Below are 72,089 nucleotides of genomic sequence, written 5' to 3'. Positions count from 1 at the left end.
AAGAACCCTCCTCAGACCATAGCCACACTGATGAGCCACACCTAGAAGTACATCAATTCGGAGGAAGCACAGGCACAACTAAAAGACGAGGAAGAGCGGCCTAACAAAAAGAGAAGGGATACTGAGGATCACAAGACAGAGAGGCGGACCAGGACCACAAGAGGCAGGATTGCCGGTCCGATCGCAGACCAAGGACACCTCCACCGACCTACAACAACTTCATGCCACTGAATATGCCGTGGTCTAAAGTTTTGATGCAGATCCGCGATCGTAACTATGTTCCATGGCCCGAGAAGATGAAGACCCAAGGCAACAAGAGGAACCGCAACAAGTATTGCAAGTTCCATAAAGACTACGTCCACAACACGAACAACAGCTACGATTTACGTAACCACATCGAGGAGCTGATCAAGTGTAGGTACCTCGGTGGATTCATCGACAAAGATAAGAAGCCAGTACAGGAATAACCGCACCTAGGAAATAGACCACCACCTCGGGCTCCCATAACCGGTGTCATCGCCGTGATATCAGGAGGGATCACCGCCAGAGGAGAAAGAAGCTCAAACCGCAAAAAGTATGCGAGGCTACTCAAGATCGATGACAGAGGACAGAAGAAAAGATGCAAGACTCGATCACCTTCATAGAGGACGACCTATAGGGGGTCCAGACCCCACATGACGATGCCCTGGTGATCACATCCGAGGTGGCCAACTTCGAAGTACAGCGCATCCTAGTCGACACAGGCAACTCAGCAGATGTCTTCTTCGAAGACGCACTCGATAAGCTCGGCATCAATAGAAACTGCCTCATCCCTGTCAACACTCCCCTGATGGGCTTCTCCGAGGAACCGCTTATGCCAACCTGGAGGATCAATCTCCCCCTTCTGATCGAAGATGGTGACATCACCACAATGACTATTGTTGACTTCATTGCCATCCGTTGCCCATCGTCGTACAACGCCATCCTCAGTCGGCCGACTTTGAATGCTCTGCAGGTCTCGGTCTCCATGTTCCACCTCGCGATGAAATTTCCAACCCAGTACATTGTGGGAGTAGAGCGTGGAGACCAGAAGGCTGCATGGCAATGCTACTTGACCTCCTGTTGAGGACCACGCCCTACCATAGAAACAATAATAATCAAAAGCATAGATTTGCGGGATGACGTAAGAACACAATGCGACCAACCTATCGAGGACCTCGTCAAGGTGTCACTCTCCGAAGAAGGCCCCAAAAAGATAGTCTAGGTCGGCTCTCTTGGGAGATCATCTTCGGGATGAGTTAGTAAAGCTAAGACCACGCCGACATGTTCGCTTGGTCGGCAGCAGATCTATCGGGGATCGACCCCAAGGTCATCACCCACCGCTTGAATGCCGACCCATGCTACTGACCCATCAAGCAGAAGATCGTCGACGAAGTCCAAAAGTAGCTCGACGCCAGCTTCATCCGAGAAGTAAAGTATCCAGGCTGGCTAGCCAACATGGTAATGGTGAAGAAGGCAAGTGGAAAGTGGAGGATTTGCATTGACTTCACCGACCTAAATAAAGCATGTCCCAAGGACAGCTTTTCCCTGCCGAGGATTATTAACTCTGCATTTTGATGCCTTAAGTGCATCAATTTAGGGGCATTTTCAACCTTAGAATAGTCAACATGTACCCTTCCCCAGTTAAATGCAATGTTGTGGCCTCTAAGGGTCTCTGTGCAAATTCTAGGGAAAACTGGGAAGTTTTCATGGCTGAAATGTAGATTTTGGGAAACTGGTGTGATGTCCAACTGAGAGAGGGGGTGTTATTGTGAAAAACTGAAAGTAGGAGGGCGCCTCCTAGCTGCTAAGCCCAGTTTGGCGCCCCTCCTATTGTATTAGCATGCTCCCCATGCCTTAGCAAATCCTAGGTCGCCTTTTAACCCATTCTTTTCACTCTTAACAAACCCTAGCCGCCCCTAACTGCTAAATCCTCACCTTCCTTCCCTTCTAATCTCCACCATCCATTCTAGGGCACTCTCTTTTTAGCATCCAGACTTACATAATATTGGGTGCTTTCTTCTTTTCTTTTCAGCCTTAGGATCACCCTAGAACCATCCTAACCCTTCATTCTAAACCCTAGGGCACTCATATTTTTGCTAAAACCCAGCTGTCACCCCCTCTTTCTCTCTATTCCTAGTTGTGCCTACCCTTTTTTTATAAAAAGGACCCCAGGGGCCCTGTAGAAGGGGTTGGTCAATTCACCCAGGTAAGAAGGAAGGTTGATCTTGAGAAGTTCAAAGGTAGAGGAAGAGGAGGATGCCCAAGCAAGAGGAGGGGTTCCTACTTGTAGTTCACCAACACCACTACTACCACTTCAGGATTTTTATACCAACCATTTTTTTCTTCAGTTTTAGAATTATTTTCTGTTCTTTAATTTCCAGTTCATTTTTCCTTCCTGCAAATTTTACTTTCATTAGATTTAATTTATACTTTATTTCTTTTCTACAGATCTGAAATTCAACCAGGTAAGGCGGAAGGTCTAGCTCAAGAAGTTCGAGGGTCGAAAGAGAGATCCAGAGACTTCTACCTCTGATCGGATTCTCAAACATTTTTATTTCATTCCTTTTATTTATTTGTTTCCGTTATTTATTTATTTTTATGCCCTTATTTTTCTCAGTACTGTTCGAATTTGGTTTTAATGAATTCCATTTTTTAATTAATTAATTTTATATCTCTACAACTCCCCTTTATGTTCTCTCTCCCGGATCTAAGTACGTAGTTATTTTTCCTCTACTTCCCTCTAGATACAACCCGTTCTCATCACTTTATTGCATTAGTAGTTGTTTGAAAATCGGAATAAAATTATAAATGTTTAAACCGGTGTTCAGAAGTGTTTAACGACACACTTCCGGACACACCAAGTTTTTGGCGCCGTTGCAGGGGAAGCACGAAGAAAAATTTTTATTTACTTTTTTTTTATCATTATTTTTTCTTTTTCATTTTATTACTTGATCCATTATCTCAGTTTAATTCTTATTTTTGTTTGATTCTGCAGGACGGAATAGCGAAAGGTGGGGTACCGGAGCATTGCGGGACTATGGGATGGAAGAGAAGAGAAGAGAATTTGGATTGCGTATCAGGTGTAGTCATTCCATTTTTTATTTATTTTTTTTTTTTTTTTGAACTCGTTTTTTTTGTAGAACAATTTTTTTCTAATTTTTAATTAATTTTTACTAGATCCGATTTATATTTTTTTTAGTATTATTTTTCTTCCGTTTTGTTTCTGGATCTATTTGTCTTTCTTTATTTTAATTTCTTGTTCAAATTTCTATCTTATTAGGTTTGCGTTTTTCTTTTATTTCAGATGAAAAAACAGAAAAAAATTTTGTTTATTTTATTATATTTTATTTTATTTATTGCCGCATAATTTTCTTTTGCTCATTTTATTTTCCGTTTAATTTTTAGAATAGCAATTTTCTTGTTAGATTTTATTTTGGTAGTTGTTAATCTTTTTAGCATAATTAATTATTATATTTTTGTTTGTTATAATTATTTGTTGCCTTATTTAATTCCCTTTTTTAGTAATTTAATTGAATAATTAATTGTTAACTAGGAATTGTCCAAATTTTCGAATTTGAATTTAAATTTTAATTTTAATTCAAATCTGAATTTTAATTTTAATTTGAATTTGGTTTTGAATTTGAATTTTCAAATTTCGAAATTTAAATTTAAAATTTCGAATTTCAAAAAAAAATATAATAAGAAATAAAAAATTAAAAAAAATTAAAATATTTTTTTAATATTTTAAAATTCTTGCATTTGAATTCCAACATTTAGGGTTTCATATTCTAAAAAATGCATCATATAAGTTTATTTAATTGTTGAAATTATTTTGTTAGTTGTGAATGTGCTAGGTTTTCTTTGTATTTTAATTGTTTCTTGTGCTTAGTTTATTTTATTCTTCTATGTTATCTTGATGAATTGCATTTTAGAAATAATTGTTCATGCATTGTAGTTAGTTGCATTCATTTTGTTTGATTGTTTTGTTTTGTTAATCCATTTAAGGGCACCCAACTTAAATAAGATAAGGTGGGGATTTCATCACCCTTCCTTGGCCCAAAAATCACCACCCTTCACGTGCGGTTCACCTTAACCCTAATTTAAAATTTGAATAGCAAGATCCTTTAGGGAAGGCTCACATTTGGTTGAAAGGTGTGTTGAATTTTAGGAAAACTTGTGAATACATTCCATAACCGGTGATTGGTGTCTAAGGAAAGAGATTAAACAACTATGCCTAAGCGGGTTTTGTGGTTACTTAATTAGGTCCTTGCGAGAGCAAGGGGAGCCTCCCACATCCCCACCTCTTACCTGGCTAACCAAAGGAAGTGGTGTACTTCCAAGTGAGCCTAAAAGGATTCACATTGGTTGAACCACTAGTTTAGTAAACCCTAGGTCAGCCCATAGGTCGTGTGTGTGAATTGCTTGCATTTTTTTTATTTAAAAAATTCAAATTTGAAATTAAATTTTAGGAATTTAAATTTCAAAATTTGGATTTGAATTTAAATTTCAAAAATTTAAGTTTCGAATTTCAAAAACCAGGAAAAAATAAAAAAAAAATAAGAAAAAATTTAAAATTGAGTTTAAATTTCAAAATCTAAATTTGAAATTAAAATTTCAAAAAAAAAGAAGAAGAAGAAAAGGGGTTAAAATAAGATAAAATGAATTCAGTGGCTGGAGTTTGTGGAATGAGAAACTACTTCCAACCTGAGCCACATATAGATTGGAACCATGTGTTTCGACAACTAGACAAGATTAATGGGATGGCCCATAGAATTGACCAAGTCCTTGCATATCGTCAACAAAGTGGCCCATACCCAACCTTGTCCTCCTATCCATCATGTTCCATCTATGCAAGCCCGACTCATCATGTTAGCATGTGCCTTGCGGCAGGCCCATATCAACCAGTCATTCCAAACCAAGTGCATGCGGCCAATAGATCTTTCCAATCCATTGCTAACCCATTCTTTAGCCCATACAACCTTTAGTGGGAAAATCAACCCAACTTCACTTATAGGGCCCAAAACCAAGAAACCCCCTACCAGAGAGGCACTCCCAATGGTCTGAAGCCCAGGCCCACTAGGAGTACAATGATTACCCTGGGACTTAACCGGCTTAACCATGTCAAACCTACACACAGTCCCAGAAATACCACCCATCTAACTCCATGGCCCAACAATTTCAGAGGCCACAAGTACAGAGTTCATTCCAGCAGGTGTACCCTAGGAACCAACCGGTCCAACCGTATTAGGCTTACCCTCAACCTCCTCAAACCCATACAATAGATAATCAATTCATGCAACTTTAGTAGCTAATCCTAAATAAGCAATGGTCCATCAATAGATTAGAGAGCCAAATAGGACAGCTAGCCGAAGCCAAGAAGAGGAGAGAAGTAGGGAAACTACCGAGTCACCTAGTTGTGAGTCCTAGAAATCAGCCACCGGGTTTTCCTCCATAGCAGATTCAACCACCTCCTAAGGACCCTCAGCTTGAAGATACCAAGGTTATTACAACCTTAAGGAGTGGGAGGATTTTAGAGGACCCGTGTGAGAAAAAGAGAGTTAGTGAAAAGGAGCAGGAAGATCCTAAGTTGGGGGGAGAAGAAGAAGGAAAGGAAACTTTAGAAGAAAAACCTTTAGTGAACCAACCCGTAGTTCCCTTTCCAACTACACTCATAGTCGGGCTGGTGCAAAAGTACAAAGAGACTCGCAACGAGGAGAATCGGGAAATCCATATTAGTTTCCCTCTCCTCGACGCGATCCAACATATCCCGACCTATGACAAGTGGAGCCATGATTAGCCCCAAAAAGAATAATGCTCTCGACAGATGTTAGTGCAACTCTCCTAAACCACTTTCCCCGAAAAATGAAAGACCTCAGTGCTCCTCTCATAAGCTGTGTCATCTCTGGAATCACCTTCAATTGGGCCTTATTGGATTTAAGGGTCAATACAAATATGCTTCCGTCCATTAACGATAGGTTCAGGATCGGCGAGTTAGAACCTACCCCGATAATTCTGCAACTCGCTAATTGGTCAGTCAAGACCTCTCGAAGTGTTTTTGAGGATGTCATTGTCAGGCTAGAGGGTTGTCACTTCCCATTGGATTTCATCATCCCAGACATGACCCTAACCGAGGAACTGAACCACATCCCGATAATCTTAAGATGTCTGTTTCTAGCAACGGCCGATACAAATATCAATTGTAAATCGAGAGCAATGGACAATTCATTAGGGGAGCAGAAAGTCTGATTAAACATTTTTAGTGCCTCTAAGTATCCAAACCTAGGGGAAGATGAGTGCAAGGTGGATATAGTGGATGATCTTTTAGATGCCCTACATACCCCATGGTTAGCCCAATCTGAACCCTATTTGTCGGAAGATGAAAGTGAGTCGGGGAGTATAGATGGGAATAGTGTGTGAATGTGTCCGAATGAAGACATTAAACTTAGCACTAGTTGGGAGACAACCCAACGTGGTTTTCAGTTGATTTTTGTCTGTAGTTTTAGAATTGTTGTTTCTTTTCTTATTCGATACCAGGTGGCAGACCTTGAACCCCTCAGGAAAGCCTATTGATTGTTCCCTTTGGTCCAAATCCTTTTTGCATCATTCTAGTCATGCCATTAGGGACAATGACATTTAAGTTGGGGGTGAGGAAAGAGAGAAAAAAAAATTAAAAAAAAAGAGAGGTTAAGCCTTTAAATATGCAGAATTAAAATTTTATTGAAAATTTTAAAATTTTTTCCATTAAAAGAGATTCCCAAATAGAAAATGTTGAGGAAACTGATAAAAGAATATTGAATTTTGTAGAAATTGGTAGCCAGTGATAGAAGCCAAAATTGATCTTACTTGAATATTGTCGAAACCGTTTAGAAATTGGAAAATACCCCCAAGTTTGCCCCTGCCAAGGTAAGAAGAGAAAGATGAAGAAATTAGACAAAAATTCTTCAAATTGTTAAAAATAGTGGACTGCCATGAATAGTGTTGCAAAAAAATATAGAATAAAAGGTCCATGGACACCCTAGACTTAGTAACCAGGTCTTTTCACCTAAGTCAAGTGTCGAGATTCACATCAAACGGGAAAGAAAATGCCAAAGACACTCACCTACCTAACACTTAGTAATCGGGTCTCTTCACCTAAGGCAAGTGTCAAGATTCGCATCAAACGGTGGAAGGTAACAATAGAAATAAGTGTGCAAATCAAGTTCAGGGGTAGAAATCCATTGTTAAGAAATGATAAGAAGAATACATGTTTGATTTTAAAAATCAATCTCAACTTATCAAGATAGTCTGCAAATGAAAGGGTAAATAAGGTTTTTAAGCCAAGTTTCTGTAATATTCAAAGTAAGATAGTTTTACCCCTTAAGCCCAATGCCGATCTATACAAACTTTGAGAATGCTGGAATTAGGATGCTTGACTAATTCCGTTAGGGAGGATCTTGAGATGGGAAAGATCTCTATGATCAATGTAATTTTAAGGCTGCATTGCTAAGGGACTAGCAATGCTTAAGTTGGGGTGTGATAACTCTTCATTTTGATGCCTTAACGGCATTAATTAAGGGGTAATTTCGGCCATAGAATAGTCAACATGTGCCCTTTTCCCAGTTAAATGCAATGTTGTGTCCTCTAAGGGTCTCTGTGCAAATTCTAGGAAAAACTGAGAAGTTTTCATGGCTGAAATGTAGATTTTGGGAAACTGGTGTGGAGTCCAGCTGAGAGAGGGGGTATTTTTGCGAAAAATTGAAAGCAGGAGGGCGCCTACTAGCTGCTAAACCCAATTTGGCGCCCCTCCTACTTTATTAGCATGCTCCCCACGCCTTAGCAAACCCCAGGGCGCCTTTTAATCCATTCTTTTCACTCTTAACAAACCCTAGCCGCCCCTAACTGCTAAATCCTCAACTTCCATCCCTTGTAATCTCCACCATCCATTCTAGGGCACTCTCTTTTTAGCATTCTAACCCTAGGAGCCACCTAACTTCTAATCTTCACCATTCATCCTTTACCATTAAATCTCAGTCTTACATAATATTGGGCGCTTTCCCCTTTTCTTCTCAGCCTTAGGATCACCCTAGAACCATCCTAACCCTTCATTCTAAGCCCTAGGGCACCCATATTTTTGCTAAAACCTAGTTGTCGCCCCCTCTTTCTCTTTATTCCCAGTTGTGTCCTCCCTTTTTTATAAAAAAAGATCCCAGGGGCCCTGTAGAAGGGGTTGATCAATTCACCTAGGTAAGAAGGAAAGCTGATCTTGACAAGTTCAATGGTAGAGGAAGATGAGGGCACCCAAGCAAGAGGAGGGGTTCCTACTTGCAGTTCACCAACACCACTACTGCCACTTCTGGATTTGAATCCCAACCATTTTTTTCTTCAGTTTTAAAATTACTTTCTATTCTTTAATTTCTAGTTCATTTTTCCTTCCTGCAAATTTTACTTTTATTAGATATAATTTGTACTTTATTTCTTTTCTATAGATATGAAATTCGACCAAGTAAGACGAAAGGCCTAGCTCGAGAAGTTCGAGGGTCGAAGGAGAGATCCGGAGAGTGCTACCTCTGATCGAATTCTCAGACATGTTTATTTCATTCCTTTTATTTATTTGTTTCTATTATTTATTTATTTTCATGCCCTTGTTATTCTTAGTACTGTTCAAATTTGGTTTTAATGAATTCCATTTTTTTTAATTAATTAATTTTATATTTCTACAACTCCTCTTTGTGTTTTCTCTCCTAGATTCAAGTACGTAATTATTTTTCCCCTGCTTCCCTATGGATACAACCCGTTCTCATCACTTTATTGCATTAGTAGTTGCTTGAAAATTGGAATAAAATTATAAATGTTTAAACCGGTGTTCCAAAGTATTTAATGACACACTTCTAGACACACCAAGGATCAACTAGCTCATCGATGCAATGGCAAGGCATGAACTCTTGAGCTTTATGGATGCATTTTCAGGTGACAATTAGATTCAGGTGCACCTAGACAACCAAGAGAAAACTTCCTTCATCACTGACTACAGACTATACTTTTACAAGGTGATGCCTTTCTACCTCAAGAATGCCAATGCCATGTATCAGCGATTGGTGAACGAGGTCTTCAAGGATCAGCTCGTTTGGAATGTTGAAGCATACGTCGATGACATGCTCGTAAAAAGCAATAAGGTCGAGCACCACCTGGCCAACCTTAAGGAAGTCTTCAGCACCCTCAGGAAATATAGAATGAAGTTGAACCTAACAAAATGCGCATTGGGGGTCGGCTCCAGTAAATTCCTGGGACTTATGGTTATGTAGAAGGAATTGAGGCCAATCCAGAAAAAATCCAAGCCATCTTCGACATACAGTAGTCACCTCAAACCCACGAGGAAGTGCAGTGCCTCACTGGACAAGTAACCGCCCTTAGCAGATTCATGTCCAAGTCTACAGACTAGTGTCTGCCCTTCTTTAAGGCCCTGAAACACGTAAAGGATTTCCAATGGACCGAGGAATGTGAATGGTCCTTTCAAGAACTGAAGATGTACCTGAGCTCGTCGCTTCTCCTTACAAAACCAAGCCTAGGGGACGAGTTGTTGCTCTACCTCTAGGCTGGGGATGAGGTCATTAGCTCAGTACTAGTCGAGGAGGACCGGGTACAAAGGCTAATCTACTACACCAGTAAGGTCCTCAACAGCGTAGAAACCTGGTACACCAACTTAGAGAAGGTGGCCTTGGCGCCTCGGCGAGAAAGCTCATACCATACTTCTAAGCTCATAGCGTCCTAGTGCTTACTGACCAGCCCATCAAACAAGTGCTCTAGAGGTCGGAAGCATCTGACCGCTTAGTCAAGTGGAGTGTGGAATTGAGAGAATTCGACATCGACTATGCTCCTCGGCCGGCAATCAAAGCCCAATCCTTGGCCGACTTTCTTGCAAAATGCACCTTCACCACACAAGACCTTGCCCTGGCACCACATATATGGACACTCTACGTGGATGATTCATCCAATAGACAAGGTAGTGGGGCCAGCCTCATCCTCCTCAGCCCAAACAACACAGTACTAGAGCACACCCTTAGATTCGAATTCAAAGCCTCCAACAACGAAGTTAAGTATGAAGATCTGATCATTGGACTTCGACTTGCCCTAGACCTTGAAGCTCGGCGAGTCAAAGCTTTCAGCGACTCCCAGCTGGTAGTTAACCAGACCCATGACTAGTTCAAGATGCGGACCCCCACCATGGTGAGCTACTTGTAGAAGGTGCAAGAGCTCTTCCAATGGCTCAAGTAGTTCAATATTCAATAGATTTCCCGAGCTGAAAACATCCGACCTAACGCACTATCAAAGATAGCCAGTTCGCCATAGACCGACCTTAACTCGACAATGCGGATGAACACCTTGGCCCAGCCGAGTATCATTCCAACAACCCTCCTCATCTTCCCTATTCATCATAGCCCATCCTGGATGGAACCCACCATACAGTACCTCCGGGATGGCACACTTCCAGAAGACTGAACAGAAGCCAAGAGACTCCTGCACAGATCAGCTCGGTACTGCTTCATCCAGGGACAACTTTACCGCCACTCACATACTTTCCCATACCTGAAGTGCCTTCCCCCCTCCGAGGTCGACTATGTCCTTAGGGATCAATGGAGACCACACCGGTGCCCGAACCTTGGCTCACAAGGCACTCCAGCAGGGGTACTTTTGGCTGACCATGAAACAGGATGCGACCCAGCTTATCACAAAGTGCTACAGTTGTCAGAGACATCTGAATCTCCATCATCAGCCAGTAGTCCCCTTGAAGCCAATCACTAGCCCGTGGCCCTTCATGCAGTGGGGAATGGATATCCTCGACCCCTTCCCCACCATAGTCGCACAGAAAAAGTTCCTCCTAGTGGTAGTGGACTACTTCACCAAATGGGTGAAGCCAAAGCCCTAGCATGCATTACCGCACATAATGCCTGGAACTTCTTTCGGAAAGGTATTGTCTATTGTTCGGCATCCCTCGAATTCTTATCACGGATAATGGAGCGTAGTTCACTGATCACAAGTTCGAAGCCCTTTGCACCAACCTAAGGATCGATCATCGGACTACAGCCATGCATGACCTCAGAGTAATGGGTAGACCAAAGTGACCAACTGAACCCTACTACACGGCCTGAAAACCAGACTTGACCAAGCCAAGGGAAGGTGGGTCAAGGAGTTGCCCAGTATACTTTGGGCTTACAGGACCACTCCGTGGATAGCTACCGAGGAAACACCCTTCAGCCTAACCTATGGGGCGAAAGCCATGATACCTGTAGAGATAGGCTCGCCGACTCTCTAGACCGAGTTCTACAACGAGGAGCAGAATGACAAAGACCTCCGCCTAGAGTTAGACCTGGTGGAGGAAGCACAGGATTGAACATTTGTTAGGATGGTAGCACAATAACAAAGGATGGCCAAATACTACGACTTTAAGGTCCGAATAAGGGAATTCAAAACTGGCGATCTCGTTCTCCGCAAAGTAATAGCACCCACACCAGGAGAAGGAAAGCTTGGACCCAACTAGGAAGGGCTATACAGAGTCACCAAAGTCCTTGGACCCGGCACCTATAGTATACAAAGCCTCAATGGTAGACCTATACAGAGGAGTTGGAATACCGGGAATCTCTGAATGTATTATCAGTAATTCAATATAAATAAACAAATTTTTTTCTTCTACAAGATGGTTGTTTGACACTGATTGCACGACACACACCACACACACACCACGTAAGCTACATGGCATGTACCGCGCAATGCACGGCACTCAACTAAAAGCACAATGGCTGGAGTACCCGCACATCGACTCGACTGACCATTGAACGACTAGAGCCCACAATGCATAGTTGGGAAAGCATATAGCCGACCAAAAGAATTGACTTGGCTGTCGATAGCCAGAGCCTGAAGCAGAGAAGAACGCTCTCACCTCCAAAGGCCAAAGAGCGATCATCGAACTCCGCACACCCTGTTGATGAATTGTTGAACCAGAGCTAATCGAGGAACGAAAGCCCACAAAGAGCCAAAAGCTATCGAGATCAGTAATTGAGCATCCTCGAGAGATGAGAGCTCAGAAAACACTTCAGCCATGCAAGCCGAAGACCAAATATCTCGACCATGGTAAGACCAAGGCCTATGACTTAGAAAAAAAGGGAGAAGAAGAGCAGCACACAAGCTTGGAACCAAAAAGTATATTTCCATTGACTAGTGAAGTTTGTACATAGTTTCAAACTTGGCATACCGAGCATTTTAGAAACACAACATCAATAGAGCAGAGCAAAAATCTAGACAAATGGCAGTGATAGTATTCAATCCTCGGCAGGGCGGTCATCAACCTCTTCATTCTCCTCGGGCACGCCCATGGCGAAGGTGTTATCCTTAGGAGGAAGAGTGACAACATCATAAGAACCCCAGCCTTGCGCGACCTCAACGATGTCGGGGAAATAACACAACACCCTGTTCTGAAAAAGATTGAACCCTGTCTCAAAGGAACGCACAACAAATTCATCCATTTCATGCTAGTAATACTCCGAGCTCCTAAACTGACTAACTGCCTCCTCACTTGCCTGAGCCTTCCTATCCACAATTTCCTTCTTTAACTACTCTCGCACCTTCTTCAGCATGGAGATGCACCCATTCAGATTGTAGATGGTGTTTGTCCGCTCGTCAATCCTGCGTTTCAGCTTGACCACCTCCCTCTCTATTACTACCATTCGCTCACCAGCCGCCTTGAGCTCGGCCAACCAAGCTCTCAGTACCACGAGCTCGAAGTGTTCTGCCTCATAGAGGCGCTACACTGATTGGAGGCGGCCAACCATTGCAACCGTCGAACAAGCATTCCGCAAGAGAAACTGAGTGTCAGCACAACCAACTTCAACCAAACAAGCAAGAAACCAAGAATAAGCATGGATTTATCGAAGCAACTTAACGGAGCGCACACTCCAGGACGCCACTCGTGGACTCTGCAGCCTCCCGCCGAATGGCCTATGTCAAACTGTTGTGGAGAAGCTGTTCACGCACACCCTCCATATCAAGTCTGTCCTTGGAGCGGACATTCCATTGCGGCAAGTGAAGAAATAAGCTTATGCCCTCAGGCATGTTCACTCGCGGAGAAGGGGGGACGGTGAACTAGGAATCCTCCTCCGGGTCAACCACCACAACCTCTTCTTCCTCACCCCGCTACCTAGCTCTCTTTTGCTGTCTGGGAACCCTCTCAACGGACCTCAGTGACACCACTTCGGTACAGGGCTGGGCCCTCTGAGAACCTCGGTTGTGCCTCTCTTGCCCGACCATCAACCTGTGAAGGATCTCTTCCTTGCTCGCCATATCAACACCTGCACCAAAGTGAACACTTAATCAGAACAAGTTGTAAGCTTAGAAAAGAGAAGATCGATGACCAAACTAAAATGACGAAATGGACTGGCCTCCTCGCTCATCAGCTCAATGTAGATCAACTTCGAAAAGGACATGTAGCATATCACGTTGACCTCCCCAATCATGCCTATAGCTGTCCTCTCCTCCACAGTAAGTCGAACCAGCATGGGCTATGACACTTTAGTCCTCGGCTCCTGGAGCACGGCTGGAAGGGGCGAACCTCCAGGGCAATGCACAAAGAAGAACCCCTCCTTCCAGTGCTTCATCGAGGATGGGGCCCTGACAAGCACTTAAATGTGTCACCTCGCCGAGTAGTAGAATCCCTACTGGTGGTGCTTCAATTGGAGAAAATAGGAAACCATCCCTGGGGTAAGCTCGACATCGTGGACAAAACAATAGAACATCAGACCGATCAAGAACCTAAAGGAGTTCGGCATCAGCTGCACTGGCAACACTCGGTACCAAGTAAACCCTTCGACTACTCCCTCATGCAATGGAAACCTCAACCTAGACTCTGTACTCTTCTCATACACACAAAGCTTGCCCGGTTTAGCATCTGTAGGCTTCTCACCAGCCCTTGGACACCTAAGCTCATACTCCTCGGAGATGATAAAGCTCGGATCCGAGCCATATCCCCAGGGTTCAGATAGCAAGGGGTGGTCCCAAATCGGCGGCCAGCCTGCATAGGAAGCCAACCTCCATAGACGATGGTCCCGCCTCAGCCTCCTCGACCTCAGCAACCCTCTCAAAATCTACCTCCTTGGAGTCTTTGGCCTCAGACCCTCGGCCCTCGACCTCAGGAACATTAAGCGCGATGGTCTCGGTAAAAGATCTCGGCTCGGACTTAGAACAAGATACAGAATAATCAGAGGAAAATGAACAGAAGGACGAGGAAGACATCTTACCTAGCACGAAGAACGGAAAGCCATGGAACTGAAGCAAACACTAAGCACCATAAACTACTCCTTGCCGAGCTCCCCAAGTGACTTCTTTCGCAAATGACAAAGGGGAAATGCTCTTCACCCACTTTTATAGAGCTCCCAATACTCTAGATTAAAGCAAGATCAACCACGTAGATCAAGCGCTACTCTGACAAGCTCGGAAGGCCAATTGGTGCAATAGCTCTCTTCACGTGTAAAGTTTCAGGAAGCAAAGCGACGCCTATTGACAACCCGTCTCAGGGACAGGACCAACATTGAACCGGTCGGTCCAACCCAAAAAACCAATCCAAACCAAGCCATTTGACCCTGGTGATGCACTCAACCAGAACTGACTTCAAGTTCCTCAGCCTAGGACCGAAGTACTCTTTCGTGCTACATCTTGGTCGAGCACTTCACTACACGACTTCGAAATTGGGGTGTGGTGTTCGAGTTATGATTGACTTGGCTCCGGATGCCACATGGCCACATCAACGCCACATCATCTTTGTGGCCCAGCTTGATTCTGTGGCTACATCAACACCACATTACCTCCGTGGTCCCACCTTATCCCTTTAGCCATGTCGTTACCACGTCATGAGAATAAGCACGACCAAGATAGGAGAGCAGATGGGGACAACTCCGATGGGGATTAGGTCTTATCTTGAAGACCTCGGCGGCTAACCTCATCCTGACAACCCAGAAGCCTCATCCAGCTAGGACACAAACCTTCGGCTATAAAAGGTATCTCTCGCTCAAGGTAAAGGAGGGAACTCTTAACTCCCAGAACGTTACTCTGCTTGGACCAACACTACTCTCTAGCTACTCGGCTTGACCACCTACCTTCTTCAACTGACTTAAGCATCGGAGTATCTACTCGAGGACAGCTCCTTAGACCTCTGACTTCTTTCTTGGTTTCTGATCTCATTACATGGCTTCGTCCTTCCACCTTAGCTCTGCCCAACTAGCAAGGATTATCTAACTGTGACCTCAGTTCTTGCACCACCTAGGATCGAGCAGCATCAGTAAGTGTAGGTTTTTCAAAAAGAACAAGGAAGTTTTTTGTTAAAATGAAATCTTAAGGTAGGTTTTTATGATTGTTAGAAACCTCAAGGGAGGTTTTTACATTTTACCAAAAAGGAAAATTAAAAAGAAGATACCTCAAGGCTAGGGATGCTCATAAATAATTGAAAAACCAAATCAAACCGATCAAATCAAACAAAAAAATCCAGTTAATCAAACTAGTTGGTTTGGTTTCAGTTAATCAATATGAATAATTGGTGGTTAACCAAATTGATATATATAATATTATATATTATTTATAATATAATATATTACATATATTTCTAGATTTTATATTGTATAATTATATATTTATTGATAGCATTTATTATTATAAATTAAAAACAAAAAAATAAAGAACCGACTAGTCAACTTATTGACCAGAGGAGAAATAATGGATAATTTACTTCCAGTAGTCAAATCCCTTTTCAAGACCCTTAAACTTATGATACTTTCTTCCCAAAAAATATGGATATTGTGGGTGTTTAGGTGGTGCCCTAACACTCGTTGAAGCCACCACATAGGCGCCTTCATGGCTAATGCCCTCGGATCATGTCAACGTATTGCTCACCTACAAGTGTGGATAACTATGTCACAAAAGACCTCAGACAAAAGTGGAGTGCCGCATGGACAAGGATAAGCATTGTCTCCTAAGGGTAAGCACCCTCGCCAAAGAAGGCAGAGCTTCCTGAAAACCTCAATGGGCTACCTCATCCCAATAACTCCGTAAGTAGTGTGCTTGGGTACAACTTGGACATTGAACTATTTAAAGACATCTCCCCTCAAAGTAAAGGACCTTCAACTCTTCAACTCTCTAGACTCTCTAGCCCTCTTGTTGTCTTATTATTCTCCTTGGCTCGGACTAGCTCATCCTCTAAACTTTGACTTGACTAACTTAATCTCCCTATTATTGGCTTGAGCATCGAAGTGCCTTCTAAGGGACCTCATCCTCATGCCTCTGACTCTTTCCTATTTACAGATCTCCATGGTGCATGACCTTATCCTTTTACCTTGGCTTCATCTAGTTGGCATGATTATCTATTGTGTATTCAATTCGACATACCTCGGATCATATAACATCATATTAGCCTTGTTTGTTGGAACCAACACAAAAAGCCTCTGGTTTCTTCTCCTCCCTCTCTCTCTTCATGCACTGAAAGTGATCATGCATCCCAAAAACACCTCCGACTGCTCTACCACAAAATCCCTACCTTGGGTATCCCATTCCCGATGTAGCTCTCCCCCAATGAGGACCAACCACAGAACCAAGTGAACCCTAAAAAATTCAATGTCCTACAAAAGAAGGTTGACCGCCTCATTACAATGATGGAAGCATTGGGGCAGAAAGGGTGCACTCCAATGACAGTACAATCAGCCCCACAGGTGCCTACAACCAGTAGATGCTTTGAATCTTAAGGCCGAACATGGGTGACCTCAACCATCTCGGAAATCTGATTCCCAAGCTCGGATTTGAGCCCATGATGTTCACTCTTATTCCCACCATTCCAGTGCTTGTGCCCCCACCAAAGAATACCTTGGCCCACAAGTACAACACTAGTAGCTGCAACTCTCCCAAGCCAAGTCCAACTCTATCAAAGACTAACATGTTCCACCAGAAATGACCAAACATGTGGACCTAGCATTGAGATCAAGGATATGTGGGAACAACTAAATGAGTTGGAGTAAAGCCATGCTGACTGAAGTGCACCTACCACAGGAGCCTGTCCCCTAAAAGAGATCCACGCAAAATGGTGGCCCCCTTAGTTTGAAAAATACGATAGAACCTTAGAGCCACTTATCACCTGGAAGGGTTCAAGGGCATTAGGCTCCTCCACAACACTTCCAAAGACTTGATGTGCAAGGACTTTGCTTTTACATTCCAAGGTGCAGCTTGATAGTGGTATGTCACACTCCCCTCATGATCGATAACCACCTGGGACCAGTTTGATAGCATAGTTCACAAGCAACCGTCGGCATTGGAAGACCTTAGCCAATCTCATCCAGATCTGACAAAAGGAGGGCAAGTCCCTATGGGAATACTTGGTGAGGTTCAATGCCGAGTTCATTCAAGTCCAAAGCTTTAACTAGTCCATGGTCGTGGCTGCCCTAATGAATGGTCTACAAAAATCCATATTCAACTTCTCGCTACATAAGAAGCCCCCCTTCCAAACTAATTGAGCTCATGACACACGTGCAAAAATCTCGAGTAAAATCCAAGATGATCCATAGCCCTTGTTTGTTAAGTTGAAAGGTTGACTTAAAAACAAAAGGCTATTGAAATATTGATATGATATGTCTTGGTGCGTATTGGTTCGATACAATGCGACACAAACCAATACGTCTCACCATTTTATTAAAAATTGAGGTTGGAATGATTCAAACCTAAACCACCTAGTGTGACCAAGGACTTACAATTTAAACAAAAAAGGCGTGTTTATATTTAACAATTCTAACTATTCCAACCAATAATATTCAAAAATAGTATTTTATAAATTAATAGAACAAATAATCTATCGAGTCCATATTTATATAAAAAGATCATTTTTAATATCAATAAAATTATGCAAATAAAATAATTATTTTAATATTTAAATTGAACATGATATCCATTTTAAATTTCTATATGTTTGTAAAAATTATTAATTAATATTTTAAATTTCATTAATAATTAATAAAAACATTTTATTATTTATAAAGTATAAAAATATTGTTTACAAAAATATTGAAGAATATAATATTAAATTGAATCTATCAAATGCACTAATCTGCATTTATTTCAAAAAATGATTTTTTTTTATTTCAAATTATTTATAGAAATAAAAATATTAACAATGGAATAATTATTTTAGTAACTAAAAATTATGAATTTGTATAGTATATGTATCTTATAAATTTTAACAAATTTGATATATAATTTAAATTAATATTATATTTTTTTGAATTATTAATTGGTATTTTAATTTTCATTTGAGAATTTAATATTTTGTTCGTTTTTTGTTAATGTTAAAAAATTAAAATAGTAAAATAAAAAAATAAGTGATATAATAATTAAAATATAATTTGCACATGTGTTTAGTGTGTTGGACTCTTGATTGATGCATTATAAATAAAATTATATGATATCTAGCCATCCCGATATATTAATTGTAATATATTTTTTTCATACACACCACTAAAATATACATTTTCTATGTATTTATATACTATTTGTGACTATTTTGGTCTTAAATTTAGTGTTATTAATGTATTTGTGGAATTTGTATGTATTTCCTTAACATTTTCATCCATTTTCTTTTTTTTCATCCGTATCCATGCATTTCCAAAATGTATCTGTATCCAAATTCTCCGATACGATACCCGATACCGATACTTTAATCCTTGAGTGTAACACATGGTTATGCATTAAATCAACTCCTAAACCATTAATCCAACTTAATTCTTGTCTTAATAATTGAAATAAATATTTTGTTAAATATAGTATCTATGTGTAATCCAAATAGATAATACATATTTATGTTTAACAATTCCAACTAAAAATTGAAAAGAATAATATTCAAAATTGATATTTTATAAATTAATGGAATAAATAATCTATCAAATCCACATTAAAATCAAAAGATGATTTTACTCTCAAATAATTTATGCAAATAAAGTATTAATAATAGAATAATTATTTTAGTACTTAAAGAATAATTATATAAAACTAATATATATTATATTATTAAAGAATATTTAATATACATTACATTAACTAACAACATATTAACTATTTACAAAAATAAAAAATGTTTACAAAATATTTGGGAATATAGTATTAAATAGAATCTATAAAATCTACTAATCAACATTTATACCAAAAATGGTTTTTAATTTTAGAATACTATTGAAACAAAAATATTAATAAAATAATAATTATTTTATTAATTAAAAAATTTGTATATGATATGAATCTTAGAATTTTAATAGATTTAAATCATTTGATATATTTAAATTGAAATTATATATTTTTATAAATTTTTACTTGATATTTTAATTTACATTTGAGAATTTAATATTTGGTTGACTTTTTTGTTAATGTAAAAAAGTAAAAAATAGTAAAATAGAAAATAATTAATATAATAATTAAAGTATAATATGTGCATATGCTATGTGTGTTGGACTCTTGATTGATGCATTATTAATCAAATTGTATGATATTTATACATCCTGCTATATTAATTGTAATATTTTTTTCATATACACCATTGAAGTATACATTTTCTATGTTTTTATACATTATTTGTGGCTATTTGATTGTACAATTAGTATTGTTAATATATTATAGAATTTGTATGTATTTCCCTAGTGTATCCAACCATTTCCATGTTTTCTGCCCGTATTCATGCATTTTCAAAACAGTATCTGCATCCGAATTATTTTAATACAATACTCAATAGCGATACTTTGATTCTTGAATCTAATAAGTAGAGGTGTCTACTTAGGCTTTGCTTGGTTTGAAAGGAAAGATAGGGAAAATGTCCTCTAATAATCTAATAAATTCAAAGAAAGTTTTTTTTTTTTTTGAAAAACATAATGAGATACCATCTCTTTTATTTCTTCTTTTTTTAAATGAAAAATACCTTCTAATTCTCTTGTCACAAACGAAACTTGGAATTGTAATATGATAGGTTTTTTTTTTTTTCCTAATAGGATCAAAAGATGTTACACAAAGACGGGGATAGGGGTGCAACTTGGGCAAGCCCAGCCCGAGCACAAATCGACCCAACCCAAAATTTTACACAGGCTGACCTTTAGCCCATGAAGTCGCATTTTTTATTTTTCAGGCGGGACCCAGGCCTAGCCCTTAGGTAGCCCGAGCCCGGCCCAACCATACACATTCATACATACATATGTATATATGTAAATTTTGCATATATATATATATATTTACATATATATACATGCATATTTGTGTGTGTGTGTGTATGTAGGTACAATTTTAAAGTGGGTTCATTGACCAACCCGATCCCGAGTCCAACCTGAATGCATCGAATTACAGTACAAGCTGGACTCGGGTTGGGAAGATTGGGCTTGACCTCAGGCTCAAGCCTTAAACCCAAATTTTAGGGTCAGGCCCAAGCTGACCAAACTCAGCCCAACCCACCCGACTTGCACCCCTAACAGGGGGTAGCATGCCCACAAAAGTCACTCATACAAATAAAATCATGGTCCCTAGGGAGATTACAAAGATTGGTGGAGGCAACATCATTAGGAAGAGAATGAGACTGGTTTGCAAGCTAATCCACCGCCTGGTTCGCCTCTTTGTACATGTGCCTGTATCTAACACCACCTTCTAGCTTCTCTTTCATTTGTAAACAGTCTGAAATAATATTCCTTAAATTCTATGGAGAGATCAATCCTTTGAGACAACATACTACAATATCTAAGTCCCCTTCTATTATGATCGAGTGGTCGATGAAGTTGGTCATAGAGGAGGTGCCTAACGTATATCCTTTGTAATCCAAAACCTTACCCAGATGAGTTCTTGCTATGAGTGCCACAGAACAATTTTCATTCTTTGAGCAAGATGCATCAAAATTAATTTTATTTTCACCAGGACTCAAATGAGCCATGATGAGATGTATTTGTCCAAGAAAATGAAAATATGCTTGGTGTCCTCTCCCCAGTGCCACACCAATTACTTAAGACAAACAACAATTGATTTTGAGTGAGCAAGATTCTCCATTAATCATGACCAACTATTGATTAGAAGATGAACAGGAACAGCTGCATGAAGTCAAAACCGTTGGAAGAACGAAAAAACAATGTAATTGAGGATTGACTAATGATCTGTATCGGTCTTTACTTGGAGTGATCTTCAATGAAAAGTAGACCATATTTGATCATGGAAGATTACTTAATTACAAGAATTCAGGAGCTAGAATGCTGGACATGATGTAGCCTCCTTCTACTTTTTTTCGTGTCTAAAGAGAAACATAAATAGAAGCCGAAAGAGAGCTATTTTTTCTTTACCCACACTTACACACAAAACACTACCCTATGCATTGGGAACATCTCCCATGCATAACACCATGTAAGGGCGTGAAATGTTTTTCGTATGGTTGCATTCTCAGGTAGATCAGAGTTATAGTGGGTAGGAGATCGGAACTGCATTATAAATGGTGATTGACATGGATGGGAGCACTAAATTGATAGTTCCGGGATCAATTTTTTATCTTCATTTAAATGCTATTTAGGTAAGTGGATCTGAATGCCTGATTCAATTTCCAACACTTACCATCAAATGCCACTTGGCAAGGTCTAGGCCCACATACCATTCAGTGTTTCAGACCATTGCTTTCTTTGTGTCAATCAATTAAGCCTACCTGCATACCAGCACCTTTTAAACTGGACTCACCATATCAATTTGAGAAGATTCCAAATTTACATCTGTAGAAGATTCCAAATTTACATCTGTAGAAGATTTCCAAATTATGAATTTATCCGTTTGTCAACCGCTGATACAGCTGCTGGCACCCTTTATTTCAAATAAGCTTTGTATCGGACCCCACCTAATACCTCATTGGGCCAATGCACTAATGGGCCAATACTCTTCACTTACCAATAGCCTTACAAATTGGGTTTCTTTGGGTCAAAATTTCCTCTTAGCGGGTCCATTACGTCCACTTAATTTTACTGTACTGTATCTAAATTTTGAACCTCATCTCCAACAACATACCAATAAAGCCAGACTTAAAAATAAAAATAAAAAATAAAAAAATCAATTGTCATATTTTATGTAGAGGTTTAAAATTTAAAGATTTCACTCAAAACAAACAAAAATTATAGAAAAAAAAAAATATCTTAGAGGCTTGTAGAGTTGGATTAAAACAATAAACGCGTCTGAATATTTATACAATAATAACCTCAATATCGATTGTGACACGCACCATACCAACAGCAGAACTAGACAGGGTTTTTTTTTCTTTTCAAATTTAAGATAGCGACCCTTCTCAAATTTCTTCAACAATCATATATACATTCATGTGCATAAGGAAAGATGCCAGCTCTGGGGTACAATCACTTTCTTATCATTTCCTTCAAGATATGTTTTAATTTGGATAGAACTATTTAAGTTGCTTTTTGGTCGAATTAGTCTTCAATGTGGGGCCTATTGAAGGGTAGGTTCGATGACTTCGATCATCCAAATTTGAGGACAGGTGGCAAGGTATGATTCATCAAACCAGTCATAGTTCTTTAGAAGATTAAGAAAGTTTCAGAACAAGTTAGTATTATGATTTATTACAAATTTGAAGATAAAGAGGTTAGGTAGCATTTCACAAGGATGTCTTCACATTTAAGATGTTAGTTTAGAATCTACTTTAACTCATACCCAACTGCATGTTCTCGTTGTGATAATTTCCTCATACAACGTCAATGGTAGCCCTCACTAGGCAGATATTTTTTTATTTAATTAATTATTATAAACCAGATTGAGATCCAACGCCAGGGTTGAAACTTGGGTCAGGCTGAGGATTTGTTAAAATTTGAATATGCTTGGGCCTGATGGTCTGATTACCCAATATACACGCATAACTGAAACTAGTACCCGATTATAAAATAAATAAAAAATAAAATAAAAGAGAAATGCCATTTATTTGGTATTGTGGTGTTTTAAGTCATGAAGTGAGAACAATCAGGATTTAGGCAATGGGACATTATTGGCACAAAATACACTATACTATAGTTGATTACGATTTTCCTATATATATATGGAGAGAGAGAGACTATTAGATGAAACATAGGACAATGACAATTGAAGTAGAGATGCATTCAATTACAAGTCAAATCGCCTATGTGACGTTTACATGGAGAAAAATGCAACATCCTGGTTAGTTGGTTACAGACAACCTTGTTAAATGAAATCGAAAAACAAAAATAAAAGTGATCGATGTTTAGGTGATTCACTTTTGGAAATTCAGTGAGGAAAAGTTGTGCTTCGTAAAAGAACAACCATTCTTAAAAGCCAAAATAATACCAAAATCAACATATCATTTTGACTATCGATGAAGGCCCTACACTGTGTTACTTATGGTGGTGATCTCACCCTTGACCCCTCTTCGAATATTGACCCGTATTTGGGAGGTGAGCTGAAGATGTAGCTAATTAATTTCAGTTCCTTCAAGGATAAGTTCTCCTTTTTTTGATATTTTTGAAGGGCTACACAACGGGGTTGGCCCATCCCCTAACCCATAACCCCATAAGCTCAAAGAGATCGAAGTAGGCGCGCAGCTCTTTAAATGACTGATGGACAGTCTATTTGGATTTTCTTAAATTTTCCCAGAACCTGGCTTATAGGTCATGCGTGTGGAATCCACCTTACAAAACCGGAAGCCTCTGTGCTTCTGTACTCCCAAATGGGCATTATAATCAAGGTTTTAAAAATCGATCTAAAATTGGAATCATTCTTAATTACCGGTTTCTGGGTTGATAATTAAACAATCTTATTTCAACAAAAAAATAAAAATAAAAAAAGGTTAAAAATAATTGAATGAGTTAAATGGATTAACAGTTTGATCACCTAAATTAACGAATTATTGATCAATTCAATGATTTTCGGCCAGGAATCAAGTTTGGGTTAAAATAAAATCGATTGTTTAGATAATTCTCAGACAGAATGGTCCAACCGTCTGGATCAACCAACAGTGGGAAAACATTGTGTATAATTGATAATCCCCACTAAAAAGGTATCGGATCGGATGGAATGGGCTGGGCTGGAGATAAAATCATGCATGGGCAACCTATCACTATACATGAGCCTTCCATAGGACCCATACCTTATGCATAATAAAATATAGGTGTGTTCGATAAATTGCCCAGCCCAAAGTGCCTGATTTTGTCTCCGTCCAATAAATAAAGAATTAAAGACTCTTCTACTTCAGCGTTTGGTATCAATCTGCGATCATCCTCCACGGGTCAATGGCCACACGCTACATCAGCTATAATTCATATGGCAAGCTGACGTGGCATATCAGGATTCGTCGAGTGTTCCACGGAGACAAGATGATTCCAATACCAAGCATGGCATTGGCCGCCCACTTGTTCCAGTGTTACTCTAAAAGGAGGGGCTAGGGAGTTGAGGAATGAGAGGAAGCGAGGAGAAATCCGCTAGGCCCGGCCGTCCCGTGCTCGAGCAGCCAGTGGCCCATCTTAATGTCATTTCATCCTCCGATTCAAGGTGGGGTCGTAACAATACATGGACAGCAGTCAAAATATTATTGAATGCTTATTAAATTTGCTCGTATAGCTGTACATACCTCATCCGGTCTCCTTCTTGCGTAGCGGATTTTTCTTGTAAGCGAATGAGCTGTTCACGGCTTCAAATATATTTGCTTCTCTCTCTGTTAATTTTGAAAAGAACATTTACTGCAACACCTCTCACGGTTTTCTGGTGGTCAAGCGAAGTCAGTGAGCCAGTGACACCAGGATAATTTGAGTGAGAAATAAGGAATTACAAAGAAACCTCGTTTGGTTTTATTTTCCTTTACTATTGATGAGCAGAGGAGAAAATCTTGATTTTTCAGGTTTGAACAGCCGGGAGACAAAACAAATGGGAGGCCTGTATTTTCTTATTTCCTGTTCAACTGCTTTGCTCTGTTTCTTCCCTGCAACCTCCTTTGCTGCCGACACCTTCACTCAATCTCAATCTATCAGCGATGAGCAGGGGCAAACCTTAGTTTCAAAGGAGGGAAGCTTTGAACTAGGCTTTTTCAGTCCTGAAAATTCCAAGAATCGTTATGTGGGGATCTGGTACAAGAATATCCCAATTCTCACAGTAGTCTGGGTCTTAAACAGAGACCATCCACTTACAAATTCCACCGGAGTTTTGAAGATAGACAACAAAGGCAATTTCGTACTTTTCAATGGAACAAATGGTCCCATCTGGTCTTCAAATTTCACAAAAGCAACAATAGCAGCAGCAGCAGCAACAGAGAGTTTGGTGGTACAATTGCTAGAGTCGGGAAATCTTGTTCTGAAGGATGGGAAAGATGGCAGTTCAGAAAACTTCCTGTGGCAGAGTTTTGATTATCCATGTGATACATTGTTACCCGGGATGAAACTAGGATGGAACCTGAAGACGGGAATGAACTGGCGCTTATCATCGTGGAAGAGTGTCGACGATCCTTCTACGGGAGATCTTACTTATGGGATAGAGCTTAACGAATACCCTGAAACAGTGATGCGGAAAGGATCGAAGGAGAATTATAGGGCTGGACCATGGAACGGGCTTCGATATAGTGGGGCACCCGAACTGAAGACCAATCTTATTTTCAGTTTCAAATTTACTTGGAATAACGATGAGGTTTCTTACATGTACCAGCTGCTGAATGACAATTCAGTTATTTCAAGGTTGGTCTTGAACCAAAGCACCGGTAACGGCGGCGAGCTTCAACGCTATACATGGAATACCTTGAGTCGTAATTGGCAACTCTTCTTGTCGGTGCCGAGAGACTACTGTGACACTTATGGCCTTTGCGGTGCGTACAGTGATTGTGACATGAACGAATCTCCGGTTTGCCAGTGTTTGAAAGGATTCAAACCAAAATCTCCATCTGATTGGAACTTAATGGATTGGTCCGGGGGATGTGTACACCAAGCATCTCTGAATTGCCGGAAGGGAGAAGGATTTGTAAAGTTTACAGGGGTCAAATTGCCGGATACTAGGTATACTTGGGTGGACAAAAACATTAATCTTAAAGATTGTGAAGTCGAATGCCTGAAGAACTGCTCTTGTACTGCATATGCAAACTCTGATATTAGTGGAGGCGGCAGCGGCTGTGCTATTTGGTTTGGTGATTTGATCGATATTAGACGGTTTTCTAACGGTGGCGGTGGGCAAGATCTCTACATTCGAATGGCTGCATCAGAACTTGGTAAGTCCTCCATTATTATTATCTGAGTTCTTTACTTAGCTCAGTAGTTTTATTATTTGATAATTTGGAAGCAGTTGAATTAATTTTTAATTACATCCAGCAAAGATTGGGCTTATGGCCTCACTCTTGGCCCTTAAGTGCTGGCAGCTTGCGTCGAGTCGGATTTTAGTATGTCTTAGCTTATTACGGTTAAAATATTTCTATATTCGAATTTGAGTTCCATTTAAAAGTTTAAAAACTTTTTAATCGAAACAGGCTCGAAAGCTTTCAAGTCGAACATTTTGTTTATCAAATCTAAGTTTGAATAACGAAATTTAAATGAAGTTTAATTGAATTCAAGTCCAAACCATTCCATTAAAGCTTAATTTGATTGCTTAGAATTATAGCTTTTAAGCCTGGACTCCCATAAGAAACACTACTGGCCTTGAGCAATTAATTAAATGTCAGTGACAGGTCAAAGTTGCTTTGGCATTCAATGTCTACCACCTAACAATATACATGAGACACTGGATTCACTCCTCACGCACTGCTCCTTACACCAACCTCACAAGAATCCCACACATAAGGAGCATCTTTCATACTTGTATATATTGTCATAGCATGAGGTTGGTACGAGAAATGTTATGTTAGGAGAAAGTCCGAATTTGAATTTAATCCACTTCATCCAGACTGTAGCAATGAATTAGTCCGATCCATAATATTAAGCATGCTAAGAATTAGGGGTGTCAATGCACTGGTTTTGGGTTAGACCCCATCCAAATCAAAATCAACTTAGACTGCTAGAACGGATTAATAAGACATATTAAATTTGGATCGGTAAAGATTTAATAATCCAAAGCATTTATTGGATTGGATTGGACTTAATTCATCTATAATTAAATTAAGTCCGATTAAACCAATATCCAGTCCATTGATCAAAGACAAAAAATATGAGTGTCAATGGACCAAGTTGGTGTTGGAACCAATCTCAATTAAAATCAATTTAAACAGATTGGATGATCCAAACATTGGATTGTTCTGATCCAAAATTATCAAGAATATTCATCAAATTGAATTGGACCTAGTCCACCTGCAATGGACTCTTATTGGACTGGGTCGGATTGGACCAAATCCGGTCCAATTAACATTCCTACTGAGAATATTTGAAAGAGGTAAATCATAAAAGCTAATGGTAACGCAAAAGAAGTATAAAGCGTTTCCAAAGATCTTATAAAAGAAGAGAAACCGTGGAGGGAAAGAAAAATCTCAGAAATAGGAATTGAAGGTTGGTAACTTCTGCTTGGTTGATCTAAACCTACCCACATGATGAACTGATCATAGTTGAGGATGATGGAAGAAGAATTTATAGTGCTTAGGATGTTAAAACCTGCACACATCTGGATGCATTTAATTTGACCAAAATTTGAGTCCAGATATATCTAATATATGATAGTGTGTATATATACACATATAAATCTGATATTTTGAGAGGGGGAAAAATTCCATTAACCAAAAAAGCCATGTTTATTTTTCAGATTTATGTGGGGACCAGTGAAAGTTTATTTTCCTGGATAATATCCATGTAACTGATACCCATATCATGCCCATCTCCTAGGTGGGTAAATTAATTTTCTCATCTAGGGAAAGTTGTCAATACTTGGATGGGACAAAAATGCCCCTTTTAATAATGGAATTTTTATGGCTAAGATGGTCATTGCCTTATTTACATGGAAAATAAAAGAACATGGGTAAATGTACTTACCTGGGTAAATCTTTCCTACTAGGAAACATTTACTCAGGTAATTGCATTTACCCGGACAAGTGAGTTATCAAAAAGCGAAAGGGCATAAATACAAATAAATTTTTTATTGAGTGACCATTAAAAGTACAAAAATGCTTCTCAAAATGATTTACATAGTTATGCATGTATTCATTTCTATAATTAAAATTCTTTATATTGGAATTCCAAATTCTTTTTAAGATGTTCTTTTGAGGGTGGTTCTTGGCGCAACAGTTACCTTGCTCCATTGCAACCTGAGTGACCAAAAGGTTCACATATTGTAAACAGCCTCCCTGTATATCTACTACAGACTACAGGGGTAAGACTCAATCCTGCATTGGTGGGAGCCTTGTGCACGTGACTGCCCTATGTGCTTTTATTCTAAGGGTGGTGGAAGGTAAGATTAAAAGCCTGCAGTTGTCTGTATATCTACAAGCCTACAACCCATATATTGAATAAAACTAAAAAGTGAAGCCTCTGAGGTAGGATCTAATAGATTATAAGTGGATGGCCATTTTCAGTGCCCTGCAACAAATATAAATTGCCAAGGTGTTTCTTCTTTCAAGTATTTACCATTTGGCTTCTCTTCACCTACTGCTATTGCATCCGACTTTCTAATGGTTCACTGATTTTGTGAAACACGTACAGCACATGATTCCAAGAAGAAGAAACGAGTGATAATGATAGTCCTAACAGTAGTTCCGGGGATGCTTCTGTTAGGTTGGTTTGGTTGGTACTTCTACAAGAAGGAAAAATCTGAAGGTACTATTCTTTCATTCTATTATTAGAACCTTTTGAATTCAGAAATGATTCTATCGATCTAGTCCTCTGAGCATTTGACGAACGGCTCCTTCTAGGACCCAATTACATGCTAATATTTATGTTACCACCTTTTGCACTGTCCAATATATATAATAAGAGAATGTTGAGGCCTGAGGGGAGTGATCGAATGCCCCAACCCCAAGTGGTGGCAACAATATATAAAGTAATAGCCTTATGTATACACTATTCATTTAGTAGGAAAAGTGGAGAGAAATGAAGAAAGAAGCTACAGAGACGAAAGTAATATCGACAACCTTGAGCTCCCTTCTTTTGACTTTGCTACCATAGTAAAAGCTACTGATAACTTCTCCGACACAAATAAGCTTGGAGAGGGTGGCTTTGGCCCTGTCTACAAGGTAAAATACTTGATATTCCATAAGATTAAAGTTACATGAAAATCAGTTAGTTAATTGTACCATCTTACTGTGTAGATTAGATGTTGGTGACAATGTGCAGGGAAAATCGGTGGAGGGACAAGAAATAGCTGTGAAGAGGCTCTCCAAGAGTTCGATACAAGGACTGGATGAGTTCAAGAATGAGGTTATATTAATTTCCAAGCTCCAACATAGGAATCTTGTTAAGCTTCTTGGGTGTTGCATTCAAGGTGAAGAACGGATGTTGATCTACGAGTACATGGACAATAAAAGCTTAGACTCTTTTATATTCGGTATGTGACTCTTAAATCATATGTGCAACTTCGATTCTTGTAAATTTACGTGGTTTTTACGTCTACACGCCAAAGCTAGAATTAATGAGAAGCCCAGGAATTTCAGTGTTTTCGGTTTTATTAAACAGCAACCTTGATCAATTTCACCTTGTTACAGATGAGAAAAGAAGCAAATTAATGGATTGGGAAATGCGCCTCCACATTATTATGGGGATTGCTCGAGGACTCCTTTACCTCCATCAGGATTCTAGATTGCGAATCATTCATAGAGATCTCAAGGCAAGCAACATTCTACTTGACAGCAAAATGGAACCAAAAATATCTGATTTCGGTTTGGCAAGAATTTTTGCAAGAGATCAAACTGAAGCAGAAACTAGAAGAGTAGTTGGAACATAGTGAGCACTCCTTAGCTTTCTCAAATTAGCCATCCAAAAAAAGATTAGAAAAATACATAAATAATCTTCTTTGATGATTGTATTTCTATGCAGCGGTTATATGTCTCCCGAATATGCAATAGATGGACTCTTTTCAGTGAAATCGGATGTGTATAGCTTTGGGGTTATAGTGTTAGAGATAATAAGCGGAAAGAAGAACAGGGGATTTTATCATCCAGAATTTCAGCTTAATCTTCTTGGGCATGTAAGTGTGGCTACAGAAGTCTTTTCTTCCTACTGCCAAGCACTAATAAGTACCTAATCCTGCAAGTTCTAACTTTTCTATATATATATTATAAGGTCAGGCATGGACACTATGTAATGGAGGACGGGCGATGGAGTTAATAGATCCCTCAATGGGGGAGTTAGGTTCGGCGACTGATGAAGTAGTAAGATGCATCCATGTGGGTCTCCTCTGTGTTCAACAAAACACAGAAGATAGGCCAACCATGTCCTCTGTGGTTTTGATGTTGAGCAGTGGGTGTTCATTGCCCAAGCCTCAGCAACCAGGCTTTTTTGCACAAAGGTATCCTGTCATGGCACCAGACTCATCTTCTAGTAAGCAGGAATCTTATATTACAGGTGACATGAGTATTACATTGTTGGAGGGTCGATAAGAGCCCTGTTTTGTTCGCTTACTGTTTGGCTTCCTCTTGGTTGGTTGGTTAGTTGTTAAGTAAGCCTAAAGCTGCTGGGTGCTCGACTGGTTGTTATGGAACTTGGAAGGCACACCACCTGATTTTAGAGCTCATTACTTAATTTGCACTATAACATATGTAGCTCATGGTTTTTCTTCATTTCATGAGTAAGGACTTACACGCAAGATCAGTGGACACCACATTTAACCCAGAAGTTTGAATCATTACGTTGTGGGTCAATCTTTATGTATATAAGTTCTTTACATCTTTATTTTTTTCCTTAAATTCTAACATAAAAACTCATACTTGCATCCCAACAACCGAGTTGGGAATTGGCAAAAAAATGTTGAGATGTAATTGGTTGGTAAATGATGTGGTTGTGAAGTGTGAACAAATTATTGTTTGAAAAGAAAAAAAACAAAACAAAACAAAAACCAAGGGTGGATAATGATATGGTAAGATCTACTCATTAGCTATTTGAGTCCCAGCTCAAGTTTGTGATTACTTTGAATTATAATTGTGTAGGTGTAGGGTGGTTCTTAAGGAGATCGGATCTAGTCCCAATAGAGGGTCCCAACGACCACTGCAGGTCTGCAGCTATATGTTGGGAACATCTCCCTCTGAAGGACAAGGGGAGATGCTCCCAATGCATATCTACAAAGGCTGTTGGGACCCTGTGTTAGGACTTTATCCAAATTCGTTCTTAAGCGGCCTATATGTGACTTTTTAATAATACTAGTAGCAAATCTGAACAAGCCTCTCAGGTGTGGGTTACCAGGATGCCAACTGCCCGGGTCAATCCAAACAGACAAAACCCTCTTGTCCTGCTACATAAGGTCTAGGTCTATATTTTGAGTCCTAATTATCAATAATCACATCTGTTTTGGGTTTATACATTTTTTTCAAGTTATTAAAAATGTTTTTGCTTGGTGGGGCCACACAACGTGGTAGCCCATCCCTCATCCCCTTAATTTGATCCAAGGTCTCTGCTACAATGAATCAGAGATTCCATCAACAAAGCCACCATCAGTTGCTTAATATCTTAAAAATGTTTGATTTCTTCAATTTTACTTCAAATCATGGTTTTGAAAACCAAATTGAAAATGAAATCATTTTGACTATCAGTTCTTAGATCAAACGGTCTAACCATTCAATTTAAACCCGGATTAAACAGTTTTAGGGTTCAAAAACTGGATCTAGACCTATGATCAGATACTGGGTTAACCGGTCCAACCACTCATTCTGGTCCAGTTTTCAAAAGTATTATATTAATAAATAGGGTTCTATCATGATAGTGGAAACATATGATATTAGAAAATCTTATAACCAATCAACTTATATAAGAGAAATAGTAACCAATCAGATGGTATTTATCAAGATTCACGGGGTTTTAATTAATCAAAGTTCTTCTGATATCACGTCTTTATAGTATTATAGCAGCATAGTTTTTCCCTAGTAAGAATTGTAACTTATAATGTTTAAAAGATAATTAATAATTATTTTATATTTTTTTCATCTTTTTTGTTTCTTTTTTGCACTTTGAGATCAAACTGGACCATTGACAAATGACCCAATACCAAAATGATTCTACATCCAGTCTGAGTCCAACGATATTGATCCCAATTGTAATGGGGCCAATATTGGGTTTGCCTGTTCCAGACCCTAACGATTATGGAAGTACATTGGTAGATGACAAAGGTACATAGGCGTTGCGTTAGTACCAAAATAAGTATTGTCAAGTTACTTGTAATATGATCTTATGGAGTAAGACCTGGTAATTAAGGCTGGTTAATTGGATAAGTTCTGGGTCCTTGTACGATTTGGTTTTAGAATTGGGTCTGGTCTATCATGATTAGGGGGTGTCAGTTGGACTCGATCAGGTCCAATCTAATCCAATGAATGTTTTGGATCAATTTGAATTGATTTAATCCAATGACTGTTCAATTTGTTTAAATTTATTTTGATTTTGATTGTTTCAACTTAAACCCGGTCTATTGATATATGTATTCTTTTCTTATATCAATGGACTAGATATTGGCTTAATTCAACCCAATCCAATATAAATTTGTTACAAACGAAACAAGTCAAATTCAATCTAATAAATATTTTGGACCAAATTTGTCCAATCCAATATGTCTTGTTGGTTCATCAACAGTACTATGTACTACCATGGCCAACCACCAACTAACAGTACTATGTAGGAGTACAACCTACATGTTGGGCTGGGTTAGGTTAGGTTGAGGTCAATTATAGTCCAATCCAAGGTCTTGAAACCTCAACCCTAACCCTAATCCATCCTGACCATCAATCTTTAAATCTAATCGAACCTAAAGTCTCTCAATCCTTTGGTTTGGGTTTGGTTATCATCTAGGAATGGCAATGGGGTAGTGATCATATTTCTTATCCTTGACCCTGATTTTAAAATAAATTCCTATCCATAAACCTTGATCCCTATTGGGGATAAAAGTTATCATCCGTCCCTGATCCCCAATGGAAATAGATTTCTCATGGGGATTTAAATTCTCAAAACTTTTTAATTAACAGTATTTTTGAAAAATAAATTTACTTAAAATAAAGGAAATATTTAATATATATATATATACACTAAATGTACAATATATTAAATAAATTAATATTATATAATATTTTCAATAGATTTATTATACTCGAGTACTTCAGATCAGACCCAACTATTTCTGGAACTAATCAATTTGGTTCTAGGTCTAAAATTACAAACCCTATCGGGTCTGATCTGATTCTAAGTCCTTAATATTTCTTATTGGGTCAGTCTCCAGTTTTACTTAGACCCAACCTGTTGACATCCTTGCTTTTTAGTAGAACTAGTGGAATGGCATGTGCGATGCACAAGATATTTAATATTGATGGTGATGTTTGACTATGCTTTTATATCTCGAGCATAGATGAAATTTCACATACCGTTTAAGTCCTAAGACAATTCTATAAGACATAAAAAAGAATATCCTCACAAAATTCCAAGATCTTAATTTTATAATATGCATATAATGTTGGCTGCAAATGCATCAGATTGAAACATTAATGCACAAAAACAATGATAAAATTACATTCAACAATATTATATACAGATACAGTTCATCCCAATGAAACACAAAATTTATGGAGAATAGGAGATGCCACTCTTAACGGATCTCCTGTTTTGTGATAACCTAAAACCTATGAAAATAATTACTATTAATGGTTAAAAGTAAACAAAGCTATTATGTTAATTTACTCAAATAATCATTGAATAGTAGAAGTTATTATGTAAGATGACTATTAAATAACTTAAATTTAGGCCTAAAAATATTTTCCTCTTACTTTTTAACTAAGGTCATGTTTGGGGGTGCTTACGTTAAAAATAAGTGCTTATTGAATATGTGTTTAAAAACAAGTGCTTATTTATATTGGGCGTTTGGTAGTCTTTCTCTCTAATAAGAATTTAAATAAGCATTTGTAACTATTTTGTCCTTCATTTTCTTTCAAATTTTCAAAACATACCCTTTGAAAGCACTTTTAATAAATTGTTTTATAAAAACACTTTTATAAAAGTACTTTTATAAAAACAATTTTATGAAAGCACCTTTACGAAAGCACTTTTGTAAAAGTACTTTTTATGAAAAGCATTTTTACAAAAGCACTTTTCTAAATGTACTTTTACAAAAGTATTTTTTTGAAAGCACTTTTATGAAAGTACTTTTGTGAAAGCACTTTCATAAAAGTAATTTTATAAAATTCAACTAGGGATAATTTTGGAAGAAAAAAATGAATAGGTGCTTATTGTATAAACACTTAAAAAAAAGCTTGAAATTTGGGCTTAAAAAATAAGCCCTTATTTTTGAGATAAGCACTTATTTCGGGTTCATTTCCAAAATACCAATAAATGCTTAATTGTCCAAAAAAGCACTTATTTTGAATAAACATTTATTTTTAAGTACTCCCAAACATGGCCTATGAGGAGATAAAGTAATTAGTTGGAAGCAAAATTTATCAACCAACCACTGAAGTAATATTTATGCAAACACCTTTTAGGCATGTCAAGCATTTCCGCACATTGGTCCAAGAATAAAATAGTCGAACAATTCATAATGTGTCACAATATTACATATGACTGAGGACATGAGTTGTAGGCCCTACTAAACAACTAAGGCTGCAACTTGGGTCGGGTTGGCCCGAACCCAACCCGAAAAAGTCAGGATGGGTTGGGTCGGGTTGATGCTCAGGTTAGGGTTAGGGTTGAAATTTATGAACCGACTTTTCTAATTGATTGTTTGATGATGAAAACAAAGAGGTTGAAAAAGTTCATTCCTCCCTTCAATTCGAATTCATAGTTTAGACAAACCATCTAATACTTGACACGTGTTGGATCTAATCAATGAAGAGGTTTGATAGGTAGGTGCTTTGCTTTATCCGATTACAAGTGTTAACTGTTAATTAAATAAATAAAATTGGAAAAATAAAAAATATAATAAAGAGTAAAAATGGAAAGTGAAAATCAGGCTTTTCGACGAAACATTATTACCATCCTCATTTTTATAAATGGTATAAATATGGATATGTACATGCTTTTAGAGTCAAAATTATGAATTAAACAATGGCATTAGCTATTATGAGATTGGTATTACCAAATGATCTTATGATTTTCCATCTTTCAAAAGGCAAGAAACTCTATCTACTCAATGGGCTTCCTCTTCCATAGTAATCAAAAGTTTTAACAAGTATTTTGATTTGGTAGGCATTTTAAAAATCTTTATAAGGTAGTATTAAATACTTAACAAAATCATGTGGTTTCACAAATTACTTGTATGCACCCTATCAAAAATCAAACCAAAAACATGTTTTCATCTGATTATTTAACACCATGTTTCATAAATCATATAATTTTCATACTAGAAAATTTGTTTTTGTTTTAAAAATTAATATCTTGTTGTTTTAAAAATATCTATTATTTTTTGAAACAAAATCAATTTATTTTTTTCCTTTGAAAACAAAAAGAGTTCAAGAACATGTTTTTGTTTTTTTTTTTTGTTTTTTTACTAATGTGGAGATTCCAAAAATAGATGAAAACAAAAACATTCATGTTGTGGAACGCCGCCCCCTACATGGAACTCCTCTGGTGGGTTTGGGTGGGTTAGGTTTGGGTTGAGCTTCAACCAAACTTATCTAACCTGTTAATGATCCATTTAGATAAAATTAAATGGTACCCCGCTCAACCTAATCCAACCCGCCCAACTGATTAAGAAAAATACATAAAATAACATAGCATAAAATGTAGAAAATATAACATAAATTGCAGAAAATTAAATACAGAAATAGTAAAAAATAAAAAATGTAAAAAATAACATAAATTACATAAAAATATAAAAATTAAGAAAAATAATTAAAATTAAAAAAATATATAACTAGAATTATAAAAAACAAAGAAATGAAGAAAACCAATTGAAATAGAAATTACAAAAAAAAACAAGGAAAAACCAGAAAGTGCAGAATCATAGAAAATGAAGAAAATAAAATCCACCAAAAAATAACAAACGCTATAGAAAAAAAATGTAGAAATACAGAAAAATAACAGAAACTATTACAAATATAAAAATACAAAAAATAACAGAAACTGCAAAAAGAATATAACAAAAATTATCGAAAAATATAAAATCCAGAAATTACAAAAAATAACAGAAATTATAGGAAAGCATAAAACATATAAAACTATAACAGAAATTATAGAAAGAAATTATGTTACGTTTAGAAAGGGACAGTGAAAGAGAAAACAGTTAATTTAAGATTACAAACAAGATTTGATTAAAAGGAAGGAGCGAATGAACACACCCATTGGACTTGATAGAATAAATGAAACAGACGTAAAAACAATGGATCGATTTAAAAAATAAATCAAAAAATCTATCAATCCATTGATAATAGGGGTAAAGAAAGCGATGCTGAGTTTTGGATTTTATTGATAACTCGATAGTTTTATGAGTTTATGGCTACTTTCTAATTAATTTTTGTGGGTTCTGATAATTTGGAATTATGCTATCTAGGTGACGAGACAGTTAGAAATATTATATTCAATTTCCTTGATTGAATGATTGACAAATTTGGGAAATTAAATAGGGTTGGATAGTCCAATCTGATTACCCAAATAGTTTCAAAAGGAAATATGTTTAACCAAAATAAAGGATCGAAGATTAGAGATTAGAGACCGAAAACACATAAGCTTGGTTTCTCTTCTACCCAATTTCAGGTAAGAACCTCTTAGACATGACAATGAAGTCTCTAAGAGTACGGCCATCAAGCATCATATTTTTATTTCCTTTTTTATCTTCTTCTTGTATATCCTTTTAACACATTTCTCTTTCTACAGTTCTGCATATAAGGCTCGGTTTGCAAAACCTGTTTTGTATACATGACCTTTGTGGATAAAGTTAACTAGAAATAGTGGTTCCAGCCTACATCTACATGTCTGAATCTATTTTTATTCCCAAAAATTTAACCTCTAGGCATCAATCAGCATCAACATCTAAGTGGGTGTTTGATATGGCTGCCCTAGACGTTCGGGCATTTCAATTTCGAAACAGTCACGCAATGCCACCTTACTTTACTTTTGGCTGTAATTTCAGAGTTCTGAGGGAGAGTTTAGTCTATTTATCCAATTTTTTTATTTTTTGGTTGTGAAACCTATTGACTGTGTGCAGTTTCTGCATTGTTTTACCCGAAATCAAGGTCGGGCATTTCGACGGTACAAATAGAATAATGACATTTGACCACACCTCACTAGATGTCTCTGTCTAGTACTGGATTTGGTTAGGCCATCGACCACTGTGTTCCGCACCTAGAACTGTAATATGGGCCGTGCCTGGCATACAACGGTCGCTACAGTACTGTGCCATTCGGGCCTAGGTTGCAGAGGGAACCGGGCCCCCAAAGTACGACCCAGTCAAATGGCCCATAAGCACGGTACAGCACAATATACGGGCTAGTTCAGCACAACCCTGACTTGAAAATTATTTGTAATATTTTTAATTTATTCAAAAATTATTGTAATATTTTTCAGTAATCCAATCCCATTGTAATTTTTATTTTCAATTTTATCATTTTATTAATTTAACTCAATTGTATTATTTTTTCAATGTATTTTTTATTTTTTTTGTACATATTGAATTTGAAATGAAATAAAATTTTCACAATTTTTCTAATATATTTTCTATTATTCATGTTAATTTTCTGATATTGTATCATTTGTGTGCTATTTTTTAAATTTTTTCTAATTTTTCTTAGTTTAGAAAAATTGAAAAAGAAAAAGTAGCCCCAGCCCCGGCCTGTCAGCTGGGAATCGGGCCACGGGCCATGCCAGGCCTGACCTGGGAAGAGGACCAAACTGCCGAAGCACGGCTTGCCAAGGCCTGAGGCTCGGCATGGTACGACACAACATTGATGGCGTTCGAGCCGCCTTCAATGCATGTCATGCCAGCACGGCACGACCCACATTGCAAGTCTATTCGCACCCTCGGGATCTATTTGAAGTTTTTGCTAAAACGAGCAGCAACGTCCCGTAACACATCATCTAAAATATCCAAATGTACTTTAGGTTGTGTTTGATTTCCGTACAATTTTATTTGCACTAATACAAATACATAAGAGAACAAATGAAAAGAATGCAAATTTTGATTTAATTTTATTTTGTGTTTTACTTTATTCTGTTTCAAGTATTATTAGTTCATTTGTAGTGCATGCATCCAAACAAAAGAAGGTAAACTTTTAAACAAAAATAAATCAAAATCTGCACTCAAATCATTTACACTATCACAGTTTTTCAACACCGCAAATAACTGCAACCAAACACAACCTTTTAAGTTTTGCTTTTAGGAGGAGATATTGTTTATGAAAGTGAAAGTGGCCCGGCTCTTATTATCCTTGTCTCCAGGATGACCTGGTCGCCGGACATCACTAATATGAATGTTTCAGAATTCAGACTTAATGGCTTAACCTAACAAGTTATAACATTGAATAAGCTTAAACTATTGGCAACTTAGTGTGTTGAGAATTGGGTTCATATACCATTAGACCTGTTCATGGGCCGGGTTATTCTTCATAAACAAGATTTTGTTAGGCCCGAGCCCGGCCTAACCAACGGGCCTACAACTTGGGCTCGAGCCCGATCCTAATAAAAAGCCTGAAGCCCGGGCCCCCGACCCAACAAAAAGATAGATCAGTGCTTGTGTCTATGTTCGTCGCCGGCGCCTATGTTTGTGTTTGTATTCGCCGCTGACCAAACAATAAGAGAGGAATAGAACAAAAGGGCAAAGAGAAAGGACTCGCTACTGGTGCCTAAGTTCACGTCTGATAAATGAACTGAGCTGAGATTTTGAGAGTGAGAAGGAGAAATGAGAAGAGGAACAACCGAACAATGAAAAGGAGAGAGAGAGAGAGAGAAAGAGAGAGAGAGGATTCACAGCTAGTGTCTGAGTTTGCGTGACTTGCATCTGATAAATAAGCTGTTGAGATCGATTCTGAGAGAGGAGAACTGAGAAGAGGAACGAGAGAGAGAGAGAGAGAGAGAGAGAGAGAGAGGACTCACCAATCACTACTGGAGTTCACTGGTTGTGCCGGTTTTGTCTTCTTGAGAATGTTTGGCTATGTGAGATTGTGACTGAGAAGGGAGTTTGTTCGGCTAAGAAAAAGAGATGAGTGATAAGAGAGGGGTTGAGAAGAGAGGGATTAATATTTAGGGTTAGGGTTTAACTTATACAAAAGTCAGGCCGGGCTTTTTTAACAAATCCCGAGCCCAACCCGTAAACTAGTCAATCTAGAGCTTTTAGGCCCGAGGTCAAGCCCGCACGCTAAAATACATGCTTAAGCCTGTCCGGGGGCCGAGCTGGCCTGCCGGGCTACCTGGCCCATGAACAGGTCTATATACCATTTAAAGAATTTTGTACATATATCAAAAAAGCACTTGGTAAGGAATCAATTCTCCTAATAAGGCCCCATTCGTTTTTCAGTAAGTTATTTACCCGGGTAAATGTAGTTACTTGGGTAAGTTTTTTTATGGGAAACAGTTACTCGGATAAGTGCATTTACCTATGTTTTTTTTATTTTTCATGTAAATAAGGCAATGACCATTTTAGCTATAAAAATTCATTATTAAAAAGGGCATTTTTGTCCCATTCAAGTGTTGGCAACTTTCCCCCTAGGGGGAAAGTTGTTTATCCACCTAAGAGATGAGTATCACTTACCCGAGTAAATAATACCCAGAAAAATAAACTTTCCCTGATCCCCACATAAATCTGAAAAGGGAACATGGATTCTTGGTCAATGGAAACCAAAATCCCATTGACTAACTTTCTCCTCTCTCAAAACGCAGAAAAAGAATGCCCCCTAAATTCTCAATATATTATACACATCTAGTGTGCCCATTGCAAACAAACAAAACATGACATGGATACCACCATATATGTACTACTACAAATTTTTGGATGTTGATGATGCACAATCTGGCCGGTCTTAGCTGTTGATGATCTTGCCTCTGGAATGAGTAACAGGGACCTGAAACGGGAGGAGAAGAGAAGCTCCGGGGAGAACCCGTCGTAAGGGCTCCGAAGCTCAAGTTAGAATCCTTCAAAGGCAAGAATAACCAGATAGCGCGAAAGTTAGCCTACCTCATCCCTGGGGGGGTAGAAGCCTTTTATAACCACCTTGCGCACTCACTTCCAGGCCTTCGTCAGGTCGGGCATGATTACTTCTGAACTCCTGCCAGTTCGGGTGTCATTTCCTCTAGTCGGACAGAACCGCCACTGTTCCTTTTGTCGGAGCCGTCTTTGCGGCTAGTGACGACGGTTGCAGGTGGCGGTGGCAGGAAGCCGTTTGAAATGCGGCTGTCAGGCGTCAGATCCCAAATCAGTCAGGTACGCCGCCCTTGGATAAAGACGTCCTTGGTGTCGGGTACGTCTAGCCGGCCTAGTGCTTTGGAAGTAAAGTGTTGGAGTGGTGAGCGAGGTGCCTTGAGTTCGGTTTGGAGTGTTCCGAGCTGCTACGGGTCAGCTCGGGTCAGCTTTGTGAGGCTTGGGGCCCAGTACAGTTCGTGCTCCTCGCAGGGAGCTCGGGTTCTCAGGAGGGAGCTTGCTCTTATCAGGGAGCTCGGGCTCCTAGTAGGGAGCTCGAATTTAGGAAGCTCAAGTTCTAGGGAGCTTGGACCTTTGATAGGGAGCTCGCTCTTTTTAGGGAGCTCGGGCTTCTAGTAGGGAGCTCGAATTTTAGGAAGCTCAGGTTTAGGGAGCTCGGGTTCTTTAGGGAGCTCGGGCTCCTAGGACCGAGCTAGGACTTAGGGAGCTCGGGTTCTTTAGGGAGCTCAGGCTCCTAGGACCAAGCTAGGACTTAGGGAGCTCGGGTTTAGGGAGTTCTCTCTTAACAAGGAGCTCGGACTAAGTACAGCGGTCTGGAGTTCGGGCTCGGTAGTGAGTTTGGACTTGCTTCCGATGTTCGCTTTGGGTGCTCTATTGTCCTGAGCTGCTTGCCTTTGCCACGTGTCGGGCGATCGCGAGATCGGGCCAAATTTCCCTTCATCAATTGCCCCCCACTCCCTGTGACAACGGTTCCGTCTTGGCGCGGGGAGTTTGCAAGGTAGTGGGAGGGTTTTGGTCCGTGCTGAGCGCGCTTGCTCTAATTTGATTTTCAAAAAAGGGCGCGCGTTCGGAAGTCGTGACGGCAGTTGTTCGGGAGTTGCGCTGCAGACGCTTTTATTGCGAGGGGACGTGCGCCGTTACCCCGTCAGTTTCGGGAAGACGTGTGCCGACACCTGTCCTCTGACAAGACGTGCGCGACGTTCCGTCAGTCTCTGAAAGACGTGCGCTGATTGGTCTTGGAAGACGTGCGGCTTAGCGCGGCTGTGGGCCGTTGGATTGGCTTCGATCTGGGCCGTCGCTTTCCGTACGCTGTGGATATAAATAGTACGCAGGGGGGGCCCGTCCTTGCTATTGTTGTATATCTTGAGCTCGTGCCTTAAGTTTCAACTCGCGTCCAGGCTTTTCAGCTCGCGTCCCAGGTCTTCTTGCTTGTTCGAGTTCTCGCGGTCTGCTTCAATCTTCTTCCTGGGTGAGTGTTTTTTGGAATCCCGTTCCGTTTCACGATGTCTGGTTTGGAGGGTTCAGACTGTTCAAGCGGGTCTGATGTGGGTTCTACGAACCAGTTTGTGTCCCACGGTAGTTCAAGTGAGCCCGATGTAGGTCCTGAGGGAGGGGTCGGGCCTACCACCCGAGGTGCTTCGGGTAGGTCGGCATCCACCTCCCGCCGTGGCCGGGTTGTAGATCAGTTCGGCCCTTCGACTATGACGCTTGAGGAACTTCAAACCCTCGTAAACTACTATAATTTTCCCAGTGAGTACGGTTATTTTATCCCTACGGGGAGCTTTCCTTGGGAACACGGTCCTAATGAGATGGTGATTTTCCGGGAACAGCTCGCCGTGGGGCTGCGACTGCCCTTCCACCCTCTTCTTGTCGAGGTCCTAAACCACTTCGGTGTGACGGTTGGCCAGCTTCACCCGAACTCTATTAGGAACTTAGTGGGAACGATCTCTTTATTTTGCGACGAGAACTTCCCTCTGGATCTGGAGATTTTTTCTTCTATCTTAATGTTGAAAAAGCAAGTGGGTCCCCTTCCTGGGCGTAGGCGGGCATACTACCTGTCCCCTCGCCCGGGCTTCAAGCTCTTACACGGACTCCCCAATAAGGTCCCGGCGTGGAAGCGGGACTATTTCGGGGTGCGAAGTGCGATGGGGTGGCCGTTTCAGACCGGCTGGGGAGTGGCCGCTCCTGATTCCGGCATCACACTTGATGAGGAGACGGCGAAGGGCCTCCGGCAATGGGCGCAGCTTGGGCTGGATTGCCAATGGTATCTGACGGAGGCCAAGCTTATTGCTGCGGGCCTGAGTTCGGGTAGGTTCTTTCCCTAGTGATCTTGTCTTGTTCTTCGCTTACGTCTTACTGATGCCGAACTCCTTTTCGCAGGTACAATGGATTCTCGAGGGTCACGAGGTGCGCACTTGTTCGAGGGGATGAAGAGGAGAAAGCGGGTGGCCAAGCGAGCTCGCGCCGAGCCATCCCGAGCTGCGGAGCCCGAGGTACCGGACTGTCCGGCAGAGGAACCCAAGATGGTTCCTCCTATGCAGGGGCTGGCGGGGGCTCCTTATGCTGAAACCACACACACGGGGGCTCCCGCCTATTCCGAGTCCGCTCATATGCGAGCTGGGCCGTCGGGCTCGGAGGCCTCGGGGGACTTCAGGAGCGTGCTGTCGCCTGTGCATGCTCTTCAACGGAGTAAGGAGGCGATGTTTCCTGAGGAAGTTGCGGCATGGACCGAGCTCCCTCTGCACCAAGTGGCCTGCCGTGCCGTTACTCATGCCATGGTGGTAAGTGATCCCTTCTTTAGAGCTCGGCTTCTATTTTTTCATTCGTTTCTCTGACCTCGTTTTCCTTTGATAGGTGAACTCCTCCATTCACGCCTTGGCGAACCAGGTGGAGAAATGCTCGCGGCAGGCGCGGGCTGCCGAGGAGAATGCTCGTGCTGCTGATGCTGCTGCTCGCCGTGCGCGGTCTAGGCAGGCGAGGTCTCAGAGGGATGCCGAGGCCATGGGGGTGGTGGTGCAGCGCATGGCGGAAATGAAGCTGGACCTGGAGCACCAGGTTGAATATCTTCAGGAGGATATCAGGGAGAGGACTCAGATCTTCTCTCAAGGCATCGAAGACGCGAAGAAGAAGGCTGTCAGCGATTACATTGCTTCGCCGGATTTCGATGACCTGATGGTAGACTCCTATAGGAGGGGTTTCAAGCTAAGTCGGTGGATGATCCGGAATACGTACCCCGACCTCGATACCAGGGCCATATCCACTTCGCGCATCACTCCGGAGATGGCTAATGCCGCGGATGCCGAACCAGACTCCGAGGGGGAGGCAGGTCCTTCGGGCGTTGTCGGAGAGGCTTCTGATAACGATGAAGTAGCCCCGGGCTTGTGAAATGAAATGAAATGAAATGTACACATTTGTTTTGAAATGAAATGTCTTTTTGTTCATGTACTGGTGTCTTCGAGCTATATTTTTTGCCGAACTGACCATTTCGGTCCGTCAATTCGTTTTATGAAATGACTTCGGCGTACTTGCTTTGGTGGCCTATAGATAGTACCTTCTCAAGTTGACAACGTTCCATGCTCGGGGTACTTGTTTCCCTTCTAGGGTTCTGAGCTCGTACGCTCCCCCACCGAGTGTTTTCATTACTCTGTAGGGTCCTTCCCAGTTCGGTCCAAGTTTCCCTACGCCGGGTTCGGGCACCATGACCTTACGGAGAACCAGGTCGCCGACGCGGAAGTTCTTCTTTTTTACTCGCGCGTTGTAGTACCGAACTACCTTTTGTTGGTAAGCCGCAGTTCGGATGTGCGCGAGGTCTCTCACTTCGTCCAGTAGGTCGAGGTTGGTGCGCAACTCGCCCTCGTTTGTCCGTTCGTTGTACGCTTCTAGTCGTAATGTAGGCACTTCGATTTCCGCCGGGGTCACTGCTTCGGTGCCATAGGTGAGGTTAAAGGGGGTCTCACCCGTGGCGGTCTTTTCCGTGGTTCGGTGTGCCCATAAAACACTTGGTAGTTCGTCTGCCCACAAACCTTTGGCTCGGTCCAATCGCGCTTTTAGTCCGCGGAGGATGGCTCTATTCATTACTTCTGTTTGGCCATTTGCCTGCGGGTGTGCGACCGATGTGAAGTTCTGACTAATTCCCATACTTCGGCACCATTCTTGGAACTTGATGTCTTCGAACTGTTTGCCATTGTCGGAGATCAGTACCCGAGGTAGCCCGAAGCGACATACGATGCTCTTCCAAAAGAAGTTTTGTATGTTTCGGGCCGTAACTATTGCCAGGGGTTCGGCTTCTATCCACTTCGTGAAATAATCTACTGCCACCACTAGGAATTTTCTCCCGCCTGTCGCTGGTGGGAATGGCCCCAGGAGGTCGATGCCCCATTGGGCGAAGGGCCATGGACTGGTGAGGTATTTGAGGTCGGCAGCGGGCTGATGGTGGATGCTGGCATGCTTCTGACACTTGCCGCATTTTCTGACAAGCTCGATTGCCTCTGTCTTCATCGTTGGCCAGTAGTATCCTTGTCGAAGTGCCTTTTGGGCGAGGGCTCTGCCCCCCAGGTGTCCACCACACAAGCCTTCATGGATGTCGCGGAGTACCAGCTCGGCTTCGCAAGCATCGCAGACAGGGGAGCGTGTAGGATCGTCGGTACAACCATTCGTCTATCATGACGTATTTGGCTGCCTGGCGCTGCACCCTCTTGGCTGTGTTGCGGTCCACGGGGAGGGTTCCGTCTAACATTAAGCTCGCGAGTGGGCCGATCCAGCTCGGCTCCGCTTCGGTGACGGGAGCGACCTCTCTTGCCCCACCGAGAATGCTAGGCCGAGGCAAGTCTTCTACGTACACGGTTCTCCTGGCATTGTGGCTCGTGCTAGCCAGTCAGGATAGGGCGTCGGCCTCAGCGTTCTCTGACCTCGGGATTTGCTTGATGAAGTGTGATTGGAAGTTGAGCAGAGCTTCCTTTACTTTTGCCAAGTACGCAATCATAGTGAGTTCGCGTGCTTCGTACTCGCCTGTAACTTGGTTGACCACGAGCTGGGAATCACTGCAGATAACCACGTGCTTTGCCCCGACCTTGCGCGCTAGGTTTAGCCCGGCTATCAGTGCCTCGTACTCTGCCTTGTTGTTGGATGCCGCGAACTCAAAGCGTAGTGCGTATTCCAGTTTTGTTCCGCTCGGGCCGCGTAGCACTATTCCAGCCCCGCTGCCTTGTTGGTTCGAGGAGCCATCTACGTGAAGGATCCAGGGCTCCTCATCCCAGTTCGCACTTGGTCTAACCAAGAGGGAAGCCACGCTGGCTGCTACTTCACGGGGCTCGGATTCGTTTGGCTTGAGAGCTCCGAGTTCGCCCGAACTGGGGACCTCGGGCTTGACCAGTTCAGGGGCTCCGGGGTCGAATGTGCACTCTGCGATAAAATCTGCCAGGGCTTGGGCCTTGATGGCAGTTCTTGGCTTGTACTGGAGATCGTACTCGCTGAGCTCGATGGACCACTTCGTCAGCCGGCCGGAAACCTCGGGTTTGAGTAAGACTTGCCTCAGAGGTTTGTCGGTCAGGACGATGATGGTGTGGGCCTGGAAGTACGGGCGGAGTTTCCGCGCTGCTATCACCAGGGCATATGCTAGCTTTTCTATCTGCGGGTACCTTGTCTCTGCTCCCTGCAAGATTTTACTAACATAATATATGGGTCGTTGGACCCGGTCTGCCTCCTTTACTAGTACCGAACTGACCACCTCGTCGCTGGCCGAGAGGTATAGCTCTAAGACTTCGCCTTCCTCGGGCCGAGCTAAGGTTGACACTTTGGCGAGGTAGCCTTTTAGCTCTCAAACGCGAGCTGACAGTCTTGGGTCCATTCGAACCCTTTGCCTTTGATCACTTTGAAGAAGGGTAGGCAGCGGTCTGCCGATTTGGACATGAAGCGGCTTAGGGTGGCTATGCGGCCGTTTAGCCTTTGGACTTCTTTTATTTTCCGAGGTGGTCTCATATCTAGGATGGTTTGTATTTTGTCTGGGTTGGCCTCGATGCCACGTCGATTGACAACGTAGCCCAGGAACTTGCCCGAGGTGACGCCAAAGACACATTTGTTGGGGTTTAATTTCATGTTATACTGACGCAGGATTTGGAAGACAGAATCTAAGTCTTGTATTAATTCTTGCGAAAACTGTGTTTTGACGACCATGTCGTCTACATAGCACTCTATCTTTGTGCCAATCAGGGGCCGAAACAGCCTATTTACAAGTCTTTGGAAGGTCGCCCCGGCGTTTTTTAACCCGAAGGGCATGACCTTGTAACAGTATATACCGAACTCGGTTATGAAGCTGGTTTTTTCCTCGTCGGCCTGGTCCATCCGGATTTGGTTGTAGCCTGAGTAGGCATCCAGGAAACTTAGCAATTCATGTCCCGAGGTCGTGTCCACTAGAAGGTCGATCCTAGGAAGGGGGAAGCAGTCTTTCGGGCAAGCTCGGTTCAGGTCGGTGTAGTCGACGCACATGCGCCACTTGCCGTTCGCCTTTTTTACCAGCACAGGGTTGGCCACCCAGCTCGGGTAATGGACTTCCCTTATGAAGTCTGCTGTGAGGAGCTTTTCGACTTCCTCGTCGACCGCTTTCCAGCGCTCCGGGGCTAAGTTCCGTTTCTTCTGTCTAACGGGTCTGACTAAAGGGTCAGTGTTAAGTTTGTGAGTTATAAGACTAGGGTCAATACCGGGCATATCGGCCGCGGACCATGCAAAAATATCTAAATTTTGGAGTAAAAAGCTTACCAGTTCGGTCCGTAGGGGTTCCTTGACAGAAGCACCAATCTGGAGTGCGCGAGATGGGTCCGTAGGTGAGGTCGGGATCGCGACTGTCTCTTCTGTCGGCGAGGCTCGTTCTTCACCTTGCTCCGTAGGCCGCTCCAGGTCGAGGTCGCCGGCCGGCTTGGACTTGCCCTTTAGGGCGGCGACGTAGCACTTGCGAGACTCGAGCTGGTCGCCCCGCACTACCCCCACACCGAAGTCCGTAGGGAACTTCATTGCCAAATAATAGGTAGAGACCACCGCCCGTAGGATATGCGTGATTGGCCGTCCTATTATGGCGTTGTATGGGGAGGGGGTCACGACTACCAGAAAATCGTGGTTGAGTCTGACCGCACAAGGCCACGTGCCGACTTCCACGGGCACCGTTATCTTTCCAAGGGGCCTGACTTCCTCCCCGCTGAAGCCCACCAGGGGAGTGCTTGCAGGTTTTAGTTCGTTCCTTGGCAGCTGTAGCCGATCAAATGCCGACTTGAATAGGATGTCCGCCGAGCTGCCTGAATCTACGAGCACGCGTCTAACTTCGAAGTCGCTGATCCTGAGTTTAATGACGAGTGCGTCGTTGTGAGGGTAGCGAACTCCCCGTGCGTCGTCTTCTGTGAAGAGGATCGGCTCCTCGGTCTTCGGCCTCTTCGGGGGGTTCCGCTCCTCGAGGACCACTTCGCGAACTGAGGTCCGAGCTGCCTCTGATGTGCACCCTGCCACCACTGAACCTCCCACAATTACATGGATGGTTCCCCGAACTGGCCTTTCTGCCGGAGGCTGTCGCTGCATCGGTTCGGCAGGCCTGCTACTGGTCTCCGGGGCGTCTTTTAAGTGTTCGCCCGGCTGATCCGCTTTATTGCTATTATTGTTGTGCTGTACAAAGTTTCTTAAGTATCCGCGACGGATGAGCCCCTCTATCTCGTCTCGAAGGTTATTACATAGCTCGGTACTGTGACCGTGGTCCCTGTGGAAACTACAATACAAATTCTTGTTTCTTTTGTTCGGATTTCCCTTTAGGCGAGGTGGCCATTTCACGAAGGGGGCGTCCTTGATCGTCATTAGGATCTCGGTCCGCCTTGTGTTCAGTGGCGTGTAATCCGTCCGAGCTGGCAGGGGAGCTCGGAATGACTGGTTCGGTTTCGGGTCCCGAGCCGGGTTTTTTCGGTCGGCCGAGCTAGAGGGCTCACCGTCCCTCTTTCTTTTCTCATTTCCGCCCTCAGTTCTTTGGTTGATTTCCTCCTCCGTCCTCATGAACTTGTCCGCGAGCTTGAGGAACTTGGCCACGGTCGCGGGTTGGTTAGCTACCATGTGCCACTTGAATTCCTTGTGCGTCACCCCTCTTTTTGCTGCGGCGAGCTGCACCGCGGGGTCTAACCGAGGTATCTGTAAGCATGCCTCGTTGAATCGTTTGATGTAGCCCCGTATGGGTTCTCCTTCCCTTTGGACTACTCCGAAGATGCTTTCCTCTGCTATGGGGCACCGTTTGCTGGTAACAAAGTGTGCAGTGAAGACCTGCACGAACTGAGCCCAACACTTTATCGATCCGGGGGCCAGGTTCCTGTACCAAGTGCGGGCTACCCCCTTGAGGGTGGTGGTGAAGGCCACGCACATGCATGATTCGCTGGCCCTGGCGAGGTGCATTTGGGACTGGAAAGCGTCCACGTGGTCGTTGGGGTCGAAGGATCCGTTGTACTTGTCTAGGGGCGGGAGCTTGAAATCTCTAGGCAAGGGGACTGCCAGGAGCTCTGGGGCGAGGGGGGAAGGAACTGAGAGAATCGGGGCGATTCCTACCTCGTCCGAGCTCGTCTCGCCTTTGCCTCTGAGCTCGGATAAGACGCGGGTGGCGGTTCGTCGACTTCGACGGCGTCTTCGCTGCTGAGTGGGTCTTGTGCTGGCGCTGCTGGCCTCCGTGTTGCCGAGCTCGATGGGCTCAGAGTTCTGGTAGTCCGCTGCTGCCAGTGCGCCGAATCGGTTTCCCACCAGTAGGGACTCCGGTTTTGAGACCCAAGGTGCTGACCTCGCGGGCGAGGTTCCTGATCCGCCTGCGAGCCGCGAGGCGGGGATGACCTTTCTTTCTCTTCGGCCTGGGGACGAGGCCTGGCTGTTTGGGGGATTCTGGGGCCTGGAGGCCTTTCCTTGGTGAAGGCGCCCATCCTGCGGAGAGGCCTTTACTGGCTTCGGGGCAGGGTGGCGAGGTGGAAGCAGTGGTTGGTTCGGTGTCAGTTGGGGAAACTGCTGCTGATAGTGGTATTGGGAGGGGTTGTGCAACACTTGATGTTGGTGAAGCTGATGTTGCTGGAACTGCTGCATCTGGGCTTGCATTGCCCGCATGCATTGCATTAAGTCGTCCAACCGATTTTGGCTAGCTGCCAAGGGGACGGCGGTCGGTTCAGTGAAGGTAGTCTCGATGGGAAGAGGGAAGGAGATGTTTGCGGAGGGCAGGCTTACAGGTGCCACCGTTTGTGGCGTAGTCAGGTTGGGGATTCCATCCACCGTGAGGGGGATGGTGAATTGCCCAACACACACTACGGGGACTTGGAGCTGTTCCCCGGTGGTGTTTGTCTCTGTGCCGCGTCCGGCGTTGCTGGATGAGGCCATAAGTAATGAGTTTTTCAGAGAAGAAGGAAAGGGTATGAAAGTTTTGGAGGGAGGCTTTTTGAAGCGTTTTCCCACAGACGGCGCCAATTGATGATGCACAATCTGGCCGGTCTTAGCTGTTGATGATCTTGCCTCTGGAATGAGTAACAGGGACCTGAAACGGGAGGAGAAGAGAAGCTCCGAGGAGAAGAGAAGCTCCGGGGAGAACCCGGCGTAAGGGCTCCGAAGCTCAAGTTAGAATCCTTCAAAGGCAAGAATAACCAGATAGCGCGAAAGTTAGCCTACCTCATCCCTAGGGGGGTAGAAGCCTTTTATAACCACCTCGCGCACTCACTTCCAAGCCTTCGTCAGGTCGGGCATGATTACTTCTGAACTCCTGCCAGTTCGGGTGTCATTTCCTCTGGTCGGACAGAACCGCCACTGTTCCTTTTGTCGGAGCCGTCTCTGCGGCTAGTGACGACGATTGCAGGTGGTGGTGGCAGGAAGCCGTTTGAAATGCGGCTGTTAGGCGTTAGATCCCAAATCAGTCAGGTACGCCGCCCTTGGATAAAGACGTCCTTGGGGTCGGGTATGTCTGGCCGGCCTAGTGCTTTGGAAGTAAAGTGTTGGAGTGGTGAGCGAGGTGCCTTGAGTTCGGTTTGGAGTGTTCCGAGCTGCTACGGGTCAGCTCGGGTCAGCTTTGTGAGGCTTGGGGCCCAGTACAGTTCGTGCTCCTCGCAGGGAGCTCGGGTTCTCAGGAGGGAGCTTGCTCTTATCAGGGAGCTCGGGCTCCTAGTAGGGAGCTCGGATTTAGGAAGCTCAAGTTCTAGGGAGCTTGGACATTTGATAGGGAGCTCGCTCTTTTTAGGGAGCTCGGGCTTCTAGTAGGGAGCTCAGATTTTAGGAAGCTCAGGTTTAGGGAGCTCGGGTTCTTTAGGGAGCTCGGGCTCCTAGGACCGAGCTAGGACTTAGGGAGCTCGGGTTTTAGGGAGCTCAGGTTTAGGGAGTTCGCTCTTAACAAGGAGCTCGGACTAAGTACAGCGGTCTGGAGTTCGGGCTCGGTAGTGAGTTTGGACTTGCTTCCGATGTTCGCTTTGGGTGCTCTACTGTCCCGAGCTGCTTGCCTTTGCCACGTGTCGGGCGATCGCGAGGTCGGGCCAAATTTCCCTTCATCAGATGTAAATAATAAAAATAAAGGTAGAGAAAAGAAAATAAAAACTATGTTTTCCTTCTGTCAATATCTAAGCATTTTCTTTTAAACCTCTTATTAAAAATGGACACACCAGTGTGAAATGTGAAGGAAATAATAATAAGGGAAAGTTCTGGATTAGTACCCTGTATTTTGGGCCTAGTGCCACTTTGGTCCCTAAATTTTGAAATGCAACAATTCAGTATTCGAACTTTCAAAATGTGTCAATCCAGTATTTAACTAATCTGTTAACCAACTATTATGTGACATTTGAAAAGATACAAATGCCCTTTGTGTGTCATCTAATTTTCTTTATCAATTATCCACATATTGATAAAAATGAGCAGTTTCAAATTTTTATCTGTATTATTTAAGAAAGTTGGGGTTACGTCTCAATGGGCATTCTAGTAACCCCAACTTTCTTGAACAAAAGAGGCAAAAATTTGGGACTGATAATTTTTTATCATCGTTTGAATGATTGATAAAGAGAATTAAATGCTACTCAAAGAATATTTGTCTTTTCAAATGATACTTATTGACTAATTACTAATTAACGGGTTGATTAATGGCAAATACTAAATTAACACATTTTAAAAATTCAGATATTAAATCATCACATTTTAAAATTTGAGAACCGAAGTGACACTAGACCCAAGTGAAATTTCCCCTACTAATAAAAAAATTTGACACGATGCTTTAAATTTTCCTTCCTTCAATGACGTTTTATTTTAATTCGGGGTTGCAAACAAGTGATGCAACCATGGTAACACTAAATATGCTAAATTTTGTGCTGGAAGTGGAAGCTCATTAGATGTAATGGAGCTAAGTTTTGAACATCATTTCTCTTGCTAAACTTATCCAACGAGTTTACTAAGAGCCTCCCATGTGGCAAAACATCAAGGACCCATTTTTTTATGCATTTTGTGCTTGATATTATCAACCATTCATATCCAAATACTTCTCCAGTTTTGAACCAAGTAATTCGACCCATGAATACGAAACAGTGGCATATTCAGTGTTCATTTATGCTTTAATTTGTCCAGCAGGATTCGCTGCACACAAGTCTCTACTTGTCTGTCTCTGTCTGCTCGAGTTGGATGGAAAGGCTGAAAATTAGTTGTCTCTGTCTGTCTCTGTCTCTGTCTGCATTAAAGCGTTTGAAAAGTATAACAAATGTATTTTATATACAAGCTGTATGATATTTCCTGCAATACCTGCAACGGTTTGCAAATTGTGATCTGTAACTTGTCAAATCAATCAACGAGCAATGACCAGCCTTGACAATTTTTAATCCATGTAGCTTATGCACCTACAGTTCTTCACATTCTGAATTTTGAGGATTTCAGTCTTTCAGAGCCAGAGCAAGCGAATAGGCAAATCAGAACCAATGGCTGCCGGCTTTTATTTTCTTATTTCCTGCTCTGCTTTTCTCTGTTTCTTCTCTGGAACCTCCATCGCTGCTGACTTCATTACTCGATCTAAATCTATCAGTGATGGGCAGAGCTTAGTTTCTCAAAATGGAATCTTCGTATTGGGTTTCTTCAGTCCAGGAAAATCCAACCGCTACGTGGGGATCTGGTACAAGAATATCCCAACTCAAACAGTTGTTTGGGTTGCAAACAGAGACAACCCGCTTACAGATTCCACAGGGGTTTTAAAGATTGACGACGAGGGAAATATTGCCCTTGTCAATAAAACAAATAGCCTCTTCTGGTCGTCGAATTCATCAAAAGCAGTAGCAAAAACAGAGAGTCTAATACTACGGCTCCTAGGGTCCGGAAATCTTGTTCTGAGCGACGGGAAAGGCGGTAACCCAGATCAAAACTTTTTGTGGCAGAGCTTCGATTATCCTTGTGATACTTTACTACCTGGAATGAAAATGGGATGGGACTTGAAGACGGGACTAAATCGGCGTCTGTCAGCGTGGAAGAGTGAAGATGATCCTTCTCCTGGAGAGATTACTCATGGGATGGAACTTTACGCAGACCCAGAAGCAGTCATGTGGATTAGATCCAGAAAACGTTACAGAAGTGGACCATGGAATGGGCGAGGGTTTAGTGGAGCATCTCATAGTATGAAAGATAACGCGATGTTTACTTACCACTTTACGTTCAACGAGGAGGAGGTATCCTTCCTGTACCAACCCATCAATGGCAGTATTCTTTCGAGAACCGTCCTAGAAATGAGCCACGACAGCGGCCAGTTTGAACGCCTCTACTGGGATGATCGGCAACAGAAATGGGAATTTTACTTTAAGCTGCCAAAAGAGTTCTGTGACGAGTATGGCGCCTGCGGTGCATACAGTAATTGCGACATGAATGCATCGCCATACTGCAAGTGTTTGAAGGGGTTCAAGCCTAAATCTCCGGCTGCTTGGAACTCAATGATTTGGTCCGATGGATGCACACACCAGACATCCTTGGATTGCGGCAAGGGAAAGGGGGAGGGGTTCTTAATAGTTAAAAGTGTGAAATTGCCGGATGCGGAACATACTTGGTTGAACAAGAGCATGAATCTTGAGGAATGCAAGGCAGAATGCCTGAGAAACTGTTCATGTACTGCTTATGCAAATTTTGACGTTACTGAAAGAGGCAGCGGATGTGTTCTCTGGTTCGGTGATTTGATCGATATTAAACAGTTTCCAAGTAATGGAGGTGGACAAGAGCTCTACATTCGAGTGGCTGCTTCAGACTTAGGTAAGGAATTACTTTCTCTTCCCACTTCCCACCGGTCATCTCCGTTGCAAACCTGCATGAGAGGAATTTGAATCCTCTGCATCATTGACCTTTGACCAGAGTAAAGTAATTAACACACCTGTACTCTGCTTCACCATTGTGGGGTTAGCTAGGGTACACATGCATTCGCGTTGGCAGTTGGCGGATGAGCCACTCATAAATGACCATTAGAATAACTTTGGTTGTTTTGGCTTTTGGGAAAAACAGATCCGCTGTTTGGATGTTAAAAGATTTTTCAAAGTTGAGATACTCAAGATCTCTTCAGCCTACAAAAGACAATAATATAGTTTGGAAGACTTGTTTGGTTATACTACTCTCTAAATCCTTGCTTTTGATCTCATAATGATGGAAAATTAGCGACGGTGTCTGCTAGTTGCCTTATTAATAACACATTTTACAACCATTCTCAAACATGGACCAACCGGACGGGTCAACCCATCAAAACGCAAAATTAGTAGCTAAAACAGATTTTTAGGTAGCCCAATTCTTGAAGTTGTTGATTTTATCAAACTTACATGTTCATACTCATGTTACAACCTATAATATTTATTATTTTAAGCTTATTTTGGTATAAAAAAATTAAAAGAAAAACTTTAAGTATATAATCTAAAACCATTTGTATTTTTTAATATTTTAATTGAAAAAGCCAAACAATTGAACCGGATGGTTGGACCATTCAACCTATAATGGGGTGATAAAATCTATTTTTATTTGATTCAAGCAAGAAAGATTTCTAGGTTTTAGAATGGAAGCTCAAAGCTAGGCATTGGAATAAAGAAATTTAAAGCCTCTTATTATTATTTTTTTTTATCTTTCTGGAGTTCCAACTTATAGAGGAATATGGCTTTCAAAAATCACTTTACTGAACGACCAAACCAAAAACAACAAGGAGTCTTTTTCTCAAGCTTTATGGCTTTGAAAAGCCCAACCATGACAAAATGGGGCCTGAGCATACACCGCCCATAGATTATGACACGTAATTTTTGAGTGATAAATGCACCCTTTTTCTTTTCTTTTGCTTCGCTTTTCTTATGAACTTAACCGAACAGACTAACAGCCAAATAGATAATCCTTCTAGGATTTTTACTGTTCAGTACCCTTGGAAATCTTTGACTCCACCGATAAATGCTGACCGTGAATCGAAAGCCGAATAATGTTTATTTCAACTAGTGGCGTGACAAGTAGGTCACTCAGACGGTCAGACCTTCCAGTGTCATCTTTGTCCTATCGCAGAAATGAATAAATACCGTTGCTGGTCATTAAGAGAAAGGCCAACTCTAATTTCTAATTTCTATACACTTCAGCCTGAACGATGCCACCGCCCATCGAATTGACCCAGCTGGATTTTTTGAAAGCAAAATTTTTGAGTCACCCTCTTATGTAATATATGTAACATTATGTAAGGGTAGATGTTTCCAATTCACGAGGTAGTGTGTTGTGACTTGTGAGTAAATATGAGCAGAATTCTCATGGGCCGATAATCTGGAGTCAAAAATTTTTCCCACACCGCATCCAACCACACATTTCATATCTTCTTACACATAAATTCAAGGAAAGATATTTTACCATATGTGGGTAATCATATTGTGTGCAGGGTTTTTGCTTTCAGAAAATCCCATCAAAGCATCTTTCCATTCTTTTAAAATTCAGACAAAAACCAAATCACACTGGATTATGGGCGAAATTTGGGCAGTTTGGTTAGGGCCATCCCTAGGCCCAATCCTGACATTTTAACTTTGGATCCAGGCCCAGCCCAACCAGAGTTAAACCCAAAATAACTTAAATTAAGGTTGTGTCTGAGCTTGTGTGGGCTCAAGAAGGCTTGTTCAGTCTCGGACGTATTGATTACATTTGCCTTTCGTTCATGTTCTAACTTCTAACTTTGTTTTGGGTTTTATAGCTCAACTTAGAAGTATAATAAGCTAAATATATCTATGTGTGTATTTATACAATTCATACGTGTCTGGGCTAGTTCAGATTAATCATATATGTATATGGTAAACGTCTAAAATGGTGTATAGAGGTGATATGAGATTTGGCTCTTAATTTAAGAATGACGATCCAATGAGGGCACTCTCACTCTCACTCTCATTGTTATTGAGTACGTATTTAACTATCATGTTTTTTTTTTTTTCTTCTTTTTTTGTATATATACTGTTTTTGAGCCAATGAATGATAAATGAATGCTAAGCGTTAATTTTGCATGACCATCATTCATTACCATATAACAATTGCAGTATGCAGCATGTCTTGGCATTCATATAAATTTTTGTGTGTGAAGATGCTTCGAGGACGGAGAAACGTTTGATACTGGTAGTCGCCATCACAGTAACCTTAGCGGTGCTTCTCTTGGGTTGCTGTGGCTTCTGCATCATCTGGAGGAAGAAGAAGACCAAATCCAAAGGTACGATGATATTAACTCGCCCACTCCAAGAAATGCTAGCTAGCTGCATGCAATGTTAATCTTAAGCCTCAGGGCTCAGGGCCAAGAAGTCGTTAATGTACTCGCTTCCTTTCTCCAGAATTAGGTAATATTGCTGAAAGCATTACAGACAGAAGTCTCTTGGATGAAAGTCATATGGACAATCTCGAGCTACCTTCCTTCGATTTTGTTACTATAGCAACGGCTACCCACAACTTCTCAGACAAAAGCAAACTTGGAGAGGGTGGCTTTGGCCCCGTTTACATGGTAAACTGAAACTTGGTACACTGAATTCACAGTAAAACACAGTTACATATATATATATATATATATATATATAGGATAATATTAAATCTCACTGTAAAAAGTAATTAAATGGCCGGCGGGCATCTGTCTATAAATATGTATATATAGGGTAAGTTCCCAGACGGACAACAAATAGCTGTGAAGAGGCTCTCCAAAACTTCGTTACAAGGACCAGAAGAGTTCAAGAACGAGGTTATTTTAATTTCAAAGCTTCAACACAGGAATCTTGTTAGGCTCCTTGGTTGTTGCATTCATGCTGAAGAAAGGATGCTGATTTATGAGTACATGGACAACCAAAGTTTAGACCATTTTATATTTGGTATGTACCACCTCATTTGCTCTCCAAATAATTCGTTCCCATGCATTTGTTCACTACTTTACATGTAAGCGTGGCCTCCAGAGAAGATTTTCACTGATTCAATATTAATTTATTACTTCCAATTTACATTGGCTGGCTACAGATCAGGCGAGAAGCAAATTATTGAATTGGAAATTGCGACTCCGCATAATTCTGGGAATTGCTAGAGGACTCCTTTATCTACATCAGGATTCCAGGCTACGAATCATTCATAGAGATCTAAAAACAAGCAACATTCTGTTAGATGGCAAAATGGAGCCAAAGATATCAGACTTTGGCATGGCAAGAATTTTTGGAGGTGATCAAATAGAAGCAGAAACTAACAGAGTGGTGGGGACATTGTGAGTGCTACCATCTCATCTCCAGCTCTAAATTTAAATCCCCATTTTTCGCAAACACAAATATAATTAATTTAATTCTTTGTTGTTGCAATGTAGTGGTTACATGCCCCCCGAGTATGCCATAGATGGAATCTTCTCGGTGAAATCGGATGTGTATAGCTTCGGCGTTATAGTGTTGGAGATAATAAGTGGAAAAAGGAACAGGGGATTTTGTCATCCAGAATTTCAACTAAACCTTCTTGGGCACGTAAGTATGGCTACAACCAAAAGAAAAAGAAACGATAGATCGATCTGTGTGTACGTAAACAATCCTTCATCTCCTTAATTGATGACTATTTTGTTTCAGACATGGTCACTATGGAATGAAGGCAGAGCAATGGAGTTGATAGATCCGTCAATGAGGGATTCATGTTGTGGGGATGAGGTAGAGGTACTAAGATGCATCCATGTGGGTCTCTTGTGTGTTCAACAGAACACGGAGGATAGGCCGACCATGGCGTCTGTGGTTTTGATGTTGAGCAGCGAGTGTGCATTGGCCAAACCTCAGCAACCTGGGTTTTTTGCACAAAGGTATCCTGTAATGACAGACTCATCTTCCAGTAAACAGGAATCTTCTATTGCAAATGATTTAAGTGCTACGGTATTAGAAGGTCGATAGACCCTTAGTGGTCACTATTGTGGGACAACTCCGCGAGGACACACAAGGCAAAATTGAGCTACATGTACCTCATGAATTCGTCGTTTAGTTTTACTCTCAGATTCGTTTATTTATAGGAAAACCATACTTATTCATCTTGTGAGGGAATTGTAGTAGCATCACCTGATCTATCTTTTAGAGGTGAAAAATAAAAGGTATATATGAAATACAAAATCAAGGTTTGTTTGTTGCATCATCTCCATGGTTTACTGTAAGAAATGATCGATATAGTTAACAGTATCATCAGACTGTCCATTCAAGAAGGATAGAAAATCCCTCCAAAAGGATCCACCTCGTTTGGTTAGCAGTGTTTTCTGTCTATAACAGCCCCCTATACCCTGTTAATTGATTATCCTCCAATTCCAATTTATTCTGCATATAGGAAATTACTTTGCATTTTGGATTCTAGAGCCCCATGGGAATCTTCAAATCTCGGTTTACAGATGATCAACCATATTAATGGCTGCAGGTCTTGGATGAATTCTGGTCACTTTAATTTTTAACAACTTTTTATTACTATAAGGTTCCTGCAGGCGGCATCCTCTAGATGTATAGTTTTTCTTTTTTTTTTTCCTTCTTTTTGATGAGTTATATATGATCATGTCTTTAACTCTTTAATGTGTGGGACATGGTTTCAGTAATGATCACTCTTCCCAAACTGAGCCTTAACAAGATTACATAAGATATTATCAATTAATAAGTTAGTAGATGCTGGGAAAAAGAAAAAAAAAAAAAAGCTTAGGCTCTTTTTAAACAGAAGGGAATGCTCCCATTCAATCCGACCTAACATTTTAGGATTAGGTTGGGACTGACGTGCCACATGTTGCACCGCTACAAATTGAGATTAAAGAAAATATTAGTGATGAAGATCAAAATCTCCCAGCACTGTGACAAGAAATCGGTGTAGATGGAAGGTGATGACCTGCAAAGAAAAACAAGTCAAAAAGCCTGGGGTGATATCCGGGCTTGGGACTCCGACGTTCAAATTTGTAATGGGCTGAGCTGTCCAACTACCTTGTGAACTTTGGAATTTACCTTTATATAGGTAAGGACATCCGTGCCAATTAATACATGGGGGCGTTCTTTTTTTTGGATTTTGAGAGGGGGGAAAGTTAGTCAATGGGATTTTGGTTCTCATTGACCAAGAATCCTATGCTTATTTTTTCAGATATATGTGGGGAGCAGTATCCATTTTCAAAGTGGGTAAATAACTTTCCCACGTAGGGGGGAAATTGTTAATATTTGAATAGAACAAAAATGCCCTTTTTAATAATGAATTTTTATGGTTAAAATAGTCGTTACATTATTTATCTAGGAAATAAAAGAACATAGGTACATGTACTTACCCCGATAAATATTTCCCAAGAAAAACTTACCTAGATAATTGTATTTACCCTAATAATTAACTTACTGAAAAGTGCATGGAGCCATAGTGGTAATAGATGAGACACTTGGTGGATTCATGGATTCGCATGCCAGTTTCATGTGTACATGGAGGAAGCACAGTGCCTACCAAATGACAGAGTGGGCATGAGATGACTGCAACGCCAAGGTGGTTGTCTTTATACACACGTGATTTAGCTCCAATATATTTCTTTTGGTGCTAATTCGACTTGACAAGATGTGCTTCTTTGGTTACTTAGATCAGCTCACATGTCAGGCTGGCCTTCATCACTCACCATCAAGGTACCTCGAACTGGGCAATTGTTGGGAATGTCCAAGGTGTTTATTATTCTGACGAGGCTTATGGTCTTATTGGAGGTCAGTTCTACCCCATCAATTAGCTTTGCTAGTAAAGGAATCAGTTTTGTGCTCTTTCCAAAAGATGTATACAGACTTAATGAAAGAATGGTAGGATCCATCTAATGGACGCCATAAAGGTTGCGGAATGGGTGGGGCGAATTTCAAAAATTTCCTACCTTCTCCCAACTGGGAATCATATTCCCTGAATTTAGAATACAATATTCAAGGATCTACTTGAACCCTAATCAAACCAGATCTGTACCAAAAGATAAATGGGAGGATTATACCTGATCCGGAGAAGCAGTATCTCCCAAAGTTGGTGTTCACGCCCAAAGAATGCTCCAAGATCTGTCCCTGCTGAAGATGACACAGCTGTGGATGGAACAGAACCAGCAGGGTGCGTCCTACACACTGGATCCTTCACAAGAATCCCCTGGATGTACTAAACACTGAATTCTTTCAGTCTTTCTTGCAAGACTGATGTCAAGAACTGGTTTCTTGACTTTCTTTTCTGCAAAGATCGAATCTTGCAACAATGCAGATGGCGGCGGCAGGAGGAGATTTCCAGAAACGAAAAAGCTGAACTGTTTTCTTTTCTGGAGAGAATGAGATCTAATCTCAATTCGCAGGAACCTTTCTTGCTTACCAGAACCTCTTGGATCGAAATCTTATTTCTCTCTCTTGGTTCATTCGAAATCTCCTCTCTTTTCTTCTTGATTAAGAAATCTCCTAATTAGGAGTTATCCCAATCCAAATCAGTATTTGGATAGGGGATAATCTTAATCCCTTTCCCAGATAGAGTTAGCTTACTCCTGATCTTATCAGGAGGTTACCAGATTCAAATCTGATTTGAATTTGGTCTCTAAGAGTGGATAAGGCTAAGAGCCCAATCCTTTTTGCTAACTGCAATCTCAAATTCGCCCCATTGATGGGTGATCATATCAGCCCACTTCGAAATGGGCTTTTGGCCCATTAAGTATTCAGTGTTTAATTAGTTTCCAATCTGCTGCCCAGTTGGGCTTCTTTGTATGGCGTGGGACCCAAGCATTGATCTACACACCAGCCACATGGGTTCGGCCCAGCCTTTAATACAAGGCCCAGCCAAATTCACTGAAAATCTCAATGAACCCCTTGAGTCCATCGTATGAACCCTATGGGCCCAACACTTACATTAAGTGGTCCCTGGGCCAAGCCATCTTATAAAAACCCAGGGACTGTGGGCAGGTGCAAGATTAGCCCATCAGGTATTGTCCTAAATGGTCTTACACTTAACCTCTCAGCCCTTAATGATCAAGCACTGCCCGACAAGAGAGGACCTCTCCCTCGGCTGCAAGGAACAGTGCCGCACTCTCCTCTCACATGGATCCCGGGAATTAAAACCATTTGCAAACATTTTGAAACCGTACATATATATGTAAATATATTAATTTTGCAAAAACAAAATTCCAACGATTGAAATCAACTGCCGGCAGTTTGGTTTCCATCAGAGAGAGTGCATTCCCGATCATTACCCTTTGTCCGACAAAGTGGCTGATTCTGTCACTATGACCACCCACTCAGATGAATTCTCAAACTGCCCCAACATACCCAGGTTTTGATCCCCACTAAGGATCTCACTGATTGGCATATCAAAGGCAGTCTGATCCAGCACCTAGTGAAGTGTCATAATCGAGTCTAGGGGTCAGGTGTAACTTTCCAGTTTTGCCCATCTATCTCCAAGGTCCAGGGCAAGACTGGAAATCTGGTCCGGTTCAAGGATTCAAGTAATCCCATGCTGTATGTGCCTCGGGTCTTACCCTGATGGCTGAGACAGGCCATCCCAACACTTGGTGGCACACCAGTATCAGCCTTGGCAGGATAAATCTCCCCAGACTTACCAACGGCTGTGAACATTCAAAACTAACATGAGTCTCTACAAATGTCCAGTTTTAGGGTTTTGCACAGAATTAAACCAAACAACATGAATCAAACATGCACTTTATTTATTTCCACTAAATAACAAAAGTACATCAAAATGATTGAAGCTAAGGGCATACAAAACTGTCTAACAGCTCCCACTTGCACTTAGGTCCAATCTGGTACAAGCCGGAGTCCCATACTTTCCACGTGTTTCTCAAACACCTTCTGTGTCAGTGGCTTAGTCAATGGGTCTGCCACATTATCCGCTGATGCTACCTTTTGAATTAGGACGTCCCCTCTACCAACGATCTCCCGCAGTACATGGTACTTCCTCTCGATGTGCTTTGACTTCGAGTGGGCCCGAGGCTCTTTAGCCTGGGCGATCGCTCCATTGTTGTCACACAACAACGGGATGGGTGATGTGCTGGATGGAATCGCTCCCAATTCGTGTATGAATTTCTTCATCCACACGGCTTCCTTGGCAGCTTCACTTGCGGCAATGTACTCGGCCTCGGTTGTGGAGTCTGCAGTGGACCCCTGTTTGCTGCTTTTCCAGCAAACAGCACACGATCCTATCGTGAAAACATACCCAGATGTAGACTTTCTATCATCTGGATCCGACTGGAAATCGGCATCGGTATACCCTAGAACTTGCAGTGAACTACCATCGAATACCAGACAAAACTCTTTCGTCCTTCGAAGGTATTTGAGTATGTTCTTCACAGCAGTCCAATGCTCCTGTCCTGGGTTTGCCTGGAATCTGCTTACCACACTCACCGCCTGAGCTATGTCCGGGCGAGTGCACAACATGGCATACATGATGCTCCCCACAGCTGAGGCATAGGGAACGTCTCTCATGCTCTCAATCTCCTCAGAAGTCTTGGGAGACATCTTCTTGGAGAGAGTGACTCCGTGCCTGAAAGGAACGTTTCCTTTCTTGGAGTTTTCCATGCAGTATCTTTTGACAATTTTGTCAATGTAAGCAGCCTGGGATAATCCAATTATTCGCTTCGATCTATCTCTATAGAGTCGAAGACCCAGTATGTATGAAGCTTCTCCAAGATCTTTCATGGAGAACTGCTGTGATAGCCACACCTTGACCGAAGTCAACATTCCTACATCATTCCCAATGAGTAGGATATCGTCCACATACAAGACTAAAAAGGTGATCTTATCCCCACTGGATTTCCTGTAAACACAGGGCTCATCCGGATTCTGCTCAAAGTCAAACGTTTTGACTGCAGAATCAAAACGGATGTTCCAACTCCTAGAAGCCTGCTTAAGTCCATATATGGATCTATTAAGTTTACATACCATGTGTTCCTGACCAGCAGCAATGAAGCCTTGCGGCTGCAGCATGTAGATATCTTCACTAAGATCTCCATTCAGGAACGCTGTTTTGACATCCATTTGCCAAATCTCGTAATCATGGTACGCTGCTACAGCTAGCAGGATCCTAATGGATTTAAGCATGGCCACCGGTGAAAAGGTTTCCTCATAGTTGATGCCTTCTTTCTGAGTATACCCTTTCGCCACCAAACGAGCTTTAAAGGTCTCAATCCTGCCATCGGGGCCCTTCTTCCTCTTGTAGATCCATTTGCAACCAATTGCTTTTACCCCGGAGGGCGGATCCACTAGAGTCCAGACTCCATTGGTCTCCATTGAGTCCATCTCGGCTCTCATGGCCTCCACCCACTTCTGGGAGTCTATGTCTAACATAGCTTCCGCGTAAGACACGGGATCCTCTTCACTAGTCAAGGCTTCCACCAGGTAACTATCCTGGTCATAACCATATCGGACTAGTGGTCTGGATACCCGGGTGGACCTTCTAGGTTGGTCATTACCTGGAACTTGTGGGTCATCTCCCACTGCTCCTGAGCTCTCCTCATCAAGAACTATTTCCTGACGATGGGTGTCCAGGATGTAATCGGATTCTAAGAATCGGGCGTTTCGACTGCAGAACACTTTCTGCTCACTTGGGTCATAGAATAGATAACCCATCGAATCCTTTGGGTAGCCTATAAACAGGCAACGACTGGTTTTAGATTCCAACTTGTCCGCACTTGTTCTTTTAACGTGTGCAGGACAACCCCAAATCTTCAAGTGTCTCACACTTGGCTTCCTTCCGGTCCAAAGCTCATATGGAGTTTTCGGAACTGATTTGGTTGGAACCCTATTCAGCACGTAGATAGCAGTCTCTAATGCGTATCCCCAAAAGGATGTGGGTAATTCTGAGCGTACGAGAAGTGACCGGACCATGTCCAACAAGGTCCTATTTCTCCTCTCTGAAACACCGTTGAGTTGAGGTGTAGCAGGAGGAGCTAGTTGTGACACTATCCCATTGGCCTTTAAGTAGTCCCTGAATTCGTCAGAGAGATACTCGCCACCTCGATCTGATCGAAGGGCCTTAATTTCTCTCCCTAACTGTTTCTCGACTTCCTGTCTGAACTCTTTGAACTTTTCAAATGATTCAGACTTATGTCTCATTAGGTACACGTAACCATATCGTGAAAAATCATCTGTAAAGGTGATGAAGTACACGTGTTGATTCCGTGTCCTAACACTCAGGGGACCACATACATCAGTATGTATTAGGTCAAGTGTGCCTGCACATCTTTCAGGCTTACCGTCAAATGGCCGCTTAGTCATCTTACCTTGGAGGCAAGGTTCACAAGTGGGAAGATTTTCTACGGTTAGAAAATCCAAAGGACCATCCTTTACCAGTCTTGTGATTCGGTCGACACCGATGTGGCCAAGTCGGTAATGCCAGAGGCACGTGAGATTTACTGTATCACGAGTCCTTTTCTTGGGATTTTCGACCGACGTAGTTTCGGTTAAGTTAGTTTCCAAAGAAGGATGCAGAACATAGAGACCGTTCTCTAGCTCCCCGCATGCGATGAATTTATTATTCCGTTTAACAGTAATCATATTACTAAAGTAAACAGTATATCCATCAGCACACAATTTTGAAACAGAAATTAAATTCCTTCTCAAGTTCTGTACATAAAGACAATCTTTAAGTACAAGGACTCCTTCTTTAAAAACTAATTCTACGGTTCCTATTGCCGCAGCTGCAACACTTGCAGTTGTTCCCAAGAACAGTGTCACTTCACCTTCACTCAGCCTTCTGCTAACTTTGAACCCCTGCAGTGAGTTACACGCATGAGTTGAAGCCCCGGAGTCAACACACCAGGACACAGAAGTAACTAACATATTAGTTTCTATGACACAAGTTTCGATATTACCTTTCTTAGATTCCAGGTAGGTAGGACAGTTCCTCTTCCAGTGGCCGGTCTGCTTGCAGAAGTGACAGACATCAGATGCCTTGTTCTTCTTCTGCTTCTTGGGTTTGGTAGTCTTGTTCTGGGGCTTCTTTGCCTTTCTCTTTCTCTTGCCCGATTTGTTAGCTTCAGCAAGCATAACCACAGGCTCATCCTTCTTGAGTAAATCCTCGGCCCTCTGCAACATATTGCTGAGTTCCTGGACGCTGACATTCAGCTTATTCATATTGTAGTTCATAGTGAACGCATTGAAGGAAGAGGGCAAAGAATTTAGGATGGCATCCACTTGCGTGCCAAGATCTAGCCCGGATCCAAGAGCTTCAAGTTCGTTGATGTATCCCATCATCCGAAGACAATGGTCATGAACTTTCTGCCCTTTGGTCATCTGCGCGGTCATGAACAATTTCAGGACCTTCTGTCGAGTAGAACGGTTCTGCTCCTCATACATTGTCCTTAGACTGTCCAATATGTCCTTGGCAAGTTCGATCTGATCGAACTGCCTCTGTATTGAGTTGTCTAATGAGGCAATGACAAAGCAGCGGGCTAGGGAGTTCTTATCCTCCCAATCTTGGTAGTCCCTCCTACGGGCCTCAGAAGCCCTATCACCCGGACGTTCCGGGGCAGGATTTTTCACTACCTTGTCTAACTTTTCAGAAGTTAGGACCAGCATAAGATTTCTGTACCAGTCGGCATAGTTTGGGCCCTTAAGCTTGTTATCGTCTAGAAGCTTTGCAAATTGACCGTTTGCCATTTTCTGATAAAACAGCAAAATCATTAGTCCACAACCTTAGTTTGATTCATGTTTACCTACATAGATATGGCTTTTAATCTATGTTCCATTCCCATTTGTTCATCTCTGAGATTTCCCTCCTATCTCAGTGACGGAGACGACGAAATGTCTCTGGAAATGTGGGAAATCACATGGGGTGCGTGAAGCCAACTGTTTCAGCTGCATAACCCCACCACCTTTCTGTGACGGATCATATCCACTCATCAAATGAGTTTCCTTTTGGCCTCTGTCAGACAAGGTTCAGAGCCGTTTTCAGGTAAACCCTTCTGTCAGTGAGTGCACACCCATCATATTCAGGTTACGCCAAGGTACCGTGAGAGAGTTCCCATTTTCTGGTGAAGCCCCTCCCACATCGGTCTATGACGCCCCTATCATCTTATGAAACACTCTAACAGATCCAACAGCAAATGGATAGCCCAATTTTATGGTGCGTTTCCTCATTACTGATGGACCCATCATTGTGCTAATGACGGAAGGCCTTTAGAGAGTCCATCATATGGATCTCCCTATCACTTGCATTCATATTTGCTGGAGGGAACAAAATTACGGCCTAGTTCTAATTTAGGTCAAACCAAAGTGGCTCCCACTGACTTTCATAAAGTCAGATTTCTGGTGGGCCTTCATCGGCTAGGGGTTCCGTACGCATCCCTTTTCAGGGTTGTGGGGCCCACCAGGCAAAGAGGGGGGTCATCCAATGACCTTCAGGGACACCATGGCAATGATGTGCATTCAGCCATGGTGTGCGCAAGAGCCACTAACGAGTCATCACGGGCCAAGTACTTATGGCCCATGGTCGCAGCACATCAAACATCCAAACATCACATGTAAAGGAGGAATTGATCCAATCAATTAATTGCTGTAAAGCCCATTCAACGGCCCATTTAAAAACAAGTCATTAACGATTAATGTCCACTAGGTGTATGGGCTGAATCGCAGATAGCAGTTCAGCCCATACAGCTTATCTCACAATAATGGGCTTTTGCAGTTTTAACCCTTTAAAACTGGGCTTTACAGGTGGGCCGAATTAATCCCTGTAATTGAACATCAGATTTGGAACAAAAGTGTGAGACAATTGGACTGAGAACAGCCCCTTTCGAAACCCAGATTCGGTCCAAACAGTTTTGGTCCAATCTAGTCCGAAATGGTCCAAAACTGATTTTCAATTCAAGAATTAATTATTGAATGATCTGAAATTAATAGTTTTGATTTCTAGCAAACACAAAACAATTATGGACTGTTCGCACCACCTGCAAAACAGAGGTTAATCACAAGGGTTGCAGTTTCATAAACTGCAAATCGCAGAAAACGATTTCTCCATCTGCAAATCTCCAGCGCCGCCATCTTCTTCCATCTTCTTTAATCAAGAAAAATAACAGAAATCCTATTTCTATTAATTACATTCTTGATCAAATCCTATACATTCAGTCTAAAAAATAAAAAAAATTATTTACAGACCGAATTGAATGAAATAAATAAATAGAAAAGAAAAAGGGTGCGCAGACCATCTGCGCTAAAACTGCACTGCGATCTCCAGGTTTGAACAGTCCATTAAATCAAAATAAATAAAGAACAATTCCAAATAAATTTTGGATTTAATAGAAATTAATTTCAGATCAATCGCCCTTAACAAGAAACAGTTTCTTGAAAAAAAAAAGAAAACAATCTGCGCAAATCTTGAAAGAACACCTTCTATCCATCTGCGCAGGGTCAGATCTGATTTTCTTTTGGTTCAAGATTCGAACCTGTGGCTCTGATACCACTGAAAGATTGGTAGGATCCATCTAATTGACGCCATAAAGGTTGCGGAATGGGTGGGGCGAATTTCAAAAATTTCCTACCTTCTCCCAACTGGGAATCATATTCCCTGAATTTAGAATACAATATTCAAGGATCTACTTGAACCCTAATCAAACCAGATCTGTACCAAAAGATAAATGGGAGGATTATACCTGATCCGGAGAAGCAGTATCTCCCAAAGTTGGTGTTCACGCCCAAAGAATGCTCCAAGATCTGTCCCTGCTGAAGATGACACAGCTGTGGATGGAACAGAACCAGCAGGGTGCGTCCTACACACTGGATCCTTCACAAGAATCCCCTGGATGTACTAAACACTGAATTCTTTCAGTCTTTCTTGCAAGACTGATGTCAAGAACTGGTTTCTTGACTTTCTTTTCTGCAAAGATCGAATCTTGCAACAATGCAGATGGCGGCAGCAGGAGGAGATTTCCAGAAACGAAAAAGCTGAACTGTTTTCTTTTCTGGAGAGAATGAGATCTAATCTCAATTCGCAGGAACCTTTCTTGCTTACCAGAACCTCTTGGATCGAAATCTTATTTCTCTCTCTTGGTTCATTCGAAATCTCCTCTCTTTTCTTCTTGATTAAGAAATCTCCTAATTAGGAGTTATCCCAATCCAAATCAGTATTTGGATAGGGGATAATCTTAATCCCTTTCCCAGATAGAGTTAGCTTACTCCTGATCTTATCAGGAGGTTACCAGATTCAAATCTGATTTGAATTTGGTCTCTAAGAGTGGATAAGGCTAAGAGCCCAATCCTTTTTGCTAACTGCAATCTCAAATTCGCCCCATTGATGGGTGATCATATCAGCCCACTTCGAAATGGGCTTTTGGCCCATTAAGTATTCAGTGTTTAATTAGTTTCCAATCTGCTGCCCAGTTGGGCTTCTTTGTATGGCGTGGGACCCAAGCATTGATCTACACACCAGCCACATGGGTTCGGCCCAGCCTTTAATACAAGGCCCAGCCAAATTCACTGAAAATCTCAATGAACCCCTTGAGTCCATCGTATGAACCCTATGGGCCCAACACTTACATTAAGTGGTCCCTGGGCCAAGCCATCTTATAAAAACCCAGGGACTGTGGGCAGGTGCAAGATTAGCCCATCAGGTATTGTCCTAAATGGTCTTACACTTAACCTCTCAGCCCTTAATGATCAAGCACTGCCCGACAAGAGAGGACCTCTCCCTCGGCTGCAAGGAACAGTGCCGCACTCTCCTCTCACATGGATCCCGGGAATTAAAACCATTTGCAAACATTTTGAAACCGTACATATATATGTAAATATATTAATTTTGCAAAAACAAAATTCCAATGATTGAAATCAACTGCCGGCAGTTTGGTTTCCATCAGAGAGAGTGCATTCCCGATCATTACCCTTTGTCCGACAAAGTGGCTGATTCTGTCACTATGACCACCCACTCAGATGAATTCTCAAACTGCCCCAACATACCCAGGTTTTGATCCCCACTAAGGATCTCACTGATTGGCATATCAAAGGCAGTCTGATCCAGCACCTAGTGAAGTGTCATAATCGAGTCTAGGGGTCAGGTGTAACTTTCCAGTTTTGCCCATCTATCTCCAAGGTCCAGGGCAAGACTGGAAATCTGGTCCGGTTCAAGGATTCAAGTAATCCCATGCTGTATGTGCCTCGGGTCTTACCCTGATGGCTGAGACAGGCCATCCCAACACTTGGTGGCACACCAGTATCAGCCTTGGCAGGATAAATCTCCCCAGACTTATCCAACGGCTGTGAACATTCAAAACTAACATGAGTCTCTACAAATGTCCAGTTTTAGGGTTTTGCACAGAATTAAACCAAACAACATGAATCAAACATGCACTTTATTTATTTCCACTAAATAACAAAAGTACATCAAAATGATTGAAGCTAAGGGCATACAAAACTGTCTAACACTTAATGCTACAAGTGACATGCTACTTTAAGCCACACATGCATTTAGATTTGCTACAAGTGTTATGCCAAATGGGGAGTATTGGCTTTTATCTTTGGTTCATTTTATTTTTACTATTATTATGTGCTGTAGCATGATCTGGTGCTTCCTATTGGAGGACAGATTGGCCGTGTGGCTAATGAGATCAATGTCTAGGGTGCTTTACCTAGTGTGGGCACTCCAATACTTAAGTTAGCAATTTGGAGGTTTGAGAGATCTTGAAAGTTTAGATTGCAAGAGAATTAGAGAGTTTAATCGCATGTTTGGTTCATTTTATTTTTACTATTATTATGTGCTGTAGTGTGATCTGGTGCTTCCTATTGGAGGACAGATTGGCCGTGTGGCTAATGAGATCAATGTCTAGGGTGCTTTACCTAGTGTGGGCACTCCAATACTTAAGTTAGCAATTTGGAGGTTTGAGAGATCTTGAAAGTTTAGATTGCAAGAGAATTAGAGAGTTTAATCGCATGTACCTTTTGAGACTAGAGGCAAAGCCTTTATATAGGCGAACTGATGTAGGCCTCATGATGTGTGTCCAAGATCATTGGCTCGTCTAGTCCAGAGTTGGTTTCGCACCCAAAGATGGACTCCGAGTAAGCCAATAAGGCTTATCTAGGTCCTTCCGAATTGAGCAGGGAGAAGATAAACTCCATTAACGTGGGGCTATGATCCCGAGGAGAATGGAGACTGATGGAGGGTGATTTGGCCCGACCTCATGACAGGGGGACACGTGGGCATGACTTGACATAAGTGACACCTCAGTATGATAGCCTGGCCGCAACTCGGCGTAATGAACTCGTCGGAGCCCATCCTGACAACTCGGTGGAAGTGGCAGCTCGCTACAAAGTGATGCCCTGCTTGCCCCAATCTCTCTCCCAAGGGTGGAGCGCCCTGGGGTCCCTCCAAGTGAGGAGTCCAGAGCTCCTCTTAAGTAAGTCCCGAGCTCCTCCCAAGTAAGGAGCCCTCCGAGCTCCTCCTTCCCGAGAAGGGAACACCCCGATCTAAGATTCCTAGTTAAGAAGCATCCCGAACTGGAGACACGTCGGATAAACACCATTAGCACTCCTGTCCGCACAAGACAGCTCGGCACAGGGTAGCTCGGTAACTTACAGAAAAGATCTGCCTGACAGTAGTACCTGCCGCATCTGGAGGCTGCACCCACGTCTCTCGTCAGGTGGCATCGTGCCTGCCAACTCTGAAAGGTGTCTCACGCCTTGCAGGTTCGTACTCTGCAACAGCTACCTGCACCCACCACCTCAGCTCTAGTAGTAACGGCTATGACAGAGAGACAGAGGCAGTTACGCCTGACTTGACAGAGGCGGTTACGCCTGATTTGACAGAGTTTCAACATAAAAGGGCCCCGACTCCCAAGGGGCAAAGGTAATTGATTTCGCGCAATCTGCACTCTTAGCTCTCTTTGCATTCTCTGCAATTCTCTCTCTCAGAGTTATAACTTGAGCATTTGAGTGTTCCCGCCAGGCAAGCTCCCTGGGAATCCTTCATCTTCCTCTTCTTCTCAGGTGCTGTCTGTCGCCAGCTAGGGGCTTGGCTCCCGCCAACTAGGAGTGCCCGGATCACGCTGCATCATTTGACACCGTCTGTGGGAATCGCTTCAAAAAGCCTTCCTCCACCAAACACTACAACTTTCAATAAGACTTCAATGGCTTCCTCCAGCAACGCCGAACGAAGTGCCGACCAAAACACCTCCGGGGAACGACCTTAGCTCCCTACCGTCTGCATTGGCCAATTCACTGTACCCCTCTCCGCGGACGGAGTCCCTACCCTGAGCGCGCCTCAGTTCATGGCGCCAGTAAATGCTCCACTCCCTTCGCTGGTAGAGGTGACCTTTGCAGAGTCATTAGTTCTCCCAGTGGTCGGACAGAGCCACCTAGAAAACTTGGTACACTACATGCAAGCTATGCAAGCTCAAATGCAGCAGGTCCACCAGTTCTAGTTGTACCAGAAGTAGATGCTTCACCACGTCTACCAATAGTAGTACCAGCAGCAATTCCCACCGCTGCCTCAGCCTCAACAGCAAGTTCCACCTCGACACCCCGCCGTCGCAACGAGCGTCACCCCCACCGAGGAGAGACCTCCCAAACTCAGAACCCTCTTAAGAGCCAGGTCTCATCCCATGGCAAGAGGGAAAGACAAGTTACTCCCCCCACCTTGCAGCCTATAGTCAGGTTGGGGGCCTCTCAGCCAGTCAGACCCGCATCACCTCGGCCTTCATAGTCCAAGCTTCCGCTTGCCGAGAACTAGTTCGAGGTCCTGGCCGCGGACTTTAGACAAGGCCCTTCAGCTCACAACCATCAATAGCAGTCCGAGCCCCTCCTTGGGCCCATCGAGCTCGGCAACACAGAAGCAAGCAGTACTAATGCCGAGCCAACGAAGAAGCAGCGGAGATGTCGCCGAGCTCGCCGAACTCGCCGAACTGCCACTCACAACCTGTCCGAGCTTAAGAGTAAGGAAGAGGTAAGCTCGGACAAAGTGAAAGCCACTCCACTCCTCTCAGTTTCGTCCCCCCTGTCTCTAGAACTTCTAGCCATCCCTGCCTAAGGAATTCAAGGTCCCCCCTTTGGATAAGTATGACGGATCGTTCGATCCAAATGACCACGTCGACGCCTTCCAGTCGCAGATGCACTTGGCTAGGGCCAGTGAGTCCTGCATGTGCGTGGCCTTCTCCACCACTTTCAAAGGAGCAGCCCGCACATGGTACAAGAACCTTGCGCCCGGGTCAATAAAAAGCTAGGCGCAGTTGGTGCAGGTCTTTACCTCTCATTTCGTCACCAGCAAGCGGTGCCCAAGAACCCAAGAGAGCCTCCTTGGCATAGTCCAAAGAGAAGGGGAGTCCATCTTGAGTTGCATCAAGCGGTTCAATGATGCTTGTTTCCAGATACCCGACCTGGACCCCGCAGTGCAGCTTACAGCAGCCAAGAGAGGCATCACACACAAAGAGTTCAAATGGCACGTGGTTGTCAACAGGCCGAAGACTATAACCGAGT

At 42.1% G+C, this 72,089-nt stretch overlaps 1 protein-coding gene across 1 annotated transcript; it reads left to right on the top strand.

Annotated features, from left to right (window-relative positions):
- Nucleotides 1-24,782: 24,782 nt before the first annotated feature.
- On the top strand, nucleotides 24,783-57,816 carry LOC104590711 (uncharacterized). Its single transcript, XM_088895907.1, has 15 exons — nucleotides 24,783-26,272; nucleotides 28,680-28,793; nucleotides 29,049-29,209; nucleotides 29,310-29,520; nucleotides 29,678-29,915; nucleotides 30,009-30,159; nucleotides 30,260-30,568; nucleotides 51,808-51,936; nucleotides 52,092-53,457; nucleotides 55,778-55,900; nucleotides 56,019-56,185; nucleotides 56,333-56,543; nucleotides 56,686-56,923; nucleotides 57,020-57,170; nucleotides 57,270-57,816. The coding sequence occupies exons 1-15, from the start codon at nucleotides 24,892-24,894 to the stop codon at nucleotides 57,579-57,581; spliced, it is 5,262 nt and encodes a 1,753-aa protein (XP_088752033.1). The 5' UTR covers nucleotides 24,783-24,891; the 3' UTR covers nucleotides 57,582-57,816.
- Nucleotides 57,817-72,089: the final 14,273 nt, after the last annotated feature.

Source organism: Nelumbo nucifera, chromosome 1, assembly GCF_055504915.1.
Source record: "Nelumbo nucifera cultivar China Antique chromosome 1, China Antique-T2T, whole genome shotgun sequence".
Lineage (NCBI taxonomy): Eukaryota > Viridiplantae > Streptophyta > Magnoliopsida > Proteales > Nelumbonaceae > Nelumbo > Nelumbo nucifera.
This window is presented reverse-complemented; position numbering and strand designations above follow the sequence as displayed.

Coding starts and splice junctions, on each gene's coding strand:
- LOC104590711 (XM_088895907.1), top strand. CDS start 24,892: ATGAGCAGAGGAGAAAATCTTGATTTTTCAGGTTTGAACAGCCGGGAG. Junction 30,160..30,259: donor AGCTTAATCTTCTTGGGCAT/GTAAGTGTGGCT, acceptor TTATAAGGTCAG/GCATGGACACTATGTAATGG. Junction 53,458..55,777: donor AGTGGCTGCTTCAGACTTAG/GTAAGGAATTAC, acceptor TTGTGTGTGAAG/ATGCTTCGAGGACGGAGAAA.